The sequence below is a fragment of the Pollachius pollachius genome (genome assembly GCF_949987615.1).
Source record: "Pollachius pollachius genome assembly, chromosome: 13".
In the NCBI taxonomy this organism is placed as follows: Eukaryota; Metazoa; Chordata; class Actinopteri; order Gadiformes; family Gadidae; genus Pollachius; species Pollachius pollachius.
Window position 1 is genome coordinate 6,789,440 of NC_136946.1, and position 61,383 is coordinate 6,850,822.

Here is a 61,383-nt window from a genome sequence, read left to right on the forward strand (position 1 = left end):
CCACACATGTTGTGTGGTGATCTTTTAAAGTTCAAGGTTAGAATTGCTCACATTTCCACTTATTCAGATCATGAAATCATGATCATAGTGCAGAGATAAGGAATCTTCTCCTACTCTTCTCGGCAGTGGCTTGCTAACCTGGCTTTCAACACAGGCAGTCCATTTTGGGTCCAAATACTACATGCATTGGGAGTAAAAATAGTGTTTGGCAGAAAACACGCCTGGGTGTTGATTTCCAAGTATTTTCTCCAGTGCTATTTTTGGTACATTTATGCATGTCTCACTGACGTATCTCACAGAACGAACCGTATGCGGACCCATGTGAAGGGGAAGGGGACGAGATGCTGGAAGGCCAGGGGTCGCTCCCCCTTGGCAGCTTGCCTGGGTTGGTAAAGGTTGCTTTGGTGCACAGGGAGGCTCAAATGTAACCTTACTGAATGACACGAGGGCTGGGGTTTCAGTCAGAGAATCATAGAGAACATGGTTCCCCGAGATCTGTAACACGAGCCACCAGGCAGAGAAAAAGGACTCCATGCCATCGCAAGTAATCGATGATCCAAGTGATTAATACGTAATGCGATCGGATGTGTAGTACATTTGACCAGGGCATTCTGGGCTGGTTTTTAATTAGTGCAACTTCTGGAACTTGGGAGGAATGGAGGTGTTGCTGTTAGCAAATGTATGCATGATGTGTTTGAATATGTAAAGTTCCTCCACTGAGGATTTTTGTACGAGGAAGTAAAAGATTGCAAAATGTTAAGTCGTTTTGGAATTTATTCATATTTTCAAATGACACATTTAATACACACATAATTCTGAATTTTTCTCTGCCTAACCTATGGATTCCAATAGATCTATTAACACAGTTGCACAGAAAAAGGGGGCTACCTCTACCAACCTAAACGTATGTTGAATATGACATTAGTGGGCTTTGAACTGACTTTGATGGATGATGTGGAATTACGTAATCCATTTTTCAACAGAGGTTGATTCTATGAGGAGTCGAGGTGTCTGTTTGTCGTCTTGCTAAACAAGTCTTCAGGACCATCCTGTCCTGCTGGGCTGGTGTCACGTTTTATTAAAAGGATTCATTTCATGCCGCAGGAGCCAGTTCGCTCGGCAGAGAAACTGCTTCCCTTGTGTAAGAAGGTAAACCAGGGACCCGGGCGTTTTTAGCACGGCCCGCTCCGTTCAGTAACACACACACACACACACACATGAGGAACCAAACACCCATTTTTTATCTACTGCAATGGATAGAACTGAATGACAGGAATCCCATATGTGACATGTAATCAACATCTTATTTTAGTTTCAATGTTAAGAAGGCGGCTCCACTTTCTCTGGCCTATAATCCGCCGCCTCCTTCGTACAGTTTGTTCGATTTCAAACACGGTCTCCTGAAATGTTCCACTCTTCCATGCCAGCAATCAAATTAAGTCCTCGATTCCATTCTCGCCAAGGCCTAGTCTGGTTCTCCGCAGGGGGGGTTGGGGATCCATGAATGACCACTTCCCACCTCATCACAGGTGTATTCTGTTACATTATAGATGCGTTATTCACGAAGGGAAGCTGGCTGTTCACGGCGCAGGCCTGGTATCGTTCACTGCTCCTCTCCGTCCCTTCCTACCTGCCCTGAGTGCTCCCTGACCCTCGCTTGTTCCCGTACTTGTCGGCTGGATTAACTTAAGGGGCTCTGGGGTTAAGCCTCACCTGGAGGATATAAAGCGAGGCTAATTGCCCGTTACGTAAGCGTGCCTCCGATGTGCTCTATTTTCGTTGAATTGTAGTTGCGAGCGCGTCCCTCGGAATAAATGTCGGTTGACTGGGAAGGAGGCGATGCAAAGGCCTCTTCTTGGCAACGACAAAATAAGGGGGATATTTGTTCTTTCTGCAAGGTTGCAAAGATTCCCAGTGATTTGAACCATTTGCCTTAAAAGCTTTCTGATTTGTTCTGTGTCACGAGCACTTAAGTCATGGTGCAGGGACTGAATGTGTTTTTGTTCTGATTACGTGGTATGACGAAGTGAAGAGTCAAACCATATTTCTTATGATTATTGGGATGCACTTTTCAGTGGCCCAAAGTAAGACCAACCATAGCTCCAATATCTTTGATCGAACATATTTAATTCAATCAACCAACAAAGTTTTTGAAATTCCTCCAGACTGTACTCCAATTTCTAGACAATCCTTTTTCTGGGCATAATATATTTCTTCCACTCACACAGATGAGAGATTAAAACATTTGTGTCTGAACCCTGGACCTTGGGAAGTCAGTGATCCAATGACCCTTTTTCCAAGGTCCCCCTTATATAAAGTTACCCCATTGCTTAAGACTGTAGGTGCAACAGACACCATTAAGAAAGATTACACTTAAAAATCATTGCAAACAAAAAAATGGGGAAGAATTCAATAACAATTGGGTAAAATAGCCGAGAGAGGCTGTGCTGTGTAGGGAAAAAAAAAAGCGTATGAAAGGAATCCAATGAATGAAGCCTGAGGCGGAATGCGCTCCACGTGCCAATCCAAGCATTTGTTGTAGAGGAAGCTAATAAGGTCCAAACTGTGGCTCATCCAATCTGGGTTTGGAGGCTCCTAATGTGGCACAAACTTGCGCTTTGTCTTGGACACCAGCTTTTGGCCTGAAAGACCTAGGCCTCTGTATGTGGCACTCAAGCACTCACTCACTCACTCACTCAGAAAACCTTTGAGTGTTAGTAACCAGGGAAATTCAGTGGATCTGGGTGCTGGCCAACGTGGTTTGACCTCCTGCAGCCGTGGCTGTTCTGTGGTTACATAACAGCGGCCGTCATCGCAGGTAAGAGCCTTAAAGGTTAATGGTAGTCCATGATCTCCAGATCCTACAGCTCCTAGAAATAGCCCCTCTTTAGGGCTAGCAGTTCAAGGAGATGTTCAGGACCGTGGGAGACCTCTGGCATCACACGAGATCCTGGCTCGCGGTGCTTTGTGGGAGGGTTACTACCCGGTCGTATTGCGCTATTGCAGTTCTTGTCTCTCCCTCTCTCTGAGATCAACTTGGAGACGTCAGACGATAACACTTTCCGTTGCATTCTCTCAACCGTGCCTCTCTGAATCTACGCTGAAGTCCTTGCCCCAAGACATTTCATTAAAGCACGTATTTCTGGTACTCATTGGTTTAAGGGTCATGGTGATGAGCTCTTCAACAGCTCCTTGGCCTAATGCCACTCCAGTTTATTTGCAGATGTTTCAGCTGCCTTGGTGTATGACTACTAAGCTGAGAAAGTTTGGAAGTGTTTCATATTATTTTAAGTAGCTGTTAAATATAAAAACAAAGCGGTTAAAGGAAAATGAAATTACCATAACTCTTTGTGGCCATTCATTAACAACTTTATTTTGATATTCTTGATTGGAAGCTTACAGTGAACTGGACGAAACTGATACCTACTGTTGCCATAGCAACGCACACCTTAATTAGCCTGAAAACTCCTGCGGTCCATTAAGCTATTAAAACCGTGGCAGGCCTTTTTGTGTGCAGCACAACAACAACCCTGGACAAAACAAAAGCGTGACTTTATGAAGGGACTCTGTGTATGTATGAATGAATGAATGAATGAATTGGCTCACTCAGGAAGACATCGGTGCTCAGATGGGTGAATAAGCAGAGTGACTCAGGCTTTATCTATCTGAGTTGTGGTGCGTGTGTGCATGTGCGTCCTTATGACACTGTCGTGGTTATGATGGAGAGAAACACTAATTGGATGGGAACACTCTGTGGACATCTTTTGAGGTGAGCCATTCCAGATTAAGGGAGTAGAGGTCGGCCATGTTTATTTTGGACTCCATTGTGTCGGCTGGTTTCCCCACTTCAGAGAGTAGCCTAAGGGAGGGGGATTTATTTAGTAAACCATGAGGTTTAACCCAAAGAGAGTCAGCATGATGTGCTGTATATCAAAAGTGACACCAAAAAATAGTTTAGGTTATGGATCTTTTGTGTAAACTCAGACTTGGTCATTAATCATGCACTGGTTAGAGAGTCAGCATGGTGTGCTGTATATCAAAAGTGACACCAAAAAATAGTGTAGGTTATGGATCTTTTGTTTAAACTCAGACATGGTCATTAATCATGCACTGGTTTCCTCCTGAGTATTATAAAAGTCTAATCTAATTCAATCCAGGATTATAATGCCGTGATAGGGGCTGTAAACATGACTGGATCATAAAATATTTCACTTTATTACACCTTGTTTATTCTTCATTGATTTATTTTTCAAAATAAAAGCCTACACACGACTGATATCCTACTACTTATCCAGTAACGTTTTTTCAAGTTGCCCACTTCCTACTTATCTTGGCTTCAAATAGTGGTGTGTGCGTGTGTGTGTGTGCGCTCGCAAGCTAACCAACCAACCAACCCTTTCTCGAGCGGAGGCATGCCTACCGTGTAGTTCTTGTGGTCTCTGCTTTCCGATACGACACCACCTGCAGAGCTGCTGCTGCCAGCCACAGGATAGATGCATTGTTTCCGAGTGGCTGGCCGTGTAAACAGCTGCTATCTCCCAGCAGCCACCACGGCAACACCAGGGTGACAGAGAGAAACCCATTCAGTGTTTTTGAATGGGTTTGTTTACCTAGAGTTAATTAATTGCGTGTTTGTGCGTGTGACCAACTTTTTAATTAGTCTTTGGTTCGAACCATTAAATATTTTATAGAAAGTGCAGATATGTATATGTATTCAGAGCAGCTGGATACATATTTGTACATTATTTTTTAGATTTGAACATTTTCTATATGACCATGTTGTGCATTTTTTTTAAGGAGAAATTTCTAAGTTCTCAGTTACAAAGTGTTTTTTGGGAGAGACGTGCTGAATAAATACATCATGTTTTCAAACTCAAAAATAATCATTTGAATAATAGTGATTGACCAAAATAATCGTGATTATGATTTCCATAATCGAGCAGCCCTACTTTGTTGCATAGGTTTGAGTATTTCGTTTTTAGTTTGCAGTTTCTAGGTCATCATAAATGTTCACATTATATGACATCTGTAAATATGTGTAGTGTAGATGATCATTATAATAATTACCTGATAATATTGCACCCTTCTAAACAATGCTATAGCTTAATGATGATACAGTATAATTTTGCAGTATGTATATGCATACGATCACTGTTGTCATTTAATGTATGACATTTAAAACGTAAACTAAGTCAGCCACTACCAGCAGATGTGAGTGTACGCACATCAAAGCAGAGGTTCGCCAGGAAGTGGGATTGCATCTGCAAAATACGAACACAGCCACCGACACACACACACACACACACACACACACCTTTCTTAATCTCCTCTCTTTATCTTTGTTTCTTTTGTCCCCTCCCTCTTACTTAACCTTACCCCCCCCCCGCCTCTGATCACTCACTCTGCGTCTCTCTCCGTCTCCCCCTTCAGACCAGCAGCAGACGCACCGTCCTCCGCGGCAGAAGTAGCAGCGACCCCCGGAGGCGCCATGGGCAAACAGAACAGCAAGCTCCGCCCGGAGATCATGCAGGACCTGGTGGAGAACACGGACTTCAAGGAGACGGAGATCCAGGAGTGGTACAAGGGCTTCCTGCGGGACTGCCCCAGCGGCGCCCTCTCCATGGAGGAGTTCAAGAAGATCTACGGCAACTTCTTCCCGTACGGCGACGCCTCCAAGTTCGCCGAGCACGTGTTCCGCACGTTCGACGCCAACAACGACGGCACCATCGACTTCCGGGAGTTCATCATCGCGCTGAGCGTCACGTCGCGCGGCAAGCTGGACCAGAAGCTGAAGTGGGCCTTCAGCATGTACGACCTGGACGGCAACGGATACATCAGCAAGGCCGAGATGCTGGAGATCGTCACAGTGAGTTGCCCCCCCCCCCCCCCCCCCCCCCCCGAGTCCCCACCAGAGCCCCCCCGAGTCCCCCCTTACCTACAGAGAGAGAGAGAGAGAGAGAGAGAGAGAGAGAGAGAGAGAGAGAGAGAGAGAGAGAGAGAGAGAGAGAGAGAGAGAGAGAGAGAGAGAGAGAGAGAGAGAGAGAGAGTTCAGGGATTAGTGGGTGTGTTTTGGAGAGGTTTGTTTTTGAAGTTGTTTCCCTGTTTGATAACTGAATTAGGCGAGCACTCTTTGGTAGGAAGTTGGTGTCCAAAACTACACTTGTGCGATACAACTGCACACTGTTGTGTTATCAAAAGCAACCTATGTTCACGTCCCACAGTGCAGGTTAACGTTTGCTTGTGGGGCTGACTGCTATCGAAGTAAGGAACTTGCAGACTTCCAGCCCTGTAGCACAGGAAGTTATTAAGCACATTGAATAATAAAACCTGCATAATAAATGTTCCCAACTACATTATCATTTTTTTACGGAAACTTGAGGGAGGTGGAGATGGTGATGGAGCGAAAGGACGTGGTAAGTTTAAGGATGATGGAGATAGGGGGGTGGAGCTGGAGAACAACATCTCAGGGCTCCAGAGCGTGACGAAATCATCCCTCTGAATGTAAACAAGCACAGTGAACCCTGGGTAACTTAAACGGAGGGTGCCATCAAAGAAACTCTAGGTGCTTTATATATATATTGAATACCGTTCATCATTACTGAGAAGCTTTTGGTGAAGTCTCACCAATGTTCGGAGTGGACACCCAGAAGTTGGTTGATACATAAATAACTGACTGAAAATCTGAAGCGCTAGCAAGCTTGTTGTGAAGACAAAATCAAAGCGCTGCATACTGTGGCCGTGAACGTACAGTAGCTTAACTTAAAGCTTTATTTATGGAGAGGGGCGTGTGATGGTGGGAAGGTTTAACCGAAGACAGAGAGAGAGAGAGAGAGAGTGGTCAGCCAGGTCGTTCCCTAAGTGGATCTTCAGGCTTAACACCCATTACATCTAAGTAACACTCTCCCTTTCTGTACATCAAAGTCACTCTCTTTCTTCACATATCTCTACCAATTTTTGTTTTCCCTACAATTTGGATATTTTTTTGCTCTTTTTACATTTTTATTGAGCCAGAAGAAGAAAAAGAAAAGGCTATAAAGGCTGATATTGTAGATGTGGAAATCAGAAGTGTATTTATTTGTTTGTAGTTCCTAAAAAAATGATCAACTTCTAAAAGCGTGACACGGCGGAAATGTTCAGCAAGCCTTCCAGAGAGGGCTAGGCCAGCGGACCCTCTCTGAATCAAAGTCCACCATCTTGTCCCCGCCCCCTGTGTCTCCAGGCGATCTACAAGATGGTGTCCTCCGTCATGAAGATGCCAGAGGACGAGTCCACGCCGGAGAAACGCACAGACAAGATCTTCAGGCAGATGGACACGAACCGGGACGGTAGGTTTCACCCTTTGGACAAACCTCTGCATTCTAGACCTAAACCTGTGAGTCTTTAAAATGGTCAAACCAACGGAGGGGCTTAAGGCTTAGTTACGGTCAGACGTCGACGCAACACAATGGCCACGCAGACTCTTCGACGGAGTGGTGAACCTGTTTTGGTTCTGCGTCAGGTTTTAGTGAGCGGACCAATCAACAGCCCTTGCTGTGGTTCCTCCACGCAAAGATACAATTTTTGGGAGGCGCACGTCAGTCTCTTCCAGTTTTCGGAGGGTCGGCAAGGACGTAATGGGTCCGTAAACCCCCTTGCGTTGCGTCGACTTCCAACCATAAGTAAGCCTTAAATGACATCACCATAGTGCTGTTTGTTTCATCCAATAACTTATCCCCAAATGCCAGTTTACTGCAGGGCAAGTGTTCAAACTTTGTCATTTTAATGGCGTGTTTAGCGGACACAAGCACTTCACCGTCTGAAGGACACAACCCTCTACAGGATGATATTTTTGATTTGTTCTTTGTCGTTCAAGCTTATTCGATAAAATGTCAAAGCTGGGTCTACTGATTTAATAAGCTCTCTCTCTCTGTCTTTATTTCTCTGTGCGTCTCTCTCTCTGTCCCCAGGTAAACTGTCCCTGGAGGAGTTTGTGGAGGGAGCGAGGAACGACCCCTCTATAGTCAGACTGCTTCAGGGTGACCCAAGCAGTTCCGGCCAATAGAAACCCTGGACTTTACCTCCTCCCTCACATCTTTTTTTATTAATATTATTTTTTCAGTTGACCCGTCAGATCTGCAGATTTGATTATTGCTTCTTTTTTTTTTCCTCCATTCTTTATTTGGCGAGCGAATGACATCCAAGCACACACTGACACATATACATACATATACACAGGTACACACATGCACATACATACACAGAAATTCACACATATAAACACACAGAGAAAAACCAAAAGGCCCAGCCTGTAGTCTTGGAAGCGGATAATAAAAAAAAAAGGTATTTTATTTTCTCAAAAGTTCTGATCTATAAACGCTGTCCTTTATCATTTTAGATATATTTTATTTTTTAATTATGTTTTAAAACATTTCTCATGACTTAAAGGGTAAAATGAACTGAAGTATATCTCTAAATATGTCTATTTTTTTGTTGTGTTACCGACTGGAGTCTCTTGATGTTGGGTTTTGTGTATTCCTGAGGAATCTTCCATCTCCCTGGAGATCTCCATCAGAGGTTTCTGGTTCAACTGTTGATGGTTTGCTGACCCGTTGTTCAAGAGGCTTTGACAACCGTTTCAAAGTCTATTGTTCATTTTGTTGTTGTTTGAGAAAATGTTACAAAAAAAAAATCAAAACCGAATCTCACAGGCAAAAACTTGTATTTGTTGAAAAATACTATAAGCTGTAGGTCCGTACAATAGATGATATTAACTGGAATATTTGAACAATCAAAGTGAAGAAATTGAACCGCTCTGAACATCTTTCGCTTCGATTTCGATCAGAGACAAAATGGAGTGAACAAGTTAGACAAGATAATATATGCATAAATGTATATCTTCCTTTACTGTTTTTAACATTGTGGTCATTTGCCACAGTGAAGGTTTTGACATTTAACTTATTGATGCATTGTCTTGTGTTTTATTTGATGAACAAGTAATGAATGTGTATAGTATATATTCATTCATATTTATGCTAGACTGCTAAGGGAAGACAAAAATGAAGAGAAGACCACACATTTGCTATGCATAAGGGTATGAATATGCAATGTTATAGACCGTTTGTTTGGTTTGATTCTTACCTCTCTGGATAGGAAAAAGAAATCCCAAGTAATCCTATGAATCCTAAGATACATCCAGCCCCCGAAATAATGACCTTTTGCATATAACAAGGTTGAAACTGTATGTAAGCAGCATGGTTCTTATTTGATAAGAAATGTGCTCTGTTTGGAAGCTTTAAATTCAAATTTGGAGGTTAAAGATTGAACACTGAGTTCTTAACACAATGGTTCTCTCTTTTTTAAGTGGTCTTGATCATTTACAGGAAGGACTAATTGCTTGTACTATTTGCAACGTTATCACCTCCATGTTGATGGTGATCAATGGTTCATGAACCGTAAATTAAGAATGAATCGTTAACTCTTAAACGTAGAGCTGTTCCTCCGAGTCCGCCCCTCTGTATTTCATTAGGAGCAAGTTGTGGTCAAGTGCCAAATATAGACACACAGAAAAAGAAAAAGAAAACTACCACCACCATGACCACACAGTATTATATCAATGTATACTGTATGATTGTTATGTGTTATCCGAAGAACAAAGATCCTTTGTCTCATCATTTTTGTAGATTTTTGTATTGTAACTTGCATTTTGTGTTCAACGTAGGAAATGTCCATTTTTTGTTTTCTTAATAAAGTAAAAAATGGAAGGTGTTTGTTGTATAGATGACATTACTGGGTGTTCACGTATTTTATTTTATCAAATTCAGTTCAACACAATAAGACTAACAAAACCAAAGGAGTGTGGTTCCTCCCTCACAAGATATTGACAACATAGATACATATTGTTTATACAAATACACAAATGTCTTTTATAATGAAAGTCAGTTTGCTCACATGTAACTAAAAGTTTGGCCATTTTAAATACATGACATTTTAAGAAGTGGCTTTTAAATAAAAAACAGCAAAAGGGCATGGGGTCGGGTGAAATGTATCGGACCTTCCTCATACATCGACGAGGTGCATCACAATATCATTCATTAGAAGCATTAATAAATAAAGACGCCAACGGTTGACATATTTAGCGACGATCCGGGGACGTGAAAGCGTCTCTAGATGGATCACCGTTGGAACCCGGACGTTGACCTTGACGGAGATATGATGCGGCGGTCATGTAATCCAACAGGACAATAAAAGGTAAATGTACACGGTGAAGAAAAAAGTTTCACAAAAAAATATATTTTATACAAAGGTACATGTTTCGCAAAAAAAAAGCAGTTGGCACTTTGGGTCCACCCTCTGGCCAAACCCTATCTCCACTTTAGGGCATAAGGTCACAGAGTGAAGCCCAAACTATACTTCTGCGGCCATTGCGTCGGTTATTTGCGGCGTAAGACTACGACGGCTGTTCAACGCAGGAGTATAGCTTGTCCTTAAGTACACAGTAAGAGTTACAGTAACTGGCTCATGAAGACTTAGACACTGGAGCAGCCATGATGAAATCCCCCCCCCCCCCACAACCCCTCTTCATCGAACTCCTCTTCTTCCTATTCACCCTCTCTTCACTCAATCCATCACCATTATCCACCGCCTCTGTCACACGGTCTTCTATCCAACGATGACCGCGGACCAGATCCCGGGTCAGTCGTGCGTTGTCTTGTGACGTCACACTGATTTTTTTTTTTGCGATCTCTGCGTCGGCGGTGACGTGTTTCAAGTCCCGCTGACAGACGGTCAAGACGGCCAACCGGAAGGGCACCGGCTTTAGAACTCCCCCCCCCCCCCCCCCCCCCCCCCCCGCAGTTCAGCCAACGAGCAGTCAGATCTCGGTGAGCGTGACCTTGTAGGCGTCGCCGAAGCTCTCGATGTGCAGGATGAAGGTGTCCTCGTTGGAGTAGTGCTCGATGACGTTGTCGTCCATGTTCACCAGGATCCTGCATGCAAGGGGTTGGTTTTAACGAAGAGCGCGAGGTCAGGAGACCGCTGGGCCCTGGTGTGTCGTGATGTGCAGCGTGGGTAGGTCACAAGAAGGCCTTTGGATAAAACTGTTCTATGACTCTGTTTTTTAATTGTATGAGGGGTTTGTGAGCCTCCGCTGAGGAGACGTCGTTCATTCTTCCATTCTCCCATATTCTAAACACTCAAACCTAGCATCGTGATCAAAACCATTCACATTCGCTTACCCTTTTTTACTCTTTTTGTACACTTTAGCTATCCTCTCCGTGGGTATGCCATATTTCTCTGATATCTGTAGGGCATAGAAAACCAAAGCAAAACATGTAAAGCATTTAAGCTAGCACAACATGACACAACAGCACACAAACAGTTGACATATATCTGTACACTTTATCTGTGGGTTATGTACGACAGTACAACACTGATCCCTGGGGTGTGTGTGGGGTGTGTGTGGTGTGTGTGTGTGTGGTGTGTGTGTTTGGGGTGTGTGTGGGGTGTGTGTGGGGTGTGCTGTGGGGTGTGTGTGGTGTGTGTGTGTGTGGGGTGTGTTTGGGCTGTGGGATGTGTGCTGTGTGTGTGTGTGTGTTTGGGGTGTGTGTTGTGGGGTGTGTGCTGTAGAGTGTGTGCTGTAGAGTGTGTGTTGAGGGGTGTGTGGCTGTGCTGTGGAGTGTGTTTGTGCGGTGGGGGGGTCCTCACCGCGTCGATCAGGCCCCTGAGGGTGGGGGACTTGAGCATCAGGGCGTCGAACACCTCCTCGTCCTGCTTCCGCACGTACAGCAGCACTGGGGAGGAGCACAGAGCGGCAGGAGTCAGTGGGGGAGGAGCCTCTCTCTCTCTCTCTCTCTCTATCCCCCTCTCCCGCTCTTTCTGTCTCTTTCTCTGTCTCTGTGTCTCACTCTTTCTCCCTCTCTCTCTCTTTCTTTGACTCTCTCCCTTGCTCTCTTTCTCTCTCTCTCTCTCTCTCTTTCTGTCCCTCTCTCTCTCCCTCTCTCTCTCTCTCTTTCTCTCTTTCTGTCCCCCTCTCCCGCTCTTTCTGTCTCTTTCTCTGTCTCTATGTCTCTCACTCTTTCTCCCTCTCTCTCTCTTTCTTTGACTCTCTCCCTCGCTCTCTTTCTCTCTCTCTCTCTCTCTCTTTCTGTCCCTCTCTCCCTTTCTCTCTCTCTCTCTCTCTCTCTCTCCCTCTCTCTCTCTTTCTGTCCCTCTCTCCCTCTCTCTCTCCCTCTCTCTCTCTCTCTCTTTCTGTCCCCCTCTCCCTCTCTTTCTGTCTCTTTCTCTGTCTCTATGTCTCTCACTCTTTCTCTCTCTCTCTCTTTCTGTCTCTTTCTCTGTCTCTATGTCTCTCACTCTTTCTCTCTCTCTCTCTTTCTGTCTCTTTCTCTGTCTCTATGTCTCTCACTCTTTCTCCCTCTCTCTCTCTTTCTTTGACTCTCTCCCTCGCTCTCTTTCTCTCTTTCTCTCGCTCTTTCTGTCCCTCTCTCCCTTTCTCTCTCTCTCTCTCTCTCTCCCTCTCTCTCTCTTTCTGTCCCTCTCTCCCTCTCTCTCTCCCTCTCTCTCTCTCTCTCTCTTTCTGTCCCCCTCTCCCTCTCTTTCTGTCTCTTTCTCTGTCTCTATGTCTCTCACTCTTTCTCTCTCTCTCTCTTTCTGTCTCTTTCTCTGTCTCTATGTCTCTCACTCTTTCTCCCTCTCTCTCTTTCTTTGACTCTCTCTGTCGCTCTCTCTCTCTCTCTCTTTCAGTCCCCCTCCTCCGCTCTTTCTGTCTCTTTCTCTGTCTCTATGTCTCTCACTCTTTCTCCCTCTCTCTCTCTTTCTTTGACTCTCTCCCTCGCTCTCTTTCTCTCTCTCTCTCTCTCTCTTTCTGTCCCTCTCTCCCTTTCTCTCTCTCTCTCTCTCTCTCTCTCTCTCCCTCTCTCTCTTTCTGTCCCTCTCTCCCTCTCTCTCTCCCTCTCTCTCTCTCTCTCTCTTTCTGTCCCCCTCTCCCTCTCTTTCTGTCTCTTTCTCTGTCTCTATGTCTCTCACTCTTTCTCTCTCTCTCTTTCTGTCTCTTTCTCTGTCTCTGTCTCTCACTCTTTCTCCCTCTCTCTCTTTCTTTGACTCTCTCTGTCGCTCTCTTTCTCTCTCTCTCTCTCTCTCTCTCTTTCTATCCCTCTCTCCCTCTCTCTCTCTCTCTCTCTCCCTCTCTCTCTCTTTCTGTATCATTCTCAGTCTCTATGTCTCTCTCTCTGTCTCTTTCTCAGTCTTTATGTCTCTCTCGCTTTCTCTGTCCCTCTCTTTTCTCTCTCTCTTTCTGTTTCTGTGTCTCTCTCTGTCCCGCTCTTGGTTTGTATCTCTCTCTCTCAGTCACCCATGTGTGTCTCTCCCTCTCACAGTCTCTCCCTCTCTCTCTCTCTCTCTCTCTCTCTCCCTCGCTATCTCTCTAGTGTTGGTCCTCATCTGTCTGATCTTTATGGAAATGCCCTCAGCGTGATATGAAAACAGGGGAACATTAGAGTTGTTATGTTTCACAACGCCGTTCATCTCACTCAGAGTCTCATCCGTCATCAGAGTTCAGGGCGGGGGCCGGAAGACGTCACAGAGGATTACATATTGTGGATGACAGGACGATGAGTCTTTACTTTACAGGATGAGGTTGAGTCTATGAATCATCCTTTATTGATCTGTGATCAGATGAGGCCCTAGATTGGAATATTCTCAAATAAAAAACCTCAAAGTGTAGAAATACTGGGTGGCGTTAAGCTCCAAGCAGAAAGGTTCCCGGTTTGATCCTCAACGCCCACCACCTCAGCTGTAGTCATTAGATGTCCTAACCCCAGTACGGCTTAACAACTTGAATCTGAATTCACAGGAAGTCACTATGGGTGAAAGTGTCTGCTAAATGACAACAGCGACACTCTCATTGATCTGTGGTTCACAGATCAATCTATCTCCAAGTTGTTGTGAGATATCAAAAACACTTCCTCTTTCCACTCATCAATAGGTTCATTATGTCGACCGATCAGGTCCATACTGAGTCTCTATTCTATGGCTAATAGATGAACAATTAGGACTTGTAGACATGCCGTATAGTCAGCAGCTCTATCCTATACCGGTAGTGTTTTCTGCCTCTATATATATATTGTTATTAATATTGATATTCATCCTACCTCTCTTGTGTGTCTCCTCTTTCAACTGTTTGACCGGGGAGGGACAGAGGTCTTCGTCTGATGACCGGAACATTCTTTTCACCAACACGCTCCTGACACACACACACACACACACACACACACACACACACACACACACACACACACACACACACACACACACACATACATAAACACACACATAAACAAACAAACACACACACACACACACACACACACACACACAGAAATGTTGGTTATACTCCTGTCTCTGATATGTTCATCTTGCCTTTACATCATATTAATGTCACATTTACATATATATATTTACATATTTACGTCTCATTGACGGAACATTGTAAGAACATCTCGGGCTCATAAAAGATAATACAAGAAGTAGTATTTGCTCACCCCTCTCTCTCGATCTCTTCGGGGTTGTAGGCAAAGACCTGGAACACAACAGGACAACAGTTCAGCATTAGTTCATACGATAAAACCTTTAGAAAGAAGTCTTTGGTATCGTCGGTCAACAATTCAATAAAGACACAGGCTCGACTCCAGGATCTCCCCTTGAGTTTGAACTAGGAGAGGAGACTTGAGTCTGTCAGTCAGTCTGTCAGTCTGTCAGTCAGCCAGTCTGTCAGTGTGTCTGTCTGTCTCTCTGTCAGTCAGTCGATCTATCAGTCTGTCAGTCTGTCAGTCTTTCAGTCTGCAGTCTGTCAGTCTGTCTGTCTGTCTGTCTGTCTGTCTGTCAGTCAGTCGATCTATCAGTCGGTCTGTGTGTCTGTCTGTCATTCTGTTAGTCAGCTGTGGAGCTACCTGTCCGGCTCTCAGCAGGTTCCCAAAGTCTGTCTGTCTGTTTCTCCGTCTCTCTCTCTCTCTCTGTCAGCCGGTCAGGTGTGTCTCTACCTGTCCAGCCCGCTGCAGGTTCCCAAAGCCTGTCAGTCAGTCATTCAGTCAGTCATTCAGTCATTCAGTCATTCAGTCAGTCCGTCATTCAGTCATTCAGTCAGTCCGTCAGTCCGTCAGTCCGTCATTCAGTCCGTCAGTCCGTCAGTCAGTCCGTCAGTCCGTCAGTCCGTCAGTCAGTCCGTCAGTCCGTCAGTCCGTCAGTCCGTCAGTCCGTCAGTCAGTCAGTCAGTCAGTCCGTCCGTCAGTCAGTCTGTGTGTCTCTACCTGTCCGGCCCGCTGCAGGTTCCCAAAGTGGACGTCGGGGATGAAAAGGACGGGCTGGGCCTCCAGGTCAGTCAGGTTCTTGAAGAAGGTGGCATCGCTCTTCGTCTGGGCCGTGATCACACCCCCCGTACCGCCGTCCTTGCCTGGGGGGGAGAGGAGGTGGAGAGGGGAGGGGAGGAGGAGGAGTGATGGGGGGAGAGGATGGAGAGGGGAGGAGAAAAAAGTTATTTTGAAAGTTTAAGTAAATCCATTTACTGTAAGAAATCAAATGTATTATTGTTTTGACTGTTATTATATTGGGCTCATACCTTTGGACTTCTTACGGAACTGTTTTCTCTCCTCATCCCGAATCTTCCTCTCAGCTCCCTGAAAAGGAAGTAAAACAAGAGAATTAACAATGTGTAATTATGTGTTACATTATGTGAGTTTTTATCATTAACATACAGAACATATTCATCCCTTAACAATTCTCATTCAACGTCAACTAATGATTATACTTATTACCGTTCAAATGCCGCCTGTTCTAAACGCTGCCCTGTTTAAACCACTAGAGGGCAGTAAAGCATCAAAATAAAACCATCCAGCGCTGACGCTTCCAGCCATCGAGAAACTCAAGGTGTGAATTTCACGGGGTCTGAAATCCCAATGATTGACTCTTGGGACCCCTTGAAATCCCAACAGCAAAATTTTGGGGGTCTTTTGAAAAGTCTTAAAAACATTTTTTCACAGGCAATTGTTGCTAAAAAAAATATTTTTTAAAAGTGGACTACTTCCAGTATTCATTATTGAAAAGACAAACTATTTATCGAAATACATGAATTGGCTACAGAAAAATATGATTGCATTTCCTCATAATTTGCCATTGAATACCCAGTTGATTCCAGTCAGGCTTTCTTCCATGGGTGGTGCTGTTGCAAAGGTTCCACAATCCAAAGCTGTGCATTTTTGTTTAGTTTAAGTGTCCCGAGAAGCTTAACCTCCATTGGCCCTGACCTTAGACCCTCACCTTGTCGCAGAAGACCTTGATCTGGGAGTAGGCCCGGTGCAGAGGCTTGTTGCTGCGGTTGTTGTAGCTGTAGGTGTCGATCTGGATCATGAGCGGCAGGCCCTTCACCCCCTTCTGGGATGAGAAGTCTGTGCTCAGGCAGTTCACCGTGATGAAGATCTGGAGAGGAGAGGGGAGGGGAGGACACAAGCTTAAACTTAGAAAAAGGGGGTGTTTGATGAGCTCCACTCTGAAGACTTAAGAATCACAATTGTATGTTTTAAATGGAGAGACTTTTAGACAATAACATTTAAATAAATATTTTTAATTGTATATTTGAAAATTTGAATCAACAAGACAGTGCGGGTCCACTGCTGATAAAAAAAAAATGATCGGACTGGATTCCGACTTATTTCCTAAGTGTAACAACTCCCTGTTCCCGTACATTTTACTTCCGTCACAAAACCCAAAGCATCACAATTGCAGGTGTATCGAATGCTCCCAGCTCTGTTTACCAATGCGGGAAGTGTTGTGTTTAAGGCCTAACCTCATGCCTTTCAGCAAACAGCCTAACGCAACACCCTGATACACCCACACCCCTCTTCTGGGGCTGAATGCGATCGCAGCCTCAGACAAACCAAAGTATTTCATTACTCACTCGGTTGAGTTGTTCATTAACCCGTGGCCATAAAAGCCCACCAGTTAAAACATCACACTGTTCTAACGTTACGCTGAACTTGTGTTTTCCAAAGGGAACAGCTTCCTCGATGCCGTTGGAATAGGAGATGGCCAACCAGGCCAGGGTGTGGCCCTTAGTAAGGAATTCTGTCAACGTTAAACCGTCGGGTCTTTAATTTAGATTAAAGTGCGTGGAGGGGAGGCTGGATTAACACAACACTATAGGGGGAGGAGTTCAGGGTATGTTTGTTTATTTGTTTGTTAGCATTTATTTTGAGTTAAGGACCGGTTCTCCAGGCGTTTGTGTCCTGATACATAATCCTCAGAGGAGGGGCTGGATGAAACAGATCTGAGGTGAGGTAAGGCCTCGATTGGAACACTAATGTGCAGAACAACAACAGTAAAACGCAGACAGACCACAGGACAATCCCTGTGTGGTACTCAGTCCACCTGGCCCGTGATGCTGCCAGCTGCCGTGGAACCACACTGAGAAGGCACCAGTGCCGAGGAGGAGATGGCTAACCGCCCACCAGCTATACGTCTCACTTAGGAAGGACAACACACACGCACAATAGAGAGACTGTGGGGAGGGGAGGGGGGGGGGAGAGGCTCTTTGTCTCCACGCTCCGATTAGAATGAAAATTAGGAAAATGTAAAGCACACACGCACACACAGACGATCACATACAGGCGCCCCCCCCCCCACACACACACACACACACACACACACACACACACACACACACACACACACACACACACACACACACACAGAAAGAAAGACCCATTGAACCGTAGAAATGAGGGCAAAACACACAGTGAAGGGTGGGGATGGTGATCAGTGTGGGTGTGTGTGTGTGTTTGTGTGTGTGTGTATATAGGCCCTTGGGGGCCTATTCAAACAGTGACAGGGACTCTTTAAGGAGTGGCCACAAAGGCGGACAAATAAAGGGAAGGTATACACCTGTGGTTTCTACAGATCTGTCTGACGTAGAGCTAGCATGTCCCCTAGCTTAGCGGCTCACCCCATGTAGGCCGTACGCATGCACAGCATGTGTGCTGATGTCCACAGCGTGAGCTCAATAGGCGCAGAGGAACCACATCCAAAGAGAGATATTGTGGGAGCTGAAGGTTTTGAACTGAGGTAACTTTTCTGCTGTTATCCCAGTTTGTAAACGTTGGTATGAACCCAAACTTCCCGTTTGAAGGGGGGGGGGAGGGAGGGTTCTGGTTTGAATGAATCAGCATAAAAAGACCGGCTCTACAACCTCCTCTTTGTTTAGTGTCTTTCTCAAACACAAGCCGCAGGGAAACCAGTACACAGAGAACAGAACGTATTACTCTAGAGAAATACATACAGCGATATGGATCTGTGTGTGTGTGCGTGAGCATGTGTGTGTGTGTGTGCGTGCGCACGTGTGTGTGTGTGTGTGTGTGCATGTGTGTGCATGTGTGTGCGTTTTTTGCATGTATGCATGCGTATGTGTGCGCGTGAACGTGTGTGTGCATATATGCATGCGTGTGCGTGTCTGTGTGTGTGTGGTTGTGTGTTGTGTAGCTCACCTTGGCCTCTTCGTTGACATCCCAGGTGAAGGAGACGGCGTTGTAGGCGATCTCCTCGATGTTGCTGATGGTGTTGAAGCTCTCCTTGTAGTCGGCTGGGGGGGGGGGCAGTGGAGAGGGGGTAACAGGATGTACCTCTTTATTATTATATCGCAGCATCTCGGTTGTTCTTACTATGAGTATCGTTTGAGCGGGGTTTAGTATCGTTTTAATAAATGTTGTCTTCTTTATTTTAATCTCTTTTGAAAACGAGCTGTAAAAGTACAAAAAATATAGAACAAACCATCACCAGTTACACTCGCTTTCCCTCGAAACAAGACCGAAGATTCTCAGGTCGAACAGAAACAAACAAGACAACACAAACAAACACGTAAATATATATATATGTATAAATATGTATATATACATATATATATATGTACTGTATATATATATGCTTTGGCAGATAAAAGGCTATCTGCCAAATCAAGTGGCTCTAGGGCTGCCAGATAAGCACTTAAATGGCACGCTTCATTTTATAGATAAACCTTATCTGCTAGAGCAAATAAGCACCCAGGCTTCAAAGGCGTGTGTTTGGGTGCATTTGTGCGTGCCTGTATGCATGTGTGGGCGCGTGTGTGTGTGTGTGTGTGTGTGTGTGTGTGTGTGTGTGTGTGTGCATGTGTGTGTGTCCCCAAACAGAGGGGTCGTGTTGAAGAGCCACAGTGTAAGCCCGGAGTCTGGCTATCGATGACCTCACTGATTACAGAGAGGAAGTGATTGTGATTGGCCACAGGGGATCACAGTCCTCGTCTCTGAGGAGATGGGGACTGGCCAGTCCGTCTCTGAGACTTAGTGGATAAAGATCGTCAGACGTCGCAATTTGATGGCTAATCAAGTTAGTTCGATTGATTGATGGGTCGTTCGATTGATTTTAAATCAGTTTATTTTTATAGTTCAATGTCATGTTCCCAACACGATGAGGGCGATCCAACTTGTTTTATTGCATGTGAACCACAGACAAACTTTTATTGGGACCACCGTTTCCTGTGAGTCACCGCCGCGGTCTGAACCACACACACACACACACACACACACACACACACACACACACACACACACACACACACACACACACACACACACACTATCGCTCTGCAAACAAAACCAACCCGTTTGATGCAAACGGCCGTTTACAGGCTGATGAGCTGTACACACACACACACACACACACACACACACACACACACACACATACACACTGTGGCATCCCGCCGCTGAACCTCGGACCGGGCGGGTCCGAGGACACGCAGTAGACCTGGTTTACCGTCGCCACCCTCCAGCCGGCGACAGAGAGCACCACGTCTCTCCCCCCAATCAGCGCAATCGGGGACACCTGGCCGGAGGAAGGGAAAGGACCAGAAGCCGGACTTAAAAGGGGCACGAGTCCGCACCACGGGAGGAGTGACACGGAGGGAGTAAGCACCAGACCGGGCGAACGGCGAGTGACGCGGAGGGAGTACGCACCAGGGCGAAGCGACACGGAGGGATTCCACACCGCGCCGGGCAAGTGACACGGAGGGAGTACTCGCTAGACCGGGAGAAGGGCGAAGCGACACGGAGGGATTCCGCACCGCGCCGGCGATCTAGAGGCTCACGGAGACCCTAGCACGAGGATACAGACTATTTATTCTGTCGAAATAAACGCAGACTGCGGCTTTAACCCCTGCTTTCCGTGTAATTCCTACCGGGTATCTGACACTTGAGACGGGTTGCCACAACACACACACACACAAACACATACACACACTCACACACACAAACGCACACACACAAACACACAAACAGACACACACCCATATTCATATCCCTGTCAGAACATGACAACGGGCTGCCAGTAAGACACCCGAAGTTCCTTAAAAGTCTAACTATCAATCATTTCAGCAGACCGAAAACATAATCAGAGTCACTGCTTTTTATGTTAACAGGATCTATACATCAGGCATACCGCTCCAAATCGTCCAAATTACACCGAAACTGGTGGGATCGCATTTAAGCCTTTCTAATTGGCTACTTCAACAATCCCCTCGCATCCCCCACCTCAACAAACACACAGACAGACGCACACAGGTACACACACACACACACACACAGGTACACGCACACACACACACACACACACACACACACACACACACACACACACTCACACACTCCGGCAGAGGCAGAGTGGAGGCAGAGCAGGTGCACAGGAAGCCGGGACACGGTGCACACACCGCTTGTTAGCCTCACCGTTAAACGACCCATCCATTCAAATCACCTCCCCCGTCCCTTCCCCCTCCCCCCATCCCATTCTTGTAGCCAGCGCCTCGGGCAGCGGTACATCGCCCCCGCCCCTGCCCGCCCCTCCCCTTCCTGCTATTCAAATCCCCCGCCTCGGCGCCACCAGTGTCGGGTTACGGCCCCCCTGATCCGGCCCCCCCGCCCCGCCCCTGGACCCAGAGCCCTACAGGAGGGGGGTCGAGAGAAGAGGAGGGGAGTCATCTGGCCGGCGGACCACCACCCCATCCTCACGCCCCCCCCCCCCCCCCCCCCCCCCCCCAACAGACATGCTGTTGGGGGGGAGGGGGTCCGGTGTGGCCAGACAGGACTTTTACTTTATGTGATCCTCTGTTGGAGTACAATGCCTCGGTCGGTTCAGCCCTGAGGGCGGCGGGGAGTGGAGCATCACACACACACACACAAACACACACGCACACACACACACACACACACACACACACACACACACACACACACACACACACACACAGACACACACACACACACACGTAGAGAAACACGCACGGAGAAAGACTAACTCACACATGTAGAGATGAACGTATCGATACAGACACACACACACACACACACACACACACACACACACACACACATGCAGGGACGCACGTATACACACAGACTCTCACACACATACACACACATACACACATGCAGGGACGCACACATAGAAACTAACTCACACGCGCACACACACAAACACACACACACACGTGTAGAAACCCACGCATAGACACACACACACACATACACTTACACACACACAGAACCCCCCCCCCCCCCCCGGGTTTTTTTGTGGGGAAATGAAATGAACTGGACAGGAACCATTAAGAGGATCTCCGGGCGCGAGGTGAAGCATGTGTACCAAAAAGGAGAATTCAGTCGGCGCTGGTGGTTCGCTCAGAGCGGGTGTGGAGGAGAGGGGGAAGGAAGGACTTTGGACCGAGAGTCTGATTCACATCAGACTCGACTTGTTTTGGCTATTTCTAAAATCATGAGTGGATGGGGTAGTGTCTAAATGTTGACGATAGGGATTGTTAAAATCGTGGTATGTGGAGAACTAGGGAGACGCACACACACACACACACACACACACACACACACACACACACACACACACACACACACACACACACAGCAGGGGCCAAATTGATCTCAGACAGAGCAGAACCAGCTTACAGTGTTGCTAGCATACCAGTCTCTGTCCTAACCTGTGTGTGTGTGTGTGTGTGTGTGTGTGTGTGTGTGTGTGTGTGTGTGTGTGTGTGTGTGTGTGTGTGTGTGTGTGTGTGTGTGTTGGGGGGGTGTTACTGTTTGTGTGTATGTTGTTTTCTGCTTTGGGTGTGTGTCCATATTTGGGAGTTTGCGTTTGTGTGTGTATGTGTGTGTAAGTGTGTTAGTGTGTGTGTGTAAATGTAGTTTTTCCCATGGGGTGTATGCCCATGTTCTGGAGTGTGTGCGTGTTCATCAATTTTCACTTTGGGTGTATGTCCGTGGTCGGTCGGGTGTGTGTGTGTGTGTGTGTGTGTGTGTGTGTGTGTGTGTGTGTGTGTGTGTGTGTTTCCCTGGTCCTCCACATACCACTGGGACTCAGTACGAGCAGCAGGCCCCAGCTTGTTGCATCATTGAGCACTACTCTCACAGGAAAGCAGTTCAAACACAACCACTGGAAACGTTCGATGACGCATCTTGAATTTAGGATTGTCATATTAAAAATAGAATTTCCGCTGAAACTGAATGGAGCCTTACAATAAACATATGAATACTGTGTTTTTTCTAAAATTATTTTTTTAGGGGGGTTTAAATTAATTCACTAATCGGTTGTCTGATTTCAAGTGTGCCAGAGAGAAATAAAGCTCAACTCAAAGTTTAAGGCTGAAAAAAAGCAAGAGGATTTCAGCAATAGCTTACGCCTACGCTTCAAAACAACAATTTAAAGATTTAGAGTAGTCTTGCTCAATCTCCCGAGCAATGTCGAGAAGATCAACAGATTTATAGTGTGTGTCCACACAACAGCTAGTCATTATGGGACTTTAGTCTGTGTTTGGGTGTGTGTGCGTGCCTGCGTGAATGCTTGCATGCGTGTGCATGTGTGTATGTTGTTTTCTGTCTGTCTCAGACATTGCACAGCTAGGAAACCCCCCAGGCAATCCTTTTTGGTGGGTGCTTGTTTGCCCTCTAGTTTAGTCTTGTCTCGGGTTATTACACGACCACATTCCAACATTTCACTGTCAGAAATCGATTTTTGTTTATTGTGTATCTATTTTTATCTGCACTATTCCTTGCTCGTGAACTTACTGTTACTGTCCTGGATGTTGTTCTGGGGTTGTTTTAGTGTTGAGACAGGTAACACAGTTGCTATGTTTCTAACCGTTATCCCTTGGCTAGCTTTGTATTGAACCGTTAGCAAAGGAGAAGGGTAGGGTGTTTCCCGCCTAAAGGTTCTGGGCGCAAACCCCAATGGAGCCTGCCTTGAGCACATGGTTTTGTTTTGGTTCTGCGTCAGGTTTTAGCTTGCGGACCAATCATAGCCCTTGTCGCCTCGACGCAAGGTTAACATTTTAGGGAGGCGTACGTCAGGCCCTTGTGGTGGACGCAAGGAGGGTCCGCAAAGACGTTATTGGCCCGTAACCCCCCTTGCATTGCATTAACGTCCTCTATCTTTTGGATAAAAGCCTCTTGAGCATTACTTTGACTTGTGTTTTTTAATGTGGAAATGGGAGTAAGTTGATGTAGCGTTTTTTGATGTTATGTTTTTACTGTTTCACACATCCCGTTACCCTGTTGGGAGACACTAGAGTTTCTCTGAATGCGCTCACACCCCGAGGGCTGGCGCCCGTGCCTTACCGATGTCCAGGACCCTCTGCTTGGCAGTGTGCTGTCTGGAGTGCCAGTACTTCCAGTACTTCAGCTGCTCGTCCCGGTTCTTATCCTCGCTGAACACCACCATGATGACACTCTGGAACACATCAATAGCTGTAAGTTAGACTCTGACATACAGAACTTGTTCAAGTTCACGTTCTTTTTTAAGAGTTTGTTGCCTTCACTGTTCATAAATAACTGGAACTAGTTGTTTTAAATGAATGCATGCACAACACTATATGAAAATATCAACAAATTGGCAACCCCTGTGCGCCGGTCCGTGAAATTTTTTGGAGAATCAAACCGGTCCTTGGTGCGGAAAAGGTTGGGGACCCCTGAGTTAGAGTGTCACTTCGAAAGGCTGGCTAGCTAGTGGATAGTAGCCTCTGGACAAGGCTAAATCATCTTTTAGTTCCCTATTAACCTTTGTCTCCTGTGTGATGTCGCTTTGCTAGCTGGTGGCTGTCTCAGAGAAAAAGTAATATCACATGAAGTCGCTATGGTAGGTGTTCACAATAACTATAGCGGTAATTACTATACTGATAAAACAGTTAACCCCAGCGGGGTTGTATAGAACAAATTAAACTGTGTTATAAGCGAACAGTGTGTGTGGCAATCATCCCGTTTCAAGAAGTTACTTCTGTGTCTTTGCTATACTTTTAAGCGTGTTTAGAGTAGCATACTTAAGGGGACTTTTTAGTGTATTTGATGAACTTACGGTTACCTCTCAGCGTGTTTGATGTGCTTAAGATTCCTTTCAAGTGTGTTTGCTGTGCTTCAGGCTACATCTGAGTGTGTTTGATACGCCTGAGCCCTGTGAAGGGGTCTTAGGGTCGGGGCTTATCATCTAAGCTAGGGGCGGACTAAAACTTAATTGACTAATTGACAACTCACCCGGACTTTGCTGATTGGGTGACGCAGCCGCTTGTTGACGCCCAGCTCGTTGAGGGTGACTGCGTAGAACTGGCCCTTGTTCAGGTATGTCATGGGCCCCTCCCCCTGCTTCTGCCGTAGGGACCGCGTGGCGTCCAGGGTGTATTGGAAACTGTCACTGTTCACGTGCACGAGAGTGGGCACGCACGCACACACACACACACACACACACACACACACACACATTCATACAAAGCACAACTGATTAAGTAAAAAAATATATATATATAAAATAACTAAGCAGACTAGAAAATATTACAAAAGAATAAAATATTATATAATACAGTTATTTCGTTTGCTATGGTGGACAGTGGCTTACACTCGTTCCTGGTGGAACAGGAAGTCCCCATCGTTGGGCATAGAGGAAGGGTTGTGGTACTTCTGTTCAGGAGGGACACACACAAGGGACAAAACAGAAAATGATGACAATTAGTCAAAGTAGGAAAAAAAAAAAACGGCTATATGCAAACAGTAGCCACACCATTCACCCAGTACAGTACATCCACAAAATCTTCCTAGAGAAAATATTGGCAATACAACTGACCCTGCTCTTAAGGTGAAAAGTTCTCCGAATGTCCAATGATAAATTATGAATTAATAGTGGCAGTAAGTGACTAAACAGTCATGTACTACTCTCATTAATCTCTCTCACTCTGCAGCTCTGTGCAGTCGTTCATCCGTTGTGACAACACTGTGTGTTTAACTGGCCTACTTAAGTGGACCAACTGGATTAAATAGACAAAACACACACCCTCCCTCCCCCCCTCCCTCCCTCCCCCTCCCACCCTCCTCCCCGTCCGTCCGTCCGCCTCTCACCATGCTGCTGTCCTCCTCGTAGGGGCTGTCGGGGGAGCTCTGGAGGTCTTTGGTGTAGCTCCCGTGGGGGCCCACCGTGGGGGCCACCTCGTAGGGACTCTGCTCGTAGATCACCCGTGCCGAGTCCTCCCCCCCGCCGTCGCCCCGGTAGTGGAGCCCCGCCCCCATGAACACCGGCGCGTACACCTCCGCCTTCACCACGGCGACCGCCGCGGCCCCGCCCTCCCCTCCTCCCCCTCCCCCTTGTACCACCCCCAGGGAGACAAACTGCTCCCGTTTGCTGTCCAGGTGCTCTGTGCTGATGGACAGCACCGGGACGGACTTGAGGACCTGCACCCGGTTGTCCATGGCTACCTCCGCCTCGTCGTCATTGGTGCCGCTGTTGGTCGACGGCCCCGTCCTACCCAGAATGCATTGAGACAGGATATGAGGATTTGGATCATGGTGTATGTGTTTTAATTACCTGTTTGCCAGTTATTATCAAGACGATGCACCTGGAGTAGAATTACACGGATGGCTTCCACAAATTCTAAATATAAAGGTTTCGCAGTCTGTGAAGATATAATACAGCTTCTGCAGCTACTAAGAGAAATCCAGATGCGATCGTCTTTATATACGGATATAATAAAGGAGCTTTTGAATGTGGTTTTACATCTCAAGTGATGGACCAATCACAGCTTCTGAGGCCACTGACCTCTTCTCCTGCTCTTCTGTGATCTCAACGACCTTTGCCACGGGCAGCAGTCTCTTTTCTTTTGGCACCTGGAAAGATGAATGCAACAAAGATAATCGTGTTATCCTCGTCCATATGTGCTCAGCCCATACACTGTACCAGACCTATGATTGGTCCATCCATCAATAACTATGAGTCTACAATTTATTTTCGATATTACTCAATTGCATTATTGTATTGTATTATTCAAACCCTAACATGTTTATTTGAATGTTTGTTTATTTGACTCTTTGATCTTTTGATATTTATGTGTTTATGTAATCATAAAAACACAAAATATGGGGTCTATCTGCAAGGTTTTAAGTTGATCTGATTGGTCAGATCTTGCAGTAGTCTAGGAGCAGTCGTATGACTTTTAAACAAAGGGTTTTAATGAATGAAGACATCTGATTTGAAGCTATTTATCAAATTAAGACACCTGATTGGAAGGTTTTTAACGGGTAAAGACTCAAGTTTGGACGGACCTTGTAGAAGTCCTAGAGTTGTCCTAGTTCTTCAACTAAAGGTTTTTAATTAATGAAGACACCTGATTGGCAGGTGTTTAACGAACGGCAGCCTGTGATTGGACTACCTTGTAGAAGTCATAGAGCAGCCCATTAACTAAAGGTTTGTGAGGTGTCTAACGAGCGGCGGCCTGTGATTGGACTACCTTGTAGAAGTCGTAGAGCAGCCCATTAACTAAAGGTTTGTGAGGTGTCTAACGAGCGGCGGCCTGTGATTGGACTACCTTGTAGAAGTCATAGAGCAGCCCATTAACTAAAGGTTTGTGAGGTGTCTAACGAGCGGCGGCCTGTGATTGGACTACCTTGTAGAAGTCGTAGAGCAGCCCATTAACTAAAGGTTTGTGAGGTGTCTAACGAGCGGCGGCCTGTGATTGGACTACCTTGTAGAAGTCGTAGAGCAGCCCATTAACTAAAGATTTGTGAGGTGTCTAACGAGCGGCGGCCTGTGATTGGACTACCTTGTAGAAGTCGTAGAGCAGCCCATTAACTAAAGGTTTGTGAGGTGTCTAACGAGCGGCGGCCTGTGATTGGACTACCTTGTAGAAGTCATAGAGCAGCCCATTAACTAAAGGTTTGTGAGGTGTCTAACGAGCGGCGGCCTGTGATTGGACTACCTTGTAGAAGTCATAGAGCAGCCCATTAACTAAAGGTTTGTGAGGTGTCTAACGAGCGGCGGCCTGTGATTGGACTACCTTGTAGAAGTCATAGAGCAGCCCATTACCTAAAGGTTTGTGAGGTGTCTAACGAGCGGCGGCCTGTGATTGGACTCCCTTGTAGAAGTCATAGAGCAGCCCATTAACTAAAGGTTTGTGAGGTGTCTAACGAGCGGCGGCCTGTGATTGGACTACCTTGTAGAAGTCATAGAGCAGCCCATTACCTAAAGGTTTGTGAGGTGTCTAACGAGCGGCGGCCTGTGATTGGACTCCCTTGTAGAAGTCATAGAGCAGCCCATTAACTAAAGGTTTATGAGGTGTTTAAGGAATGCAGGCCTGTGAATGGACGGACCTTGTAGTAGTCGTACAGCAGCCCCAGGGCGTTGGCGCTGTCCTCGTCCCCGTTGATGCTCATCATGGCCTTGGTGGCGGCGGTGAGCGGGTTCTCCAGGTACGAGCGCCACGCCTCGTCCTCGCTGGTGAAGGCCCGCCGCACGCCCGCGAACGAGCTCTCGTTGGGCACCACCACCACCAGACGTTTGCTGCAGCACACACACAACGAGCCGGAAGGTAAGCCCACGTATGAATACCACAATACACACGTACAATTTCAGACACACGTGTTTTACATAATTTCAACACAAAGGAACAGGAAGTGGCACAAAAGTTGTGAGGTAGTATGTGTGCGGTTGTCTGTGTCCTTGTGTGCGTGAATGCATGAGTCTGTGTTTGCGTGTGTATTTGGCCTTTATGGTCTTGTAGTAGGCCCACTTAAGTAAAGATCATAGGACAGTTAAACACACAGTGTTGTCACAACAACTTAGCCATCAGAAGGCAAGCCCCGGCAACATAGGTGTGTTTCCGGGTAGAAAATCAGGGTCATTAACACCTCTCTGAAAGCCAAATACAGAATAAACTGACACAAATGTATTGAATAATATATGAATACATATAAATAAATAGATATAGCCCATTTAGTGTTTTTCTTTATCCAAAGCCTCCTACAAGAGTGCATAGTACATTCCTAGCAAGGAATCAAATTTTAAACCTTGGTGGATGTTTATTAAATAAAGTGTATCACATAAAAGAAAAATGTCTACCAGTCTTCTGTTCTTCTAATTCTATCATCTACACTAATCTCTCTATTAAATTGTATTATTATTTAACACATTATGCATTTTGTCCTTCTGTGGCGCCAACCAGGCCAACATTGAACCACTCTTTGTGTATGTCTCGCCTAACACACACACGCTACGGAAGATAAAACACATTTCAACAACTGTACTGTATGTAGAGCAGACCAACATTCAAAATGTTGGTCTGGCCCTGTTTGCATGTTGCCACGTGATGGACAGGCGATAACCAGAAGAACTGCCTGCGACGGCATAACGAAGCTTAGCGTGTTTCTGTTTCTTAATGTTTACATGTAAACACGACGAGCATAGGGGCCCATTGAGGTTCACTATGGGACTCAAAGATCAATCTAAGTTGTTTATATTTTGAAGTGACATTTAAAAGTTAATATTTTGTATGCAAACTTTTAACTGTATTCCCGCTCTGACTGTATTCACTATCTGGCTTAACTGTATCAGATAAATCCAAAAAAACATTAAACGCATCACCTGGATCATCCCCCTTACTCTTTGTATCCATCTCTATAGGCCTACACATATCTTGCACAATACTACTTATTATTAAAACTAATCCTTTTTTAATGGGATATGTTGATACAGGTCGGTGTTTTTCCCATCAATACAGGCAAGTTCAACTGGGAGCACGGCAGAGGCTGGGGCAGGTGCAAAACGCCGAGGGCCAAGTCACCAGGCGCTGTTTGTCGTTGGATGACTCCATGGCTAAGCATTGCAGAGAGCTGGTGGAAGGTCATAATGATACCTCCAACATCCATGTAAAGCCTAGTCCTACACGTCCTGGCAAGCATTAGTCTATGGATCCAGTAGGCCTAATTCCGTTGTTTTTTTCATGATACACAAAATAATGACCCCAATGGAATGTTAATTTATATCGCCTGAATTAGTATACAGAGGAGGTTATAGTAAATAAGAAAGAATATAGGCCTACTTGATTGTATTGTAAACTAACATCGGAGTATACATAAATTATAGCCGTATTCAATCAAATGGTCCCATTGCATGGCCTTTAAATGTTGATTTAGTTGATACTCCAATTTTTTTTTTGCTATTGCAGTGTCGCTATTTTATACTCAATATTATTCCTGGTAAATTCCAAAACTTGGCCATCAACAGATTAGGCTCTGAGCACACAACCTCAACGTCCAAGAGGTAACTATGGATAACCCTACATTATGAAACAGCTAACAACGGCGGAGGTCAAGTTAAAAACAAATCCACATTATACACTGGTTTGAAGAAATGTCAAATCCTAGAATACGGTAGGCTATTTCCATAATCCAAAAATGGCGAATTCCGCTTTCGGGAAATCCAGGAGCGCAAAGCGGTGCGTAAGCAAGTTATAAACTAGGTCGTTATTTCTCAATCAAAAATAATAACAGCGCATGACGACATTTCCTACTGACTCTGAATCTTAAAAACGAAACAACGACCCTAAAAGCTCGCATAGCACCCCAGAAAAGCCCCGCATAAAGTTTTTTTTTCTTCTTCTTCTGTTCTGAAATGGACATGAACGCATCCTCCCCGCTCGGCTCGGTCACTTACTTGTCTGTCTCCTGTGACATATTCTGCTTCCTCTACGATTCTTCCTTGTGAAACTGGACTTTCAAGTCGGAGCAGGTAACAGTGTGAGTGAATTGCCAGAAGTTGAGCTACAGGTAAGTCGACTTTTTCTTGCTCTCTTCCCCCCCCCACCTCCACCACCCCCTCCCTCCCTCCCACCCAACCCCTCAGTCCTCCCCCCCACCTCACAGGTAAAGGTGCTGCACCTCTGTATGCTTTAGCTGTCACCGACCGCGGATCAGACAATCGACCGCCTTCATTTGTAATTAAAGAAGTAAAACAACATACTCGTCATTAGTCAAGTATTTTCATTTCCTTTGAAAAAAATAGGCGGAGGGGATCTTGGTTAAAAAATTTCTTTCACTGTGTGGGGGACAAGAATTCAGCTTGAGGCCGAACCTGGTTCCTGATTGGCTGGTTTCCCGTGCACTTGCTTCGATGATAGGCTGGCGGTTAGAGAGCAGGTAGGACTCATCACATCAGCCCCGGGCCAAACCCCGTGCCCCGGTCCTCGACAGAGCAGGCGGCCGAGGCACTAAGACCCGGTTAAATGTTCACTGACCACAAATAGTTGCCATGAGAAGGAAAAATATTTGTAATGCGCAAATCCTTATTTAGTGACACACTGTAGGCTGCTCGAAGCTAGCATGATAATGTGTTTACAGGCTATTATCAATAACACTTCAGGACCCATTTACACTAGGGAGGCACACACACACACACACACACGCAAACACACACGCACACACACACACACACACACACACACACACAAACACAAACAAAACACATTCTTGACATTAGCATTATTTGCACTGAAGTCGACATCCATCTGAATTGGTACTGTCAGTCGCCTTATGTACACACAATGAGCTCTTGCTGTGTGCGTGTGTGCACGTGCACGTGTGTGTGCACGCGCCCGTGTGTTTGTGTGTGCCTGCGTGTGTGTGTGCTTCAGTCCATCTTCAGAGGACAGAAGGTGGGGTGGCGGCACTCTTTAACACACACAATAGTATTGTTCCCTTAATGAAGGCCGATTGTATGGAGGGGAGATCCTCTGATTAGCCTACAGAACAAGCAGCAGTCTATAGTGGAGCAGTGTGTGTTTGTGGGAGGGGGGGAGTGTTTGTGTGTGTGTCTGTGTCTGTGTGGGTGTGTAGGAGTGTGTGTGTGTGTGTGTGTGTTTGTGTGTGTGTGTGTGTGTGTGTGTTTGTGTGTGTGTGTGTGTGTGTGTGTGTGTGTGTTTGTGTGTGTGTATGTGTGTGAGTATGTTTGTGTGTGTGTATGTTTGTGTGTGTGTGTGTGTGTGTGTGTGTGTGTGTGTGTGTTTAGGAGTGTGCTTGAGAGAGAGAGGCATCATGAGCATTTCATTAAATCGACCTGACGTATGTTTGAAGTTGACCGATAAAGGCTCACAGTTCTTTTTGACGGGTATTATTTCAACCATTCAATCATGTTTGCATGACAACATTCAGAATTTTGCCCATGAATGAATAGCTCCAGGCACACTTTTATGGAAATTCAAAAACAAAGTCTGGGCTTCAGTTGAACCGTCTCTTTGCTAGTGTGTATGTGTGTGAGTGTGTATATGTGTGTGTGTGTGTGTGTGTGTGTGTGTGTGTGTGTGTGTGTATGTGTGTGTGTGTGTGTGTGTGCGTGTGTGTGTATGTGCGAATGCAGGTGCATGTGTGTTCGTGTCTATGGATTGTGTTTGCATGCTTTGCCAACAGTCTATACTCCCTCGCCCAATTTGTATTAGCGAGCACCTGGCCGTGTGTGTCTGTGTGTGTGTGTGTGTGTGTGTGTGTGTGTGTGTGTGTGTGTGTGTGTGTGCGTGTGTGTGTGTGTGTGCGTGTGTGTGTAAATGGAGCTGCTAGATAAATACAGGTGGGGTCCTTTTCTCCTAACACAAGGAGAGTGTGAGAGAGAGAGAGAGAGCAAGAGAGAGAAAGAGAGAGAGATTAGAGATTGACAGATAAAAGAAAAAGGCATAAAAAATGAAACAATTCCAATTAGTTTAGTTATTCAATAGTTGAGCTGGTTACCGTGGTTACTTAGAACAAAGGCTTCTTACAGATTCCTGCAAATCAGGCCCTGGTCCCAAAGCCCAGAATAACCACCGCTCATCATCTCACTTAAAGTCATTGACTCTCTCTCTCTCTCTCTCTCTCTCTCTCTCTCTCTCTCTCTCTCTCTCTCTCTCTCCTCTCTCTTACGTACTGGGGATGCTCGGGCACTTCTCTTTGGCTTTGTCGTTTCATCTCTACCTCGCGCCATGTCGCCATGTCACTGTGTCACCGTGTCATGTGACTGTGGTGATGTGCAGTCTATGCTAGGTACGCCGTACCATATAATACATGCAAGACAAGGCTAGTTAGTTACCAGCCAAAATACATGGAATTCCTTCCCAGGTATGTGTGTGTCTGTGTGTGTCTGTGTTTGAGGTGATCCTTTGAGTGCATGAACGTGTGTGTATGCGTGTGCTGAAGTTCAGAAAGGTGAAAGGTGTATCCCACATACCAACACCGACTGGTATGTGGCTAATGCTTGCCTGGACATGACTTTGTGTATGTGGGTCTGTGTGTGTTTGTGCGTCTGCATGTACGTATTTGTGTGTGCTTGTGTGTGTGTGTGTGTGTGTGTGTGTGTGTGTGTGTGTTTAACAGGCAGCCCCTGCAGTCCGCTCAAAACAGCACAGGCCATGAAGCTGAATGACAGGGGGAGAGAGGGCCGAGAGACATAGGGGGAGAGGAGGGAACAGTCGAGAGAGAGAGAGGGAATAATATGTGTCTGATGGATGGGGTCTGAACAACAGTGGGGGTGGCCTGGTTCCAGACATCTCCTGTTGAAAAGACTATGTTCTGATGATTTATTAAGTGTGAATGTTTAATTATTGAACCTACAATGAATAATATCTTATGAAATGAAAACGTGAATAGATCATTATCGAAAAGTAACATGAAATGGTGAAAGAAAAGCACAGACATTTGTCTCTCTACCTCTCTCTATCTCTCTCACTTCTCCGATGACTATCTCCCTCTCTCTCTCTCTCTCTCTCTCTCTCTCTCGCTCTCTCTCTCCGGCCTATAGCGTGGGCTGTCACCACTGGTCACAGGTAGCCCTCTGTTGTGTCCGAGAGAGAGAGAGAGAGGGAGAGCGAGAGAGAGAGAGAGACAGAGAGACACCCTCGTCTCACCTTGAGTAGCTCGGCCTCTCTCGTCTCTCTGTCCCCTCGTCCGCGGGGCCACATGGAGCTAACCCTCCACCAACACCCCGCGCCCCGTCTCGCATGCATCAGCAAAAGCGACTAGTGAAAGTGTGGTGTGAAAGTTTACTGTGTGTGTGTGTGTGTGTGTGTGTGTGTGCGTGTGAGTGCGGGTGCGTGATGTGATGACTGAGTGTCACAGATCACGGATGGACCAACTGGTCTGACAACATTGTGGCACGTCTTTGACAGAAGCAAGCGACAGCGGTTGTGTTGGTGGTGATGGACGGGGTGGGGGAGTTGGAGAACGTGGTCATGGGCTGTGACCAACGTCAGGGATGTACCTACTCAGTGGTGGGAGGGGTGAGGAGGAGGAGGAGGAGGAGGAGGAGAAAATGGATGACAGGGAAGATGACATTTTACTTCCTCATCCCGCCAACAGCCGTACGTTTCTCACTTTCTCTCTCTCCCCCTGTCCCTCTCTCCATTTTCTCTCTACTTCCTCCTTCTCTACCTCTCTCTCTCTCTCCCTCTCTCTCTCTCTCTCCCTTGCTCTCTCTCTCTCTCTCTCTCTCTCTCTCTCTCTCTCTCTCTCTCTCTCTCTCTCTCTCTCTCTCTCTAGCTCTCTCTCTCTCAGACCAATGGTTTGGAATGTCAGTTTCATTGTGGAACCACTACCTCTAGTCAAAGTTGAACACGTATCCACAGCCAGGAAGTACTTTATTAAGCGGAGCGGAACAAATAATGATCGTTTGTACAAATTGGATACAAAAAAAAACATTGCAGCGGAGCCATGATCACATTTGTATACAAAGTACACAGTAGTCCAACGCCCAGAGGGAGCGAGATGTTTAAGAGAGTGAGAGAGTGAACAAGGACAACCCCCGTGTATCCATCATCCAACAGCACCAACTACAAAGCCATCGCCTCACAACACAATTATTTGCCAAATACTGAAAAATAGTGAGCGATAAGCTCCCTATGCAGCACTACACCAGGGCGGGTCCAGGAGGGCACCAGAAACCGCCCTGTGGCAAGAGGAAGGGGATTCGAGTGGGAAAAGTCTCAGGCTGTCAGGGGTAAAGCCTGGCTTTTTCCCCCCTGCACAATGGACAGTCATATAATATTCAATCCTGGCTCTATTGAAAGGCTGACACCTGGAAGATTTGCTTTCACACGGGCCCCGGGGCCCCACCCCGCCCCAGTAAGCAAGTCTCAGCACAACCTCCGGGGTGGGAGAGAACGTGAGCAACGCGGAGGAGCCATTGTCATGGCTCTGGGTTTTCCTCCCTTTCTTTCTTCTCCCTTACCCCTCTTGGGAAAACATTATCGCATCCTTTTCTCTTGGGAGAAACTTCCCTCTCTGTTTTTTCTTTATGCTTCATGAAAGAGCAGGAGGTGGTGTCTGTGTGTTTTTTTTTATGATGGGACAAACCAAAGGGAAGGCGTCGTCTAATGGACAACGCGGGCTAGGAGCGTTTCTCACCATGATAAGCATTCTGCATCGCCGCTGAATCACGCTGGAGCAGCTTTGACATCGGCAGCTTTATAAGTTGTTGGGTGGTCAAATAAAATGTTTTGATGTTCAGCCAACATATGTACTGTTGTAATAATATAATAATGAACAACTTCCTTTATATATCACTTTTCTGAACATAAGTTACGAAATTCTAACACAGAGGCAAATAACAAAAACGGAACAAAACAACGCTACAGAAAGGAATGTACACAGCACTCACAAACACACGCGCACACACACAAACACATGCACGCACGCGCAAACACACAACACGCCCATAAACATGAAGGAAAAACTAAATACATGCATGCGCACAGACTTGAACGAGGTCAATATGCAGTCTTTGCTTTGTTGCAGCCTAGTCTGTGTTTAAAGGATGCTTTAACCTCAGTGAGCTCATTGGTAGGTGTAACTGACACAGCAGGAGCAAAGAAACAGTTTGTGTACGGAGTAAAACCTAGTCAAAGAAGGACTTCACCCATTGTCTCCATTATCCAATAGCTTGACCTGGAGAGGCTCTGCTTCATAGTCTGCTGTTAATAACACTGTTTTTGTTCAAATGCAGTCCTTTCTGAGTAAAAGAAACACACATATATGACAGTGTCCCTCTCAATTTACATACAGCGTTATTATTGCTGTAAAATACTAATTCAACTGCTACTATTTCTAGTACTAATAACAATCATAATCATCAAAATTACAATCTTCACTATCATCATCCTCGTTATCATCATCCATTTCAGTCGTCGTTGGAGTTGATTCTAGCACATTCAGCTTTCTACACATATATTGTTCTCGCTGTATTTCTCCTCTTCGCGCTCCCACACATGGTATATTTACATGGTTTACATTCCTGAGGTGACCCCTAGTGTTACTCTGAGGTATAATATCTCAATCAGCGCATTGTGTGGTTGGTTGAGCTGATAATACAGTCAGAACTAAGATAACATGCCACTGCCAACCAGATATAAGGGAGTGTGGTCCATAAAGGGGCAAACGTTTTCTTTAAGGGTTCCATACTATTTTAAACAGTTAGACAGAGCATATTTTTTCGATTGAATTTTTTTCGATTTTATCCTATTTGACAATTCCATTATTTACCTTTGAACAGAATAATACAATTATTTGTAGGTTTTTCCTCATCTTGAAATCTGAGTTTTCTTAGTGGGATTAGTCAGGTATCTTTAATGGGTTCATTATGCAGTTATATTTATACATTTTTGTAATCATTTATTTATTCGTTAATTTATTTTCACAAATGTATTAACCCAATATAACCAATGGAGGGCGACATTTCTGCTTTCAGAAATGTGAGGAGGGCGAGAAAAACCCTGGAACGCAACTCGAAAGGTAGTCAATTCCTGCACTACTGCACTACTTCCAGTAATCATTTAGTATTGTTTTGTTAGTAGGTTTTTTTAACCTATAAAGTTCGAATGCACTTTTCCATTCGGGAACACAAGCTACGCAGGATTTATTATTTCTTTGGAAGCAGAAAGAAACACGTGATTTCATATTCACAAGCAAATTAAAGATACAATTAAGCAACCTATAGACGATAATGCATCATTATTTGACCATTAAATACAAATAAAATAGAAGAAGACGAACCAAAAAAGCGTACAAGAACATGTTCTACTGTACAGAAAAAAGTGTGGAGTAATTCCCCAGGTTACATATGGTCCTGAACGTCGCACTGGTTGCTGTCAGTCGGTGTGAGATTTCGTACAGCTGTCACACTGCTGATAGGGCTTCAAGCTAGCGGCTTGAATCTCCTTTACAAGGTGGGTACCTTTCCGATCGTACAGCGCAAAAACCTATAATTATATCACTGACAATGTAATCGGACGCTTGGACATTAAAGCTTGGACAATATAATAGCTCCTTAGCTAACGTTACACTTAGCCGCTAGCAGGTATACGTTCACGCTAGCATAACAGCCTGGATCCCACGTTATATCTTAACGCTGTCCCCATCTCTTCCTACATCGCAGCGACTTCGATTTGCATTGCTGGGTATAGGGTTTGATACACTATCCAGTGGTTTTGGACGTTGTCGTCTGTCTTTTCCCCCAAAGTCACTGATGATAAACGCTAGCCTCGTTTGATGTGCAGCCATATTAGCTTGTCAGTAACACATGTATAGCTTACGGCTGACTGGAGTGAGGGCTCTCTCTCTCTTGCTATATATATATATATAATAATAATAATCCTCCTCTCCTCTGGCTAACAATTGAATATGGTGTGTTTGCTATATTCCAGTCCTTTTCTACATAGACGTTCACAGTGAACGGAATGCGTTCGTGAAGGTGGGTGATGAGACTACTGTGTAGTCTTGTGTAGTCGTTGCCGACATGCCTGGGCTTTCCGCTGCACGTATACATGACATGATGGGCGTAGTTTGGAGGGAACATGCAATGCTGATGTGAAGACTTAGGTGTTGGTGCTGCTGACGCCCTTACCACTTTTTTTCTTTCACTTGAGCTACACCCCAAAGTCACCTCCACTTGGAACTGAGTTATCGTGTTGAGACAACCTCCTAGAGCTTAGATTAGCTTCGTGTTGCCAAGATTATTTCCTGTAGGAATTGTTGTTTGCAGTCGACAAACCTGTTAAGCACAGTGGATGATGGCAACACAAGGCATTAAACATAACCTCCTGCAACAAAACCCATTAACCTAGTTTCTATGATAAAATAAACTTTACTTAAATTGTAGTACAGACTGGGAATGATGATGACCGTACATGGTCAACGTTTGTGTTGTACCCTCATGGTGGAGTCATGGTTTAAACCTGCGAAATAGCTGATGACCCTTCAGACTCTTGTCTTGTCTTATTCTGATAGAGCAGCAGTACATAGAGTTCCCTGGTTGTAGGCAGGATGGCCAGAGGGCATCAGAAGCTTCAGTCCCAGCAGAAGAATGCAAAGAAGCAGGCGGAGATGAAGAAGGCCAAGGGACATGACCAGAAGACAGCAGCCAAGGCAGCTCTGGTGTTCACCTGCCTGGTCTGCAAGGTAAGGACCCAAATGGGCTTGTCTACGTTCTGGGGGAAAGGGTCAGATCTTTTTTAACTATTAGACCTATAGGTAATAGTTTGGTATACATTACAAAGTATTAAGTTGTAATAACCATGAAAACACGTAAAACATTGGATATTTTACCCAGGTCTGGGGGTCAGAATAGTCTCGTGGTTAGGGTGTTTGAAACCCAGCCTTAAGGTTCTTGCTTTGAGTCTCGATAGCCACAGTCTACCTGTACTGGCGTCATTGAGCAAAATGGCTAACCCCTCCCAGTTCAAGTATATGAAAAGAGGTGAATGTCCCAAATTCACTACAAATTCTTTCTTCGCAATGCTGATCATTTGCCTGAGATGATAGAGCGTTGGATCCGCGCTGCTTCAGCACCCTGGCGACAAAGAAAATCCTACAACGTTCTACAGTTAGAACTATCCTTCTCCTTGCGTCCCACTTGGCGAAAGCAATTAGCATCGCTGTTCACACGCAGCCGTCATACATAACCGCTGTTACGCCACATCTCTCCTCCCCCCCCCCAGTCCCAGATGCCCGACCCCAAGACCTTCAAGCAGCACTTTGAGAGCAAGCACCCCAAGTGTCCGATGCCCCCGGAGCTCGAGGATGTGGAGGCATAGAGCGCCGCAGTCACTGGACCCAAACACACACACACACGCACACACTCAAACACGCACACACTCATACGCACACACTCACACACATTCTCTCAATGAAAGCTGAACTACTCAAGGCCCTTCACAAACTTTGCACTTGTCTGAATTTGATAGGACTGGATTGATTACCGTTGTTGTTATTAGGATCATAAGTTTGATTACAGGTCTGCCAGCTGGTTTCATGTTTTTGTTCTTTTTCAATGCTCTGAATGCAAGTCACATGGTTCAGGTCACTGAACGCCATGGAACACCCCGGCAACAAGTGATAAACAAAAACAAATGATTCAGTACTACTACTACTACTGCAGGTTCTGAATGTCATCCACAGTTTCACTCACTTTCGCTGCCTTGAAATAACATTGTCTGTTGTTCTTTTGGGACAAACTCAAATGGTAATAATATAAATATAATAAATAATAGCGATTTCAACTAAATACTCATTAAACACAAGCTACTGATGTAATTATTACTTAATTTAGCCCTGATAATAGCACCCTATTAACCTCATGCTAATCCCTATGCCGAGCTTTCCATTATCTATAAAATGAAAAGAAGAATGCATAATGAAGACATTTCTTCCATCGCATTTTCAGCGCTTTGTCGCAAAACAGCAATTGTTATATATTATTCCATCAAGTGTACATCAACATGGATATGGTGCTGCTTTTTATTTCATCCTTGACAACTGTATACATTGAATTGTTAGATTGGTGTCTGCTGTGTAATGTTAGTTATCCTTTAGGATTCTGTGATTTTAATTTCAGTCGGTTTGTTTTCGTTACCTTTCTCTCCTTTAAATATTTTATTGTGTCTTTCCAACCTTTCTTCCAGTTTCAACATAACACTGCTGAGGTCCCGTGTGCTCGTGCTTGAAACACGGAAGCACCAAATGCCCAGAATGATGTAATATAACATTTTAATAAAAAATTACTTTGTTTATATCTGCCTTTTCTTGAAAGCTTTCGGTCATGAGATGGTTCTTTTATTGTTGTAATAACAGTTTCAAAGACAGTGGAATAAAAATGAAAAATGGTCGGCTTTGATACTGTGTGCACGCTTATCTCCAGAAATGTTGTGAGTTATTAGTTCCTTGAAACTGCCCGCCTGGGCATTTCCCACAGCTATTTGTTGTAGATGTGTCCATTTGAACATGACTCATGCACTTGTTTATTGTCCTCAATGTGTTTTCATGTAAATTCTTATATGGTGATGAATTTGGTTTTTGCCACATTCCCCTTGCTCAACATGGCATTTATATCGTTGAAAGGAAAATAAAGACCAAGTTTAACCGTAAATAAGTTGGCAAAAGTACAGTCTATTTCTATCAAAGTGTCATCAATCTCTAGAATACTTATTTAAAAGAGAATTGTTGTTCAATGGTAGTGTGGCTACAATAACATTGAAAGCTACTGTGGTTGGTTATTGTGAACGATTCAGTCCATGTTTTGATTCATATGTTAGATATTATAGATATATAATAGATAATATTTGTATTAAATTGGTCCAATGTTAGTACATATGAGTCGTAGCATAGGTCATAGCTCTTTCAACGTTATCACCTTTCAGCTCCAAAACATCTTCCTGTGTCTGTGTGTTTTGATTACATAAGACTATGACCTTCCCTCAAACTAACTAGCCTATTTCTAGGTTTCCTTGCCTCAGCTTTTGTTTTGTCAATGTAGAGAAATATTTGATTGCTGGTTAGCTTTGGTCTTAGAGATGCAAAATAACCACATTGTATGTTTGCATTTTCTTATTTTTATTTTATTGTATCTTATTTGTACATTTATTCATCACTGAGCTGGCTTGAATATCAGCCAAATTCTCAAATTAGTCTTCCACTGCATCTGAAATTGACCAGGAGTAGAATGTTTAATTGTGCGTCCAGTGGATGGCGGTGTTGCACTCCTTTAACCAGGATGCATGGAATTATTTGACGTTTAGTGAATAAAGCCTGGGACTCTTGAAGCCTTCCTCAGACTCAATCACTTCAAAAAAAAAAAAGGAGCTACATAGAAATCCACATTTTGCAAGATATTCAGCGAAGATCATTCACTGATGCGGTCCGCGTATGAAAGAGAACGAGAAGGAAAAGAGTGACTGGGGGTGCGGGGTGCTGCCGAACGTCGATCAACGGTTGCCTTGGCAGCACCTGACGTCATTGGTCCCGGTCGGTCCCTGCTTCTGTTTCTTTGATTGGAGGGAAACCCCGTGGATGCGAGCAGTATACGCTTCAGGAAGGGCCATCAGCTGTGTTGCGGATCGGGATCAAAAACAAACTATTAACTCAGGTTGGTTTCCATCAATTGCTTTGGCGAAAAACACTCACACATAACCTAGACGTCGCTTGCATGTCTCATTCTCGTATGGGTAAAGCGGGTGGATCGTTTGTTTTTATCCCAATCCGCCGTTTCGATGTCCGAGTGGAGCGGCATCAGTGATGCTTCTCGGCTCATTGTTTGGCCCTTATTGAATGAGAGTGGAGAATGGGGCTCGATCTGCTGTGGGGATCCGGGTACCCTTTTCCTAGGCCTCGTTTCCCACCATTTAACGCGCTACCATCGTGGCAAACACGCTCCGTCGGTTGGAAAACGAGCGTGTAAAAAATCGAGACGGAACAGTTGTATCTTTTTCAGGAAATGGAAAAGGGCGTTCACTCACTCGCTGCAAGCCTCCTTCATTCATGTCGGATTGAGTCAATGGCACCGTGATTTTTTTTCTTTTTCTCCGCTTCCGTTTATTTGTCTTTCGGTAAAAATATAAATAGCTTTACGTGATGTTTATAAGCGATGTAGTCTTTTGTGTTGAGGTATTCTGTGTAGGTTCCGTGTGTTTTATTAATGATGCGGGGAGGGAAGTATGTAAGGATTCTGAAGAGCGGATAACTGATGGGTCAAATGCTAGGGTTACGTAATGTTGGATCACGATCGTAGTACTACAACTGATCAAGGCATCAAAAGCTTTGGTGCTTTTCTTTAAGATTACACATCTAAATATATTTAATGATTACACCTTTTTTTTTACTCAAATGCATAGAAATCATGCAAATCATCAACAATTTGCTATTATAGAAACACCCTACAGAGAGGCTGCATGGAGAAAAGTCTAATACAGCAACAGCTTACTATTTTTTTATATTGCTTTGGTAAAATGTCTATAAAACCAGTCCTTGGTTCCTATTAGTGGTGTCCTTACCTTGACCACGTCACAACATCCCCAAATCTGCTTCTGCTCAGGTGGTTAACAACGCTGTGTGTGTTCACTACCATGGCTGGTTGAATCCTAGTTATTACCTGTGAAGTAACTAAAACCCTCTACAGACAACCCTGTTATCATTGATCAAGGCTTAAGAGGTGTTTTAAGTATTATTATTTTATATAATTATTTTAATATATTCAGACATAAAATTCACCCCCCACCCTCTTCTGTCATCCCTTCCTCCACCCTAAGTCTCCTTCTCCCTTCTTCAGCTTTCCCACACATCCATTAACCTTGTCCTCCCCCGTCCTGCCCAGCCCTTTGCTGTGTTGTCTGTTCTACCGTCACTCTATCACTCTCATATCCTCTTAAAGGTGCGGTGTAGGCATTTTTTTTTCTAGCATTTTTGTCATAGATATCAAATTCCCTTGACACCCCGATGCAATCAACAAATGAAGTGCTCTGACGAAAAAAATCAGGCAACTGGCCGTCGCAGGCCTGTGATGAAACCATCCAATCATGACATTCGGCCCGAATATAACATTATTTTGGGGGCGTCGGCTCTGGGAGAGGGCTGAAGGGGAGTGGTGGACTCGTAACCGTTGGATACTTCTAAAATCTTGCAACTCCGGCCAACTCCTTCAAAGTGCCTACTCCACCTTTAAACCCTCCCCCCCCCCCAGAACTGCATAAAGGCGGACGGCAGCCATGACGGACAAGGAGGAACAGGTGCAGAAGGCCAAGCTTGCGGAGCAGGCGGAGCGCTACGACGACATGGCGGCGGCCATGAAGGCGGTGACGGAGGAGGGCTCGGAGCTCAGCAACGAGGAGCGCAACCTGCTCTCCGTGGCCTACAAGAACGTGGTGGGGGCGCGGCGCTCATCCTGGCGGGTGGTGTCCAGCATGGAGCAGAAGTCCGAGGGCAGCGACAAGGCGGCGCTCGCCAAGGAGTACCGCGAGAAGATCGAGAAGGAGCTGACGGAGATCTGCAAGGACGTCCTGGTGAGGGGGGGGAGGAGGAGGAGGGGTTGGGATAATGGGGGATGGGGAGGGCAACGGTGGTGTTGGGTGGGGGGATGTTACCGACATCACAGATGGAGGGTTGGTGTTGGGTGGGGGTTGTTAGTGGTGTCACAGGTTTTGGGGGGTGTTACTGACATCATAAGTTGGGGGGTGGGACTGCGGTGGTGGTGTCTGGTGTGGTGGTAGTGAGGTCAAAAAATAGGGGTTGGGAGGGTGTGATGTTGGTGTCATCACAAGGGGAAGCTGGTGGCTTCAGGTCGGGGGATGTTACGGTGTTGGTGGGGAGAGGATGGAGACATCCCGAGTGGGGGAGGGGTCTGTGCAGCTGGGGTGTGGCTGAAGGTGTTCCATACCCTAGTGCCCTAATGCTGTTTTAATTCCATGTAAACCATGTATTCAAAGTGTTATTATTTTAACACCAGGTATGTTGGTACATTTCAACATCTTACCTGTTATTGACATCATAAATAGGACCCAGATGTATGATTGGAAGCTCAACCTGGCAGCCTACCCAGTGGACTACACCAACTGGGAGGGGTGCTAGGTTGATGGATCTATTGTTTATTTGAATGGATTGTAATGGCTAATCAACAGCACGCATGGGTACGCCAACGCCCCACCTGAGAGAGATAAGGTGGGGCAATGAAATGGGAAATCGTTCTTTAAAGGCGGGGCGTGTTTCCCGGCAGTGTGTGCGGTCACCTGGTCTGATGTAAATCCGCTGCCAAGTGATGTCCGTAGGCATGCAAACTAGTGCAAATGATCAAACCTGGTCCTGAGATGAACCCATTAGAAACAATGATCGCAGAGCCCGTCAATTTAGTTTTCCTGTGAATTCCTTTTTGTGTTTGGTTATTTTTTTAAACGCAGCCATTACATATTTTAAAATATAAAATGGTCGGTAACACATAAACAACCTTGCTGGTGTTGTCCCTTTCTATTCTTTTTTTACCAGTTTCGCTGGCCTTGTTTTATTAGGTTTGATGGCTAACAATGCGGAAAAAATTAATAAATAAAGCTAATGGGGTTACCGTCATACATAATAGATTTCACATTGGCTTGGACTCTATGTGTACTACGGTAAGGAGTGAGTCACAGATTTTTTTTTTAGATTTCGGCCGCCTACAGTATTATGACAGGTTGTCCCGGTCATTGGCAGGACTTTGATTTCAAGCAAAGACACAGATGTTGTTGGCTCCCCCCCTCGACCGACATGCCCAAATCCTGGTTTTGATTGACGGTGAGGCCGTTCTTAGGCAGACAGGTTGGAGGGTGAGGTAGCCCTTGGCATTAGGATGCGTTCTGCACTAGAAAACCATGGAAGTCTCTTCCTTTAAAAGATAAGCAACACAGGCAGACCAAAAAACACAGCCTCGGGTTATTCGAGAGAGTATCTCTCGTCTGTTCAACCCTAACCCGGTAACAGTACTGATAGCGTGGGCCTTCCTAACGGAGCTCTCTGCGTTTCCAGGGCCTGCTGGACAACCACCTGATCCCAAAAGCCACGCCGGCGGACAGCAAGGTGTTTTACCTGAAGATGAAGGGGGACTATTACCGCTACCTGGCGGAGGTGGCCACCGGGGAGGAGAAGGATGGTGGGTACAGCACCAGAAGTTAAATTTAGTCCCTGAAAGGCTAAGCAAACCACCAGTTTTGGTTCAGAGGTCCACTGTTCAAAGGCCAAGTATTTCATTGTAGACTAAAAAGCAATCCTCCACAATATTGTAATCCTCTTTCCCTGTTCAAGAACCATGTATAAAAACGCGGTCTACATTTAATTCTAGATTATAAGAGGTGCAAGAAATGCCGCAAATCTGTAATCGAATACAAGGTCCAAATCTCAACCAATGTCTGCTCACCCATGCTTGACAGTGTGTCTTTCGCTTCGATTGCATTTGACAATTATTTATCATGTTTTTCACGACTACCCTTTTTCCCGTCAGAATGCAATATCTGCTTAGTTCTGCTAAAACATTGATTAACTTATCCTTGTCAATCATCGTAAATTCAGATGTTAAGTGTCCCTGTATAGCTCTATTGGTGGATCATGGTGTTAAGCTTGCCAGGCTTAGGAGAACAGGGTTCGATTCCCACTCCAAGGGCCTTGCTAAGAGTGTATGACCCACGTTATTGTGAGGTGCTTTGGGTAAGAGCGTCCACCCAATGGCATAAATCATATTTATTCCGGATCACATCATAGTGGGTCCTCAAATGGATTAACTGATGCATCTGAATCCTGCTCATGCAGTGTGCCTTGGCACAGTTATGAAATAGATCGATCAAACAATTTAGTATTTTGACAAAGCCTCGGCAGGTCGTTAAGGTAATGTTATTAGTGGCATAAAGTCCCATTTGGTTTATTATGATGCATATTTATCGATCTCCGTGATATTGAAGATGACAAATAATTGGACTCAGTGTTACGATCTAGGGGTGTACAGTATTAACAAACCAGTTGGCTGCTACGGCTGAGCTCTCCTTCCTCTACTCTACAGTAGAATATCTTCGTTTCATAGTTCCCCTCCGCCCCCAAAAAACAAGAACCCCCCCCCCCCCGATGGTTTCCATGGTAACAAGTAATCCGGGCATCCTGACCAGACCACTGTCTTTCCAGAGGCTGGACAAGCCAACGCCTTTCAACCACTGTTCACGCCTGAGTCTTTAGCACACACACGCGCACGCACGCACGCACGCACGCACGCACGCACGCACACTCTCACGCACACTCTCTCTCTCTCTCTCTCTCTCTCTCTCTCTCTCTCTCTCTCTCTCTCTCTCTCTCTCTCTCTCGAGCCCTTGACCCATTATTGTCTGCAGCTCCCCACAATGGGGCGAGGACGCTGCCGGGTTGTCATGGTAACAGCAGCATGAGGTCGCCGTCAGTTGTTCTGCGCTCAAAGGCAGTTTTTTTTTTATAAACTGGTTCCTGTGGGATTTAGTTTATGCTAGAAATATATTGCCAGCCAGGAGGTGTTTATATGTGTTTACTTTTCCTTGTTAACCATTTAGAGTCAGATATACACTTGAGAAATGGTGCTCTGATATTCCGTCCTACTCATTTATAGTGCCAGCATAACAAACAATTCATAGATCATATTGTTTGTATTATTCCTTTTATATGGTGTATATTTGTTTTATAGATTGTGTTTTTATAGCTACTCCTCATAGTGCCAAGTAGTTATTTTATCCTCAAATCCATTGAGGTTGATACGCCTTGAGCAACGAGCCCTACTCGCCCTAATACTTACCATAGCTATTTTAGTCTCAAAATATCTCCTTCCACTATGCAAGTCAAACCTACAATCATAGGCTTCTACAGTAATGCCAGCAAGCCAAATTTAGATTGTTGTTTTGGACCATTTATAATCCTCACATTTCGGAGTTTATCTCATTGAATTCTCATTGGCGGGTTCTAGGCTTGTCAAATAGTCAAATGAATCCAGAGGTGGCTGGCCATTAGCCACACGTACTCTATTCATGACTTCAAGACTCTGTATATGAATATCAGTTACAATTTCATCCATGGCAATGCATTGTTTGCCTCTCAAAAAAACACATGATAAATAATGGCTAGCTGTTAGTGTGCACTCCTCATCACAAGTAAGAGAAAAAGGTAACAACCATCCAATCAAGATCAATCTCAAGTAGTTTAATATCCAACCTTTGGGATCCAAACCTCTTTGATTACATATCACATAATGGAGCATCTGAACCTCAGAATTTGATTGGTTGAAGTCTAAATCTAAGCCGACTCGACTAAGCTGTACCAAGTCGGTCTTACCGCACCAGAGGGGAACCGGGGAGAGAGACAAGCCCTGTCAGGCGTGAGTCATGAAGCGCTTGTGATTAAGGAGCGGAAGTGGTTCATTAGCCGCCGCTTACCATCAGGAACGTGTGAGAGCGTGCCTTCAAGCAGACGTGGATCGTGAGACCTGAGTCATCCCACAAACAGACCTCTCCAGTGCAGACCTTTCGCCATTGGTTTGAGCTGGATCCACTGCCTGCCATTACAGTACGGCCCTTCTGCATAGACCCAATGCGAGGACTGCCCTTGCTAAAACGTGCATGCTGGGTTTGTGTCCCTGCAGAAATCATCAAGAGCTCCCAGGAGGCCTATCAGGAGGCGTCTGACATCAGCGCCAGCGACATGCAGCCCACCCACCCCATCCGCCTGGGTCTGGCCCTCAACTTCTCCGTCTTCTACTACGAGATTCTCAACTCACCCGAGAAGGCCTGCAAGCTGGCCAAGACGGTGAGCTCCCCGGCCTTGTTGTTGTTGCCGTTATTAATTTAGTTGTGTTGCTGTTGATCCTTGTTTTAAAGGATCGCTCGATTGTTCAGCCCTTATTTCCCATCCTTTTGGGTCAATTGAGCGGGAAAAAAAGAAAGAAATCGGTCAGTATTCAGCAAAAGCGCGTCAGCGATTGCAGCCCCTTTGCGACTGCGATGTTACCCTGAGGGGCCATAGCGCTCTGTCAATGTAATCCTCTGAAAGAGCTTGATTTTATCCCTGTAAGGCTCAGAATGTTATTACAGGTGTCTGACAACATTATGGATAGGAGCCCTAAAGCGAAATACCACTCGGTTATTGTGTTATTATATTGTGTTACCAAATCCCGCTTGAGCAGAATTTTGCCCGGAAGTCCCAAAGCTGTAATTGAAAATCATTTTTGCAGTAGTTTTACACCCCTTTTTAAATACATTTTATATCATGTGGAGGTGTATTATTACATTGTTTTGGAGCAGGGTATATAATTAAATAGTCAAAAGCCGGTTGGGTGGCAAACGTTTAGGGGCTGTGGCTGTCAGCACGTTTTACGACAATGACTCCCTCTGGGAACATGCAAAACTGGAATTTAAATGTATACTTTGTTAAGATAACAATGTATGAATCTGTGAGCGTTTGCATGCGTACATCATCGCGACCCGGCAGTTGTAAAACAGCTCATGAATGGACACCATCATATGGTTATGCTCGATTTTTATACAAACATATATATATATATTTATTTGTTTAATTATTAGCATCACTCATACCTGTGCAACATTCCTGTTCCGGAATACCTGGAGTTTAAACAATGGATGCTCGGAATGTATTTGCGACCAGAGGACGTCTAGTTCCTAACTGTCAGTTGGCCTCTTCTGACCCTGTCTCTCCGACCCTCTCCACCAGGCCTTTGACGACGCCATCGCCATGCTGGACTCCCTGAACAGCGACTCGTACAAAGACAGCACCCTCATCATGCAGCTGCTCCGTGACAATCTGACAGTGAGTGTCCCTCCTTCCTCCCTAAACGTATAGGTTCCTATGGGTACTTAGTGCCCTCTATGTGTGTGTGTGTGTGTGTGTGTGTGTGTGCGCATTTGTGACTAACCCTGCCTTCTCCATGCGTGTTCCAGCTGTGGACGTCAGACACCCAGGGAGAGGGAGACGAGCCAGAGCCAGAGCCAGAGGAGACAGCCGAGCCAGCAGAGCCAGCCGAGCCAGCAGAGCCAGCAGAGACCAACTAGTCTCCAAATCTGTCTTTAAAACGGAAAAAAAAAGAACCCACATTTTTTACCTCTCACCAGCCTAATTTGTGTGTGTGTGTGTGTGTGTGTTGATTTGTATGTAATGTGTGTGATTGTGTGCAATCATACATGCACAGCTAAGTATGTATGCTGGCACTTCACTCACTGTGTGTGTGTGTGTGTGTGTGTGTGTGTGTGTGTGTGTGTGTGTGTGTGTGTGTGTTTGGGGGGGTACATGGAGTGTGTGTGTGTGTATGTATGCTCTTTTAAGGGCCACAGTGGATATGAATTTCTGATCTGTCTGATATTCTTTTATTTTTCTTTGGCGCATTACTCATCATATGAAAAAAAGAAAACTGTTTGACCTGCCTACTCTGTTTGTTAAGAAGAAGACTCAAAACTTCTCTCCTTGTGCAAACTAGCCTATTGTTGCTGCAGAAGGAAAAAACCTAAACAGTGTTTTCTTTTCTTTTTTTTATCTGACACAAAGGTTCATGGGATTGTTTTAGTGTGTTGGCCGTTTGCCAAAACGTTAGTATCAGTTGACGATTACAGAATTACATCCATTCAAGTGACGCATCGTTTCACATTCTCCTTAGGTTTTCTATGATTTGTGACCTCTGCAGAATATTCATTTCCATACTACAATGAGGTACAGGCAAAATTTATAGCGCATTATCCTGACATTATACTGTAACTTTGATTTGTCTCAGCTGTGTGAAGAACACCTTTTGCCATATGCATTTAAGTGGTTACCTTCTTTTTTTTTGTGTTCAGGTGTTTATAATTTTTTATATTGTATTCCTGCCGTCTCTTTTTAAGATACTTGTGATGTGTGTGTGTGGTTCTCAATAGTAATTTGGGTGCAGGCAAAGGGCCGCTTCGGGATTGGTAATTTATGCTTCTTAATATTAACCCCCACAGGTGATACATGGGCATTTTCACCTTTATAGTACACGAAGAGAAAGCAAATAAGTTAAACTAAATGATAAAACTCAATTGATTAGAAAGTGGCACTTTGGAGAAAGATGCACTACGTTTTGGATGAAAGTGGTAAAAAATATTTAAGCAACCATACATATAACTTTGTTCAAATTATAAGGCATCTACAATTGTTCAAACTGACGACTTGTGTATCTGTTATTTAGGTTACATGCTTTCATGTTAGTGTGATTAAACATACTCAAAAATAGTTTTTCCTCTTGTCTTTTCAGTACAAGGGGGCTATGGATTTACAGCAAGGCAGGTACTGCCTTCAATAATATTGTAGTTCATCCCTTACCATGCAATTCACTAAATAACATTGAATGCACAAAATGGACCCTAAACATTAAGTAGTTAGTCAAAGACTGATAACCGGTCATCCATTTAAGTGTCTAATGCCATTATATATATTCCATAATAACCAAATGTGACACATTATCACACATTATATAATGCATGCATATTGGGTACATGCAAAACTTGCAATTGAGTTCTGTCCTCTTGTAATACTTAAAAAATTCAAACAACTTCCTGAAATTAGAACTAAGTAAAGTATAACAAAACAATAAAACCGTATTTTAGGGGAGTAGGAAGCGTTAGGTTTATTTGGCCACTTTTAACACCTACAGCATGTGTCATGCCTGATACAAAGCCAAAAAATCCACACATGGCCATGTTGGCAACATTTTCAGCCAGTTTTAGCCTAGGACAGTATCTTCCATATGCTGTAGTTTATCTTGTTTCCCTGCGTCTTGGTAGGTTAATTTGCATCTGGATGGGAAGCACTGAATCTGCAGGGTTACGCTTGAATCCTTTGAAATTTCATAAAATGTACCTCCTTTAAACACTGCCACTCATAGGTGGTGACGTGAACTACAGTTTTGCGGCAGCAGCATGTTTTAGTATCTTTTTTTTATTTGCATTTGATTACATTTACTGCAATCACAGCAGTGTTGTCGTCTTCAGCACACGTTTTTCTTTTATGTTTAAATGTCTATTCCAATGTGACCATTTTATTTAAATAGATCGTTCAGGGCTAGCCAACGCCCCTTTTCTCCTATTACCATAGCTGGTAGACGAGTGGTCCGTTTTGATGACGTGTCTCAGAGTATATAAACAGCCACTTCCCATCGCTCATCCCCCTCAACCCCGGCTGTTCGTGCTGTGTGAGTGCGTGTGTGCTCTTGAGCCCGCTCGGCACACATTCTATAAAAAAATAAAAATACAAAAAAAACTTAAAACACCAAAAACGCTTAAAAAATCTTAATTTCTTTTCTTTTTGTAACTACTTCGGTGAAGCTGGACTTCGACCCTCCTCGAAGACTGGAAGACACAAGACTACGGCATTTCAATCGACGTTTGATGCTAGTGAAACAGGCCAAGTAGAAATTTTATCATTACCCGTGGTTCAATTCGACTTAGAAAGTTTTAAATTCCCGACCAACCGTAACAAGGTCCGTTTTAAAACTCACATTTACTAAACCGCATATTTTATTAGAACGCCGCAGTTGTCAAGTCGACGGTCGCCAGGCGTCCCGTTCCTTCCATTAACGTTTCTAAAACCGTCGTAGTTTCTCAAACGTCAGTATTTTCGGGTGGTGTTCGTGTCTCCTAACGTTACCACCGGCGCCAAGATGAACCCCAGTGCTCCCAGTTACCCCATGGCCTCGCTCTACGTCGGGGATCTGCATCAAGATGTGACGGAGGCCATGCTGTACGAGAAATTCAGCCCGGCCGGGGCTATCCTTTCCATCCGTGTCTGTAGGGACATGATCACACGGCGGTCCCTCGGATATGCCTATGTCAACTTCCAGCAGCCGGCCGACGGTAGGTAATATATATGTGTTGAATGGGTGTAATGTGAAGTTAAAACGCATGTCGCGTTTTTTAAATGGCAGCTTGCGGTGCCCCCGTCTCTCCTCCACGTGACTGGGGCCGACATATTGTCGTTTTTTTTTTTCGCACAAGTTGCGAAAAGACAGTTTGCCCTGCCCACTCATGCAATGTACTCCATTAACTGGGTAATCCCCGTTCTTAACGCACCCACATACCAGCCGCTGCACAATTATTAGTCTGAGGCTACACATCGGCACTCAAATGGCATTTGGAGACGGATCAATTTGAATGTTGAACGTGAGCTCATTATTTGGCAGCGCCCTGTTTTTTTCCTCTGAGAAGTTGCACAGGGTGGCTCAACCCGTCGACTCCGCCAAAAAAGGCCTGCATTTCAGCGATAACGGCTTGGGACTTAAATTTTCCGCCTTATTTTTGTTCGTTTGGGTGTCAAGTTTGGACATCCATCAATAATGACTTGTGTATGCTGTTCAGAGCTGCTGTCAAGTGACATTGTTTTCTGCACTCAAGCATTTGTAGTCTATATGTGTGTTTATGTAAGGCTGTACACATACAAATATCATAGTGAGAGGTCATTATAGTTTTGCATCTATTTAATTAGAAGTAGGGGCAAGTTCTTGGTTCAAACCCAGTCCATGGAAACCTTCAGCAACATACCGAAACCATGACTTCTCATTAATAACATGCATAAGACAATGGTTCTAATGCATCAATGAATTGACAAATTAATAAATGCCAATTGATTTTGTTTGAATTGACAACTGCAAAGTCGTTGTCATCACTCGAAGACCTGGTGTTTCCTCTTCCCATGTAGACCACTTGACCGCTGGCTCATTTAAAGAAACGTGGGCCTGCTTTGTTGTTCAAACACTCCCCCACTGTTTCCCCCTCAGCCGAGCGTGCGCTGGACACCATGAACTTTGACGTGATCAAAGGGAGGCCGGTGCGCATCATGTGGTCACAGCGGGACCCCTCCCTGAGGAAGAGCGGTGTCGGCAACATCTTCATCAAGAACCTGGACAAGTCCATCGACAACAAGGCCCTGTACGACACCTTCTCCGCATTCGGAAACATCCTCTCCTGCAAGGTAGGCGGCCAGGGCGAGGCCCAACACCCCCTCCCCACCCCATTGGCCTACTGTAGTAGTAGGCCAGGCGGCGGCTAGACGTATGCCCTTTGTTGGTTTTGTTATGACGTTGCATTTTGAATGTCGCAATATTCACAATGTAAAAAAACGAGGAACAGTGACATGAATGATGTAACCATGAACAAGTGTTATGAAAAGAGTGTTAAGAGAAATCCTCTTGTAACCGAGGTACATTGGCCTTCATGACAGCATGCTAACAGTCTGTAAAATCCCTAGCCTTTTAGGAAGTGTGTTTTTGTGTGTGTGTGAAACAACAATTTCCTTTTTAAGTTTGTACTTATACAGGCTGATGCCTTGTTCTGTGAAGTGTTAAGACTCAATTGTACCTCTGTATGGACTAGCAACCAGAGGTACATGTTGGGTCTCTATTACACGTGTGTGCGTGTGTAACCCACAGAGACTGCAGTAGCTTGCGTTCACCTCAAAATGAACATCACGTGACAGAGCTGTGATGGGCCAACATCGTAGTTTCTTTGGGGTTATATAAAGGTGAAAACAACAGAGCATATTTTTACTCACCTCCTACTTAAAGCCAAGGAGGTCTCCACCATGTTGATAGTTTGAGGATGACTCAGCATTCAGTTGCGAGACGCATCTTCACATTATAAACAAAGATGCCAGCGAATTTGGGGCCAATTCGTTTTGTTGGTCTACGCGCAAAGTCTCCGACACTGAACCGTAAACGAAGGCATCGGCATAGACGCCCACACAGCAGTGTAATTCACCCTTTGGGAGTAATGCCATCTCAAAGCGGTTCACAATGTCTGCAAGTTTCAATTGCATTTGGTTGTGCATGAGCGTGCGGCTTATGTCTTGCATGGGTCTCTTCTCTTCAAGGTGGTTTGTGACGAGAATGGCTCAAAGGGCTACGGGTTTGTGCACTTTGAGACTCAGGAGGCGGCCGAACGAGCCATTGAGAAAATGAATGGCATGTTGCTCAATGACCGCAAAGTGTAAGTGTTTTAACTGCTAGTGTGTGAACTCATTTTAATGGCTGCCATCTAGTTTAAAATGAACATTGAACGATTCAGATACCAGTGAGCCAACATAATATGCACTTGGTTCTTATCAACCTCTTTCACCTTGAAAGAATTTAATGACATATAAATGAGTGCATTTAAACCTAGGTAATGCTGATTCCAACCTTCACATGTATCATTTTAGTTCTGTAGCATATATGGATTTATGGAAGACCTTGAGGTTTCTCAAGTCTTCTAATTTACGAACCGCAAATCCCTTCATTGAATACTTTTAAAATGCTTCCAACAATTGTGTGCTGAAGTCCTGTTTTGTCATTGCAGGTTTGTCGGCCGCTTCAAATCACGCAAAGAGCGTGAGCAGGAGCTGGGTGCGCGGGCCAGGGAGTTCACCAACGTCTACATCAAGAACTTTGGCGAAGACATGGACGACGAGAAGCTCCGGGAGTTCTTCGGAAGATACGGTCAGTTTGCTGCAACAGAAGCACACTGTTGGGGCCCCCGACAATGGGGTCTTTCACGACTGGGCTGCCTGAGAATGTTTACGGGTAAACGCGGCCTATATAGAGGCTCCCGGATGAAGTGGACACGGACACGCCTCTAAATGAGCTGGGTAGAAAATTGGGTCGTTAAAAAAAAACACAAACTCCACCCCCCCAAACGTGCCGGGCTGCGTATGACATTGCTTATACCCTTCTCAGGTGTTGTGACCAAAACAAGTGCTTCAAAGTCTTTTCCCTGTTGTCTAGGCACTGCCATGAGCATCCGAGTCATGACGGACAACAGCGGAAAGTCGCGGGGCTTCGGTTTTGTCAGCTTTGAGCACCATGAGGACGCCCAGAAGGTGAGCGCAATGACTTTGGGATTGAGCCTGTCGGGTACCTTCCCTCAGGGGTACATAAGGCCCATCACAACCCCCATCTAATGGGTGTGGCTGGGATAGCCAGCTTTACCGGCTCTGTGTATGTTTGCCATTTAGTCCTGACTTACTGACTATGGCAGTTCACAAGAGGGCTAAACAAGGTTCTCAGTTTGTGCTTTTTTTTTTTCATGTTGATCTTGTTGTTTAAAAATGTAATCACACAAGCTTTAGGACATTGGTTTCAATGTAGTTAACAGAATGTTGATCCCTCCCGGTTTAATTATTCTAAGTCTGCAGCTTTGTCAAATTCGGTGCCACTTTCTCCCTGGGTCGCACCGGCCCAAACGGCTGCAACAGTGACTGTAGTTCATGGGCCCCTGAGTCCCCCACTGTGGGCACTGGGGACAAAATTGTACTACATACAACAAAGTGAATAGCTGATGGCTTTGGTGGTGCATTTGGCTTGTCAAATATCCTCATTTTTTCATGTCTTGAATATATCTTTTAATGAGTTAATTTACTCTCCACCATTGTTTGATTAGTGCCCAGAATATTTTTGGAGAAAGAATCGCTCCAAGTTGTGACTCGGCACTAACCAATGTGGTTGTTTTGATCCCTGGTTAGGCAGTGGACGAGATGAACGGAAAGGAGCTGAACGGCAAGCTGATCTACGTTGGCCGTGCTCAGAAGAAGGTTGAGAGGCAGACGGAACTCAAACGCAAATTTGAGCAAATGAAACAGGACCGCATGACTCGCTACCAGGTGGGTTTTACGAATGTTGGCAGGTTAAAGATGCAAATAACAACAATATAACCAAGTGTTTGTATTTATATGGAAGTCCTTTTTTTGTGTGAGCAGATCCTTGATGCCAACCCCATCAGTAATTGTCCCATCACTTTTTACCTTATTGGAAACTTGTATTCATCAATATGTTCCTAAATATAATTCTACCATTTTTTAAGAATTGGATAGAATCGATTTTGTGTAGTGCTGCATTCCTCAAAACTGGTTTTAAAACAAGAAGGTTTTGTTTTCTTGTTACTAAAAAAGGAAACTGAAACTAAGGAATATCAGGTTGTTGTACGCCTAGTATCGTTCTAGTATTAACACTGAAGATGACCTGGAGTACAGTATTGTCAAATGAAGTTGAGGTCTATTTTACCCCTTTTATTTCTATATTTATATATTTCTGATGTAGACTATCAAGATTCATGTGTAGGAATCATTTAAGTGGTTTTTTTGACAGATTTTCATGTGTTGAACCTTCTGTTCATATACAAGCTAGAGGACCAGTTCACTAGGCCGTTTATCCCAAACCTTCGGTTATTTAAAACTCAAAGCAGTTAAAACATTGATGTGACTGGGGCATTTGAGGGCGGTTTAAATACTTGACTGATTAACGATATCTTGATCCTTGATCAGTCGTTTATGATTGTGTATGTGGTCGTCACAGTTTATGATCCTCTTGGCTGAAAATAACTGCTGAACCCTACCTGGTATAATTGTGTAAAGCCGCAGCTTTGTCAAATTCGGTGCCATTCTCTGTGGGTCGCACCGGCCAAAAAGGCTGCAACAGTGACTGTAGTTCATGGGCCCCAGGCTCCCTCATTGTGGGCACTGGGGACAAAATGTACTACATACAATAAAGTGAACCGACTTGGTTAAGGCTTGCTGACACTAAAATGTGAAACGGCATCCAGAGAGTAGTGATGTTGATGGGATTCCAAATAAAACCGGTAATTGACAACAGGTGAAACATAGTGCGGCAAGTGCCCTATATATTTCATATCCTCTAGGATCAGATTAGGGCAAGGCAACTTTATTTATATAGCACTTTTTATACGCGACTCAAAGTGCTTCACATAGAAACGTCGTCATTATGTTGTGCGTAAGAGTCTGAATTTGAATTATCTCACTGCAGAATCGACCATTACTGATCGAGTGCTCAAAGGCGAAGAGATTTGCCTTCGAGATTTGCATGGTGTCCCATTCAGGGCGCCGTTCCCCAGTACTCGTCTTCAGTCTCACCGCGTCCCCCCCCCCCCACAGGGCGTCAACCTGTACGTGAAGAACCTGGATGACGGGCTGGACGACGAGCGCCTCCGCAAGGAGTTCTCCCCGTTCGGCACCATCACCAGCGCCAAGGTGATGACGGAGGGCGGCCGCAGCAAGGGCTTCGGCTTCGTGTGCTTCTCCTCGCCGGAGGAGGCCACCAAGGCGGTGACGGAGATGAACGGCCGCATCGTGGCTACCAAGCCCCTCTACGTGGCGCTGGCCCAGCGCAAGGAGGAGCGGCAGGCGCACCTCACCAACCAGTACATGCAGCGCATGGCCAGCGTGCGCGCCGTGCCCAACCCCGTCATCAACCCCTACCAGGCGGCGCCGCCCTCGGGCTACTTCATGGCCACCATCCCGCAGGCGCCCAACCGCCCCGCCTACTACCCCGCCGCCGGGCAGATGGCCCAGATCCGGCCCAGCCCTCGGTGGGCCACCCAGGGCGTGCGGCCGCAGCGTAAGTAGCGACCGCAGCAGACGCCGGCGTTCCGGAACGCCGGCCCCTCTCCTGATGCAATGTCGGCTGATGGTTTGACGGGATGGCTTTATTGTTTGGGACGGGGGGTTCCTAATTGCTGTGTCTGTCTGTGTAGACTTCCAGAACATACCGGGTGTCATGCGTCCGTCGGCCCCACGGCCGCAGGGCTTCAGCACCATGCGGCCCACTTCCCAGATGCCACGCATGATGTCCACCCAGCGTGTCGGTCAGTCGTCCTCTTCTGTTACCTTGATGGCCAGCGATACTAGAGATTCAGGAGAAATGGGTTTGATCAAGAATGGACCCTGATTAGAGAATAGTTCTTAAAAAAAAAAATACAAAATCCTCATTGAGTTTCTAATATAGTCTGTCTAGGTCGTGTCCGTACCCTTGGGTTCACAAGAAGGCTTAATAGGGTTCCAAGTTTTGTATATTTTTTTGTACATGTTGATCTTGTCGTTAAGAAATGTAATCACACAAGCTTTAGGACATTGGTTTCAATGTAGTTAACAGAATGTTGATCCCTCCCGGTTTAATTATTCAAAGTCTGCAGCTTTGTCAAATTCGGTGCCACTTTCTCCCTGGGTCGCACCGGCCCAAACGGCTGCCACAGTGACTGTAGTTCATGGGCCCCTGAGTCCCCCACTGTGGACACTGGGGACAAAATTGTACTACATACAACCAATTATAGCAGATTGCTTTCTTGTTTTGGTGAACCCTTGCTTATTATCTAAAGGCGACAATGTTTGTACTACAAGGAATGAAGTTGTGGGTCAAAATGCTAATTCACTATCGTCTTCGTCCAAAGGATGCGTTTTCTTATTTCTGCTGCTGTAGTAGAAAAGGGAGTCTCCATTTATTTATTTTTTTCTTAACTCTTAAACCGTCTGTCCCCTGCAGCTCAGACCATGGGACCCCGGCCGACCAACGCCGCCGCCGTCGCTGCCTCACAGCTGCGCGGAGTGCCCCAGTACAAGTACACCCCAGGGGTCCGCAACTCCCATCAGCACATGCCCCAGCAGACCCAGGCCCCCATGCAGCAGGTACCCAGCCCACTGCAGCGCCCGGCCCTAAAGCGTAGGCCATATGGTCCTTGCCTCAAGGATGTTTAGTGGTATGGTAGTTCTGACTGTTAGTCGAGAGGTTCTGGGTTCCAAACCCCATGTCCATAGTCTACGTGTAGGCATTGCTGATCAACGTGCCTAACCCCTACTGGCTTATTAATGATTCTTAAAGAATTCACCAAGTCGCTATGGGTATATAAGTGTATGCTAATGGTTGAATAGTATGCAACCATTAGCATGACTGCTATAATCTGCCAAGTTTTCCTAAATGGGGGAGAAGAAATGCTCAAGTGAGCATGGCTTGGATGTTGAGTTGTATTGGCTTTAGTAATGTCTTCAACAATTCATAAAAGATCATTTTGTTTCTCGGATGTTTTTGAAAGTATTTAAGGGACAGTAAACCCTCATGTGGGTTTGAGTTTGCTGTCTAGTTTTGTAAATTTTTTGTACATGTTCGTCGTTCAGAAATGTAATCACACAGGACATTGGTTTCAATGTAGTTAACAGAATGTTGATCCCTCCCGGTTGAATTAATAAGTCTGCAGCTTTGTCAAATTCGGTGCCACTTTCTCCCTGGGTCGCACCGGCCCAAACGGCTGCCACAGTGATTGTAGTTCATGGGCCCCTGAGTCCCCCACTGTGGGCACTGGGGACAAAATTGTACTACATACAACAAAGTGAATAGCTGATGGCTTTCCTGTTTTGGTGAACCCTTATTATCTAAAGGCAACAATGTTTGTACTACAAAAGAACAGTGTTGTGGGATCAATGCTAACTGGTTGTTTTGTGCGCAGTCCGCTGTTCACGTGCAGGGCCAGGAGCCATTGACGTCCTCCATGTTGGCTGCGGCCCCTCCCCAGGAACAGAAGCAGATGCTGGGTAAGTACCACCTGAATGCCGCTGTACAGTTGGGTACCCCCCCCCCCCCCCCCCCCTTTAAAATACAATGGCAACCTCAGTCCCTCACCAACACTTTCTCTCTCTCTCTCTTTCTCTTTCTCTGCCCGTCTTTGCACCAGGTGAGCGTCTCTTCCCCCTCATCCAGACGATGCACCCCAGCCTGGCGGGGAAGATCACCGGCATGCTGCTGGAGATCGACAACTCGGAGCTGCTCCACATGCTGGAGTCGCCCGAATCCCTCCGCTCAAAGGCGAGTCCCTCATCCGTTAGTACACCTCGCTCTCCATGGCCAAACCCTCGCATCCATTTTAGACTAGGCACCTCCGTATCGACTACACGCCTCCCATTTCAACCCCTCGCCTCCATTTTACAACAGGCAACTCCATCTCAACGACTTGCTGACTATTTGAGACCATGGACCTCCATGGCAACCACACTCACTTCCATGGAAACCACTTACCCGCCGTAATTTTGACCCAGGCACCCCTATTTCAATTCAACCCGGGTCCCCATTTCAACCCCCCTCATGTCGCCATTTCAACCCCTCCCAATTTTCTCAGTTTCCAACCGCTCGGCTACAGCCAGAGCTGACGGTTTTGAATCTAGGGATAAGTGGGGTTGAAAATGTCTGGAGGAAACGAAGGTAAAAAAGTACATTGTATTAATGGTGAAGTGACGTCAAGCCATGCTGCCCCCCCCAGGTGGATGAGGCGGTGGCTGTGCTGCAGGCCCACCAGGCCAAGGAGGCTGCCCAGAAGCCTGTGTCCAACACTGCTGTCCCAGCCGTCTGAAATACCACCCCACCACCGAAGTACTAGGTACGACCCATATCCTCTAAAGCCCTCCCTGGGAGACCGGTCAAAAGTCTGCAGCTGTGTCAAATTCGGTGCTACTTTCTCTGTGGGAAGCACCGGCCAAAATGGCTGCCACAGTGACTGTAGTTCATGGGCCCCAGAGTCCCTCACTGTGGGCACTGGGGACAAAATTGTACTACACACAATACTTAGTTTTGGTTTGAAATGCAAATTGTATTCGTCTCTAGCCAAAAGCTTTTTTTTTCTGTTGCTGCAGTAGAGCAGGGAGGCCACACCCTCAAATGTTAGCTACTGTAAGTCACCATTGCAAAAGGACACAATCTATTTGCATATGCTGCCCCTGTCTTTGATGCTGAGCCCAATTCCCTTAGGCCTGTTTCATATGCAGGAATTGAGAGTTCTTTGTCATTTAATTGCCTTTGAATCGCAACGGCTATAAAGAACTGTATTTGAGTAGCAATTTGGATCTTCCCCCCGGCCTTTCGGGAAAAGGAATCTGATAAATTGCTTCCTTCTTATTTCAACAGCCATGTGTTGAAATGTTAGTTTCCTCACTAACGACATGGATGTCATTGTGCTTTGTGTCTTCAGGATCAGGGGAGCCCTGCGATGTACAGCTTCACCGAGGAGGAGGAGAAAATAAACATTGAAAAAGCGAAAATGCAGAAAACAAAACAAAGCAAAAAGAAGCTAAATGACAAAAAAGAGAAGGAAAGAAAGGAACTGTCCGGCCGGGCCTAGTGAAGTTACCACTAGTTCCTGTTCGCTTATTTGAACAAAAATACAAAAAAAGAGAAAATTTAGAAAATTTAAAAATGATAAGTTTTGGGGGTTTCAAGAGGAGATTCCACCGGGAATTGAGAGTTGATGAAAGCATTCCTATATTCTTCTGACGTTTTATCCCTTTTATTGTTTTCGACTGTTGGAATTGCAGGGAGAACCTAGCATTGCGACTTTACCCTTGACATTTGCTTGCTTGAATTAAAGTTATAAATGAAAATAATCTGCCTCCTTATTGTCTCTAAATGGATTGATTGAGCTACAAATATTGGCCCGTTTTGCTGCAGTTTAGTTTCTAGTTCTGCTCTTTCAGTTTTGGGTTTTAATGTTCTTGAATCAAAGATGTAGGTAAATTTAGTAATTGTGTTCAAGTCGGCCCTTTTCTTTAAACCCGCGCAAACCTTTTAGTTTGTTCTTTTTCAGGTGTTTAACCCCATTCAACACTTGAGTTTTCAAGATTAAATAGTTACATTTCACAAGTCAATCATTCAGAATGGATCTATATAATCTAGGGGGGTTTCTAGGATTTGAGTACGTTTGGATATAGCTTGGACCCATGTCCAGTGATCCTCCTTTTTATTGTCTTTAATAATTAATCTCGATGACATTATAGGAACTCTAGAACCTTATTTACATTCAGAGTACATTTCTTGATTATAGAAAAACGTAAATGTGTACCTCAAATGTGTATACTTAATTCTGATGTTGAAAATATTGGCAGGTAATTAGTATTAATATTGAGTGGAAGAATACTTCACAACTGCATTGCAATATGCACGTGACGTTTCCCTTAATGATTTGGGGCTGACTCCTCGGACGCAGACCAGTCTGAAAACGATAGCTAAAGCTACAGCCACTAGAGGCCGCTGATGAGCAAACCTGCATAGTGCAGGTTTATCCAGCACTCTTGGTTAGTCCTTCATTCCAATTCTCAGGCAGCCAACGGTACTTCCAATTGATAAAGTATATATTTATTTGTGTACCATATAACTCCAGTGTCAACCTTTAGTCCACAGAAACTCCGCTCTGGCTCAAACTGCAATTAGTCCCATTTTAATTAATCAATTTAACAAGTTTCTAAAAAGACCCAGTAAGCGACTCATGAATAGAAACAACAAATCCATCCTTTTTTTTTTAGGCGTTTTTATTGTGCTTCTGTTGACATATAGCACAAATCTTACCACCCCTCCAACACATCCAAACAGTTCTGATGTAGAAGGAACCACAGGGAAGTGAAGTGTGTTAGAGTCACCGCCACGGACCTCGTTCCAGGCGGTGCTCTGGTGGCT

General features: G+C 45.2%; 6 protein-coding genes across 10 annotated transcripts in view; 4 read left to right on the forward strand and 2 right to left on the reverse strand.

Annotated features, from left to right (window-relative positions):
* The window catches only part of LOC307085207 (neurocalcin-delta B-like), a 10,843-nt gene extending 2,513 nt beyond the window's left edge, over positions 1-8,330 (forward strand). The window contains exons 2-4 of the mRNA XM_079749901.1: positions 5,431-5,866; positions 7,220-7,325; positions 7,947-8,330. Coding sequence (XP_079606027.1) covers positions 5,489-5,866; positions 7,220-7,325; positions 7,947-8,041 — 579 coding nt within the window. The 5' untranslated portion in view covers positions 5,431-5,488 and the 3' untranslated portion in view covers positions 8,042-8,330. The remainder of the gene's footprint in view (positions 1-5,430; positions 5,867-7,219; positions 7,326-7,946) is intronic.
* Positions 8,331-10,824: 2,494 nt separating this feature from the next.
* grhl2b (grainyhead-like transcription factor 2b) lies at positions 10,825-30,099 on the reverse strand. Of its 3 annotated transcripts, none has more exons than XM_079749620.1 (16): positions 30,019-30,099; positions 27,678-27,867; positions 26,131-26,198; positions 25,437-25,836; positions 24,940-25,001; positions 24,582-24,738; positions 23,673-23,784; positions 18,507-18,601; positions 16,288-16,446; positions 15,590-15,647; positions 15,282-15,424; positions 14,517-14,554; positions 14,127-14,218; positions 11,683-11,768; positions 11,214-11,278; positions 10,825-10,964 (listed from the first exon to the last, which is right to left on the reverse strand). In XM_079749620.1, exons 1-16 carry the CDS (start codon positions 30,036-30,038, stop codon positions 10,850-10,852), a joined length of 1,860 nt encoding a protein of 619 aa, XP_079605746.1. In that variant the 5' UTR covers positions 30,039-30,099; the 3' UTR covers positions 10,825-10,849. The 3 variants fall into 3 exon arrangements, with proteins under 3 accessions (XP_079605746.1, XP_079605748.1, XP_079605747.1); XM_079749622.1 differs by lacking the exon at positions 30,019-30,099 and adding an exon at positions 28,948-30,010; XM_079749621.1 differs by lacking the exon at positions 30,019-30,099 and adding an exon at positions 28,129-30,010.
* A 6,329-nt stretch (positions 30,100-36,428) lies between these two features.
* znf706 (zinc finger protein 706) lies at positions 36,429-39,385 on the forward strand. 3 transcript variants are annotated; one of them, XM_079748860.1, is made up of 3 exons: positions 36,429-36,544; positions 37,605-37,775; positions 38,315-39,385. In XM_079748860.1, the coding sequence occupies exons 2-3, from the start codon at positions 37,641-37,643 to the stop codon at positions 38,408-38,410; spliced, it is 231 nt and encodes a 76-aa protein (XP_079604986.1). In that variant the 5' UTR covers positions 36,429-36,544; positions 37,605-37,640; the 3' UTR covers positions 38,411-39,385. The 3 variants fall into 3 exon arrangements, with proteins under 3 accessions (XP_079604986.1, XP_079604985.1, XP_079604987.1); XM_079748859.1 differs by having other exon boundaries at positions 36,462-36,544; positions 37,610-37,775; XM_079748861.1 differs by having other exon boundaries at positions 36,494-36,544; positions 37,579-37,775.
* A 1,233-nt stretch (positions 39,386-40,618) lies between these two features.
* On the forward strand, positions 40,619-49,368 carry LOC307084462 (14-3-3 protein zeta-like). The gene is made up of 6 exons (XM_079748857.1): positions 40,619-40,737; positions 42,328-42,646; positions 44,139-44,262; positions 46,756-46,919; positions 47,841-47,936; positions 48,068-49,368. Exons 2-6 carry the CDS (start codon positions 42,353-42,355, stop codon positions 48,176-48,178), a joined length of 789 nt encoding a protein of 262 aa, XP_079604983.1. The 5' UTR covers positions 40,619-40,737; positions 42,328-42,352; the 3' UTR covers positions 48,179-49,368.
* A 948-nt stretch (positions 49,369-50,316) lies between these two features.
* LOC307084752 (polyadenylate-binding protein 1A-like) lies at positions 50,317-60,311 on the forward strand. The gene is made up of 13 exons (XM_079749244.1): positions 50,317-50,989; positions 51,910-52,103; positions 53,001-53,116; positions 53,465-53,604; positions 53,890-53,984; positions 54,627-54,764; positions 56,052-56,514; positions 56,651-56,761; positions 57,436-57,578; positions 58,394-58,478; positions 58,619-58,749; positions 59,201-59,317; positions 59,906-60,311. The coding sequence occupies exons 1-12, from the start codon at positions 50,797-50,799 to the stop codon at positions 59,288-59,290; spliced, it is 1,899 nt and encodes a 632-aa protein (XP_079605370.1). The 5' UTR covers positions 50,317-50,796; the 3' UTR covers positions 59,291-59,317; positions 59,906-60,311.
* Positions 60,312-61,286: 975 nt separating this feature from the next.
* The window catches only part of LOC307085273 (type-4 ice-structuring protein), a 1,852-nt gene continuing 1,755 nt past the window's right edge, over positions 61,287-61,383 (reverse strand). The window contains exon 4 of the mRNA XM_079749978.1: positions 61,287-61,383. This exon is cut by the window's right edge and continues 254 nt beyond it. The gene's annotated coding sequence lies outside the window, so the exon portion shown is untranslated.

Excerpts from the sequence above, each read along its gene's own strand:
- grhl2b (XM_079749620.1), bottom strand. The coding sequence starts at position 30,038 with ATGTCACAGGAGACAGACAA. Across the intron at positions 26,199-27,677 it reads TGCTGTACGACTACTACAAG|GTGCCAAAAGAAAAGAGACT; the intron begins GTCCGTCCATTC and ends TCATCTTTCCAG. Across the intron at positions 10,965-11,213 it reads TACAAAAAGAGTAAAAAAGG|GATCCTGGTGAACATGGACG; the intron begins GTAAGCGAATGT and ends CCTTGCATGCAG.
- znf706 (XM_079748860.1), top strand. The coding sequence starts at position 37,641 with ATGGCCAGAGGGCATCAGAAGCTTCAGTCCCAGCAGAAGAATGCAAAG. Across the intron at positions 37,776-38,314 it reads TCACCTGCCTGGTCTGCAAG|TCCCAGATGCCCGACCCCAA; the intron begins GTAAGGACCCAA and ends CCCCCCCCCCAG.
- LOC307084462 (XM_079748857.1), top strand. The coding sequence starts at position 42,353 with ATGACGGACAAGGAGGAACAGGTGCAGAAGGCCAAGCTTGCGGAGCAG. Across the intron at positions 44,263-46,755 it reads CACCGGGGAGGAGAAGGATG|AAATCATCAAGAGCTCCCAG; the intron begins GTGGGTACAGCA and ends GTGTCCCTGCAG. Across the intron at positions 47,937-48,067 it reads TGCTCCGTGACAATCTGACA|CTGTGGACGTCAGACACCCA; the intron begins GTGAGTGTCCCT and ends TGCGTGTTCCAG.
- LOC307084752 (XM_079749244.1), top strand. The coding sequence starts at position 50,797 with ATGAACCCCAGTGCTCCCAGTTACCCCATGGCCTCGCTCTACGTCGGG. Across the intron at positions 54,765-56,051 it reads ACCGCATGACTCGCTACCAG|GGCGTCAACCTGTACGTGAA; the intron begins GTGGGTTTTACG and ends CCCCCCCCACAG. Across the intron at positions 56,762-57,435 it reads GATGTCCACCCAGCGTGTCG|CTCAGACCATGGGACCCCGG; the intron begins GTCAGTCGTCCT and ends TGTCCCCTGCAG.